The 72,089-nt window shown below is 28.9% G+C and overlaps 3 protein-coding genes and 1 pseudogene across 5 annotated transcripts; all 4 read left to right on the top strand.

Moving 5' to 3' along the window:
• The first annotated feature begins 4,619 nt into the window (after positions 1–4,619).
• LOC112693669 (esterase E4-like) lies at positions 4,620–14,937 on the top strand. Of its 3 annotated transcripts, XM_025568849.1 has the most exons (9): positions 4,620–4,704; positions 5,168–5,309; positions 6,596–6,781; positions 6,878–7,172; positions 7,236–7,618; positions 7,820–7,985; positions 10,227–10,414; positions 10,505–10,773; positions 14,572–14,937. In XM_025568849.1, the coding sequence occupies exons 3-9, from the start codon at positions 6,602–6,604 to the stop codon at positions 14,792–14,794; spliced, it is 1,704 nt and encodes a 567-aa protein (XP_025424634.1). In that variant the 5' UTR covers positions 4,620–4,704; positions 5,168–5,309; positions 6,596–6,601; the 3' UTR covers positions 14,795–14,937. The 3 variants fall into 3 exon arrangements, with proteins under 3 accessions (XP_025424634.1, XP_025424635.1, XP_025424636.1); XM_025568850.1 differs by lacking the exon at positions 4,620–4,704 and having other exon boundaries at positions 5,096–5,309; XM_025568851.1 differs by lacking the exons at positions 4,620–4,704; positions 5,168–5,309 and adding an exon at positions 5,740–5,819.
• Positions 14,938–33,831: 18,894 nt separating this feature from the next.
• On the top strand, positions 33,832–41,165 carry LOC112693608 (annotated as a pseudogene).
• A 9,769-nt stretch (positions 41,166–50,934) lies between these two features.
• On the top strand, positions 50,935–51,879 carry LOC112693695. The gene is made up of 2 exons (XM_025568887.1): positions 50,935–51,746; positions 51,808–51,879. The coding sequence occupies exons 1-2, from the start codon at positions 51,414–51,416 to the stop codon at positions 51,877–51,879; spliced, it is 405 nt and encodes a 134-aa protein (XP_025424672.1). The 5' UTR covers positions 50,935–51,413.
• Positions 51,880–54,741: 2,862 nt separating this feature from the next.
• On the top strand, positions 54,742–67,994 carry LOC112693664. Its single transcript, XM_025568842.1, has 15 exons — positions 54,742–54,849; positions 55,285–55,479; positions 56,914–57,181; positions 57,598–57,980; positions 58,099–58,264; positions 58,430–58,617; positions 58,695–58,963; positions 59,650–59,848; positions 62,529–62,711; positions 62,825–63,098; positions 63,197–63,579; positions 66,347–66,515; positions 66,591–66,778; positions 66,847–67,115; positions 67,823–67,994. The coding sequence occupies exons 2-15, from the start codon at positions 55,291–55,293 to the stop codon at positions 67,992–67,994; spliced, it is 3,300 nt and encodes a 1,099-aa protein (XP_025424627.1). The 5' UTR covers positions 54,742–54,849; positions 55,285–55,290.
• Positions 67,995–72,089: the final 4,095 nt, after the last annotated feature.

Here is a 72,089-nt window from a genome sequence, read left to right as displayed (position 1 = left end):
TATGAAAGCGTTTGTAGAAATCTACAGCTTCTTCTGTCACAATTTTCATTGTGAGGTCTTTATGTAAGGTATAATTGGATACAAAAAGTGGAACATTTGTAATTTTCCTAAGAGCTATATTCTGGAACTGATGAATTTTGTTGGTATTAGACACTTTTGCAGTATCCCATAATTGAAGACCATAGGTCCACATTGGTTTTAGTAGTGTTTTATACATAAGAAAATTAACTTTTAATTTAGTGACAATTAAGATTATGGCTTTGTCATCCACATAATCGGCTACTATAGTATTTTGAGAGACAGGCTGATCTGATGCATAAAATACATTAAATATACATTAATTAACTGATACATTAAATAACAGGGGTGAAAGGATTCCACTCTGAGGAATACTAGCAAAATTTTTTCAATTCCCGAGACAGAAGATCCAAACCAGATTTTAAAGTGGCGGTTTGTTAGATGAGATTTAAGCAATAAGTATAAGGAGGAGGGAAAGGATTTTTTTTAATTTGAAGAGTAGGCCTTCATACCAAATTTTATCAAACGCTTAGCTTATATCGAGAGCACAAGTCACATATTTTTAAGTATAAGTGCAGTAAAATTTTTTTTCTAGGGAAAATGAGATTGCGTCAACTATTCTGTGTACTTGATGTATTGTACTATGCGCCGAGCGAAAGCCAAATTGAAAGTTTGGTAGAAATTTATTCCTGACGATGTAGGATAAAAGCCTTTTAAGTATTAGCCTTTCTAATACTTTTGCTAGAAATAGTAATAAGCTTATTGGCCTGTATGATGAAGGCAAGTCCAGTGGTTTGTCAGGTTTAGGAATTAAAATTGTATTGGAGAATTTCCATAGGAGCGGAAAATATGAGAGTTGTAAGATTGAATTAAATAAATGGGTTAGGAATAGAATAGCTTTATTCGGTAGGTACCTAGCGACTTCGGCGGTAATTAAATCGAAGCCGGGAGATTTTTTAACAGAATACTTCTATATTGTGGATTTAATTTCGTTTGGTGTAAAACTTTTTTCAGGAAGATAAAGAGGCATGGGAGAATCCAGATACTGATTTATTTCTGCGCTGAGAATTGAATTAAAGATATCAGGATGTGGCTTAAATATTTCAGATAGGTGATGATGGAAAACTTCGGCTTTGTCTTCATCAGTTACAGAAATAGGTATCATTTTTTATTGAGGATGGTAGGCTAGCTACCTACCGTAGAAGTTTATTTGTTTCTTTCCAAAGACTGCCGTCTGAGGAGGATATATTTGATAATATTTGTTCTAGTATATCTGATTTATATTTTGAAATGTATTTTTTAAGCGAGTTGGCCAGTTTTTTGTATATTATTTTATAAGAAGGTAAGCGGGAGGTTTAATATCAGGTTCTAGCTTTTCTTTTTTCAGTTATTAGTGAACGTATATGTTGTGGGAGTAAGGGGTTTTTAGGAGTTCGAGGACTAATTGAATATGACTGTGACTCTCGGGCCGCTATTTGGATGATAGAATTGAATTTATCCATTGCATTGTAAATATCATCATATGTTTTTAATTTGAAATTTAGATTTATTTCTTTTTCTACTAAGTTATGGAATTTGATACGGTCTGTTAATAGAGAAAAAAGTTTTGGAGGTGTCATTTTAATTGTTGGGGAAGCACTGACTGTTAAAATAATGGATAAATGGTCGGAATTTAGATCTAAGATATTTTTCGGGTTGCAGTATAAATTACTTGGCTCTTTACTAACAAATATGTCTAGTATATCAGGTTTTTTTACGTATAGAAGATGGCCAGTATATAGGATCCGGTGGAGCCAATATCGAGTATTTTTATCATTGGTAAAATTGTAGATGACATTATCTCGGGGGTTGGTTGTACGACACCCTCATCTTTGGTGTTTGGCACTTATGTTTCTACCAATTATGAAATTGGAGTTAATTGTTGAGAAGTAGTCGTTAAACTGAATAGTTGTGATTTTGTGTCTCGGAGGACAGTAGATTGAGGAAATAGTGATCGGTATGTTATTTAGCTTAATTGTGACAGCACAAGATTGTACGTATTCAAAGGTTAAATTGGGGAGTGATGAGAAAGACGGGATAGATTTAATGATGATGGCAACACCACCATGTGTCGTGTTGTCAGGATGACTCCTCTGGAGTAGCAGTTTGGATTTTTAATTGTAGAAGATTTACAGAAAAATTTATCTTTGCCAATAAGTTTGCTTTTTTTCATTACAAAGATCTTTAAATTCTAATACACTTCTGACGAAAATTGGAGGTGGAGGTTTAATTAGTTCATCTGGAATAACTTCGTTTGATATAGTTCCTTTTGGCGTAGCAGCAAAAACTTCGTTATCATTTTGAAATAGATCTTCAAAACGATTGATAGTTATGAATAGAGGTTTTTTTGATTTTTTGTTTTTCGGTAGTGTTGGTGATTTCAAACTTGTACTTGAAGACGTAGAGATATTTCTTTTGTTTTGGTTTTTATTATTTTTAATTTCCCAGTCGTTACCTAGATCATTCATTGAACTTAAACTGGCCGTTAATAAATTTTTACCTTTCTTGTTGATAAGTTGAATAGGAGAAACGATTTTATTTTGGACACCTTTTCAGTGCCGGCTCGACGGTTGTTGGAGTCAGGCGCAGAATTTTGCGGGGCCTCATATATATATATATATATTAATTTATTAATTTATTAATTTATTAATTGTTTATAAAAATCTATGTTTGTAGATGTTATTATATAACTAAATAATATTTCGAATTGTCGTCGACGATAAACAATTTTACAAATGCATGCGCGTGCAATACTTCAAAGCTATGCGTAATTGGTACCGTTTAAATTTTTGTCGATACAACTCGTCTCCTGGGAAAACCATAAGACCACACGGGTTGCGATTTGCGTACAGGGATTATATTATTTTACTTATAAAAAAAGTGATATTCGTAATACACAATTTGTGGGGCCCCATACAAGCGCGGGGCCCGGTGCAATCGCACGGCTTGCTCTCCTCTAGGGCCGGCTACTGTACCTTTTTTCATAATGAATAATTTTGTTATACTGTGCTTCATATCATTGGCGTAACTAACCGCTCACACTGCATGTAACCATCAAAATATTTATAAATTATAAGATGTAAGATACATTTAACTGGCGTTAAAGCGCAACCACTAGCTCCAGTACTATTTTATACGAAAATCGTGTCTCGAACAAAAATAATGAAAAAAAATTCTTTTATCATATTAAATACTGGTAATTATAACACTGTAATATATTATTCTTCTCAGTGTGTGAAAAATATAGCATGGCAGAACTGTGATACTGTACATGCCAGGCCCTGATTTATGCAAGTGCAGATAGAGCACTTGCATTTGGCCACCAATTTTTGGCCCCCCCCCCCCCCCGGTTTCCGTAAGTTGTAGAAAATTGTATTTTTGAATTAATTCCACAAACATTTATTTTGTAAAATGTACCTAATATCAAATGTCAATGTTTAGAGTTCAGTATATTTTTATCATTAAATTGTTAGTTGAATTTTGGTTATTTTTGTCATTCCACTCCTAGTTCTAATCAGTTACCATCACAAAATATTAAAATAATAATAATAGAAAATTGTTTGGACATCAGAAGTATTTGATACCTAATAATTATTTATAGATCTATTCGAGCTCAGTATTAACAGATTTACCCGTCGTTGATGACGCTACGAGAATTTCGTTCACGCAATCACCATTTTTAGAACCACTGGTTTATATTTCATTCGATTTTGAAATTTTATAAATTTTGAGATAGATATTTGATACTTTTGAACATATAAATATTTTTTTTTTATTATCAACATGTTCCCTCCCTTTATGTAGATTATTTTGACTTCGGGAGGGCCCAAAAAAAAATTGTGCACTTGGCCCTAATTTTATTAAATCAGGCCTTGGTGCGTGCATACATACAGAACATATCATTATAAGCTTAAAAGCAGCCACTGTTTCGTGCATTATCCGCGATAAATGTAGCGCGAATCATATGATAAGATATTTTGGTTTTCAGCAAATAGCCGGGAAACGTGTTTTGAGAAGGACATTTCGAGTCGTATTTTCGAAATAGATTGTTTTTGTGGTTTTCCGAAGCGTGGTTACTGCAGTAGCATACAACGTACGTAGTGTAATAACAATATCTAAACTTACACGAAATTACCAATCGTGAACACGCTGTTATTACAAATAATTAAATCGTATTTGCGCAGAAGCATGCCGTGCACGAGGACAAAATTCTATATTTAATAGCTCATCTGTGCACCTGCGGAAGTATTTGCCAAGTATCGAATACACCGTTGAAAACGCAAGCTGTACAAACGTTACCGTGTGTTTCTGAGTCACGAAATCACGGAAACACGGGTTAGTAATTGCACCAATTAATAATATTATAATGCGTATTCATCGTGGCCATCAATTACTTACGGAACGCAGTAGCAATATATATTATATTTAACCGCCAAGGAATCGCTCATTTCTATAGACTTGTTGAAATCCGTATACCTATTCTGCATTATATTATCATTATTGTTATTGTTATATCGTGCGTGAATCGTTGACGCTAATCTTTTCAAATGGCTGGTATACAGTGTTGTCCCGTACCTATAGAACGCATGAGAAATATCTACAGTCCGATTGAATAGACAACCGTTCCCACAATGATGAACAGTAGTGGTAAAAATATTAAACAATTATACAATATAAAGGGGACTTGACTAACAGCGGATTATACCAAGCGTACATATAGTGTTATTTTGAACTTAAAAAAATTTTTGTCTCAGTTACTCCATATTTTTAAGAATATTTATTTTTAATTATTAATTAGGAAAATATTACACTGCTATAGTGTAACATGATATTTTGACGTTGTCACTATTTAAATTCCAATAAAAACTATAACCTTAGTCTCATTAATTACATGTTACGATAAAAACTATAAATATCATTTTTATAAAAATATTAAAATTAGTTTATATTATAGAAGTATAGGATAATTTTAAGAATTCTCATGTAGCACCCTCTTTCAAATGCCAGTAATTTATTTGTTTTAGCCTTCCGTACTTTCTAAATTTCACTGTAGTATATTGTTACGCTCTGTATATATGTTGTATCTTTGAATGCGATTTTTGATCTAAAGGGAGCAGGTTTAGAGCAAGGTTAAAATGTTTCAAATAAATCGTCACTTGGTTCGTGACCGTCTAAGAATCTCAACCGGCATTGTTGTTGTAGTTGGCAGTCAGTACGATCGCCGCAACTAAACGAACCATAATTAATCCTAAGTAAGTACTTCCTAGATTATTTGTCTTTATATTTTTAATTTTATAAAACGCGTTTGAAATGTATGATTTTTTAGATAAAAAAAAAAAAAAAAAATCGCGAATATAATGGTTATAATGTAATTATTAACGCATTTTTAATTCTATATCCTATATATAATATAAAATAGTATATAATATATTTCTAAAAATGTTTAATATTTTTTAAATTGCAGTCTTTTAACCTAAATACGCCGATATTGCGTTTTCCAATTATTATCAAATAATTATCGAAAAAGGATGACATAATATTCATTGATATTTTATACATTTCAAAATTCATTACTTTTTTTTGTTAATTTACGATCCGTGTTCCATTTTGATACGTGTGATCGAAACCTTTGTATTTTATATGTATTTATGAAGTGTCGTTTTGTTTGAGCAACACAACAGTGCGCATTTTTATTTGAAATTATTTACTTTGTTCTACAATATTATAACCAAATAGAAACAACGTTCCATGATGTAAATGATGTAAGAAAATTTTATGATCGATTCACAATATTGTCTATACTAATATTATTATTCTAAGATTCAAAATACGTATATGTGTCTTTATTTAAATTAACTTTTATTGCTATTACCATTTATTTTTTATAATAATTTATTTTTATATAACTAATTGCTATTCACTATGTACATTTGAATAATTTTTAAGAGTTTCTCCAACATATGATTGTAACAATTGTTATCTCTGTTTAAATATTCTATCATTATACTATATATTTTACATATAAAAAGTGTAATCTTGTTGTACACAATAAAAGTACAGAAAACATATTCATTATCTTATAAACATATGAGTACTATTTTATGGTTTAATTTTGAAGATTATTCGTAACATAAATAATTTCAAATTCATACGTTTATAACCAAAATGATTTAGATTATTATTAGAAGAAATTCGCTCGATCCTTTATGTATTTTTTGATTATTTCATTCGATCGAATTTTGTAATTGTTTAAATTAATTAATTAAATTAAATTAATTTGGAGAGTATAAATGGAAAATAAAAAATATTTTTATTGAATTAGAACTATATTTTTAATACAAAATTAATTTGGTTATTTAATTTTTAATTTTAATAAAAAATATTATTTCGTTAAACACATTACAGCAAAATTAAACTGGTTTATATTGTTTTGATACTCTAAAGTTGGAATATACCAAATAATATTATATACCAATATCGTTAATATCAGTGATGGGAATTAATTGAAATGTATAAATAGAATATGTTTATTTTTTAGCTTAACATGAGGTGGTTATATATTATATACATTTCATTCCTGAGCGCTGTACTCTGTGATCCAGTGGTAAGAATCTCGAAAGGTTCTATAAGAGGACGGACTTCAAAATCAAGAAATGGTCGGGATTTCTATTCCTTTACTAGTATACCATATGCGAAGCCACCAGTTGACGAACTTAGGTTTAAGGTATATTATCTTGAAGTATAAAAATGTTAGATTTTACATACTCTATACATTTAAATTAATAACATTAATAACGAAATATTGTTCGAATGATTTTAGCCTCCACAACCAGTAGACTCGTGGGATGGCATTTTGGATGCTACAAAAGAACCGAATATATGTATTCAAAATAATCATTTCATCTTTTTAGTCAAAGATGTTATAGAAGGAGAGGAAGACTGTCTATATTTGAATGTTCACTCACCGAATTTGAATGGAAAACTGCCAGTTATGTTTTGGATTCACGGTGGAGGATTTCTCGCTGGCCACAGTAGGTCTGAACTGTATGGACCTGATTATTTTATGGACAAAGATGTCGTTTTCATATCTTTCAATTACAGACTCGGTTTATTTGGTAAGATTTATTGTATCACAACCTTGAACTCGTTTATTTATAGACGTTTAATCTGTCTTCTAGGATTTATCAGTACTGAAGATGACGTTATACCAGGTAACTACGGAATGAAAGATCAAGTCATGGCATTACGCTGGGTCCAAGAAAACATCGCTAAGTTTGGTGGTGACCCTGGACAGGTTACAGTGTTCGGTGAAAGTGCAGGAGGTGTCAGCACAGGATATCATTTATTGTCTCCGATGAGCAAAGGTCTCTTTCATAAAGCTATACTCCAGAGTGGTTCACCTTTGTGTACCTGGGCTGTAGCACCACCTGGGTTAATTCGTAAACGAACTGAAGCAGTTGCAACTCTTTCTGGATGTCAAGCTGATACTTCCTCAGAAATATTAGACTGCTTACAGAAACTTCCCGCTACTAATCTGGTTAAAACTCAGTGTAAATTTTTCGTAAGTTACATAACTTTTTTAAAAATAATACGGTTTAGAACGTTGAAATTTTTAGGTCACATGATTGACATTAATAAGTGACTTAGTCATAAACTGCAATGATTTCTATAGATGCACATTGAATCCATTTTCGCTGAGTCGAACAGAAAACTGTTTAATATTATCACAATTAGGTTAAACTTAATAATTTTCATATTTTAGGAGTGGATAAATCATCCAAGCGTAATGTTTCCTCCGGTTATTGAATCGTGTGATTCAAAAGAGGAGGCGTTTGTATGTAAAAATCCAATTACTGATTTCAAACAAGAATCAATAGTGCCTACTGTGATTGGTTTTAATTCAGGCGAAGGAGGCATATTTGTAGCAGGTAAGCAACGTTGTTTTCAATAAAGTAATCCTCTGAGTAAATTTGATTGAATTTATAAGTATAGAATACTTTTCATGTAGTTATAAAATAGATTCATATTGAAGTAAAATGATCTAAAAACTATCTTATTATATTTATTAGGTAATTTTTAATCTGATAATAAAAAACGATTATGAATACCATTAGATTTATATTAAATAAAAGTAAAAAAACAGTACAAAATAAATAAATAAAATAGTTAACAAAGTCGTTTACTGTTCTGGTCAAATATCACAAAATGAAGGTTTAGAGAGACAAGTACGGTGTACTCAGATTATTTAGCTACGACTTATTTGCTGACCTTTACCTTTTTACAATTCATTTACGCACAAAACCATAACTTGTTTGCACACAATTTACGAACAATAGTAACCTTTTTTCAGAAAAATTTATCTATGTATAGGTGTACATAACTGCGAACCTCTAAGTTTTTAAATTGGTCATTATTGAAGGTGAATAATTATTATACTGAAACAATATTTTCCTTCACCCTTTATAGGCTTATAAATTTCTATCTAATCATTTGATGTTATTGACTGACGGGTTTAAGAATGTTGTATGAGCTATTTATTTTAAAAGATCTTCTTTAGAAGCCATTATTCACAATTTTGTCAAATTACATAAATTACAATTAGGTACAATCATTTATACAAAAAAGTCATGAAAACATACAAATTGAACAAACTAAAATTGCAATAATTTTTCATATCAAAATATTTTATTTATTTGTTAATACATATTTAATATTTATTGGTATGCTTTTACGTTAAAAATTTTAAAAAATTATTTTTTTTGGATTTGTAATCAGAATAAATGTTTTTCATATAATTTTGTTTTTTTAATATTTCTATCATACGGATATTTTTTTAAATTTTTTTTAAAGAATTTATTTTTAAATCGGTATCAACTTGAATTTCCAACTTTCAAACTTAGAATTTGAATAATTTGGTGAATGTGAGGGTAGGAGTTATACAGTTGATTATTCTTAAGCTATTATATGGTTCACTAGCCCATAATTCTGGCCCAAAATCAGTATCAAATTGATTAATAATAATTTTTAATATATAATCTGTAAAATCCTTATTTATTAGGAACTATTGAAATTACTTCAGTAAATGCATTCGGAACTTTATTCATATATTCATATATACATTCATATATTCAAGCAAATATAAGTTGACTTGTATATAATACATACAACTTATGGGTAAAACAAACGATAAGAAAACAGGAATAAATCATTTTAGTTTCAATTAATCTAAGAGTTAAACACTAAAAACAGACTCTCTAATGTTAAATACATATTAAATATTACCAATTATTTATTATTTTAAATTTCTTTTGTATAATTCTATGAGTTCTATAAGTTAATAATGATCTACAAAATATATGTTATTAAATAAAATATATTGTATCGTAAAAAAGTTACCATAGTTTTTTTATGCTCTTTAACATAAATACATAAACTATGGAGCAAAAGAGAATAATAACAACCAGTCATCTATTCACATAATAAATTATCGTGTTTTAAAAGTTATTTTTTGTGCTTATGTTTAAAGATTGATTTTTACTTTCAACGCTTCAAATGTAATACATAAATAGTATAAATTGAATCAATAAAATATAAATAAAATTAGAATATATTTATAATATAAATATAATATATTATTCATATAATTAATGAGGCAAACCATTTGCATTAATTAAGGTTTGTTTCAAATGATTCTTTCTTCAAATAATTTACAAAAATGTAACATCATTATTTTAATATATATTGGTCATATTAATTGTAACGAATAATTGTTTCTTAGAGCTATAATTTAAATATGCGAAGAAATTAATTTTTATTTATAATTATCTATAATAGCTATATAAAGTTGATTCGACTAATCAAAATTCAACAAACCAAAAAATAAAATATTTATCTGTAAGTCAATAAATGTTTTATCCTTCACGATGTTTTATTGCGTGTGGTTAATATTAAATACCGTGATGAGCTATTTTTATTTTGAAATATTCTCTGTTCTATAGTTATCCACATTCTATCGGTAATTAGATTTTAAGTTCAGAAACCGGTTTTATTTTAATAGATCTCTTTAGGAATTTACTATACAAGACCTTGAATTTAGACAGAGTAGATATATTCCATTCACAACATATTTATTTGTCTTACAAAATCGTATTTTTAAATTATATTTTCAGAATTGTTTAATGAAACATCTTTGAGATATCCGGAAATTAACACGGATCCCGGTCGTCTGTTGTCTTATCTGATAATGTACCAGCATCTGGTACAACCCAAGTATTTGGAGGACATAAAAGATAAGGTTATGAAAAAATATTTCCCGTCAGGAAAAATGGAAGATCACTCGCATTTGGATGCAGTTAATGTATAGTATATATTTTTATAACGCATTTACCTCATAAAAATGTTTACTTCACTTCTAATTACATTTTAATTCGTATACATTTATGTATAGATGATCAGCGAAGGCGTTTTTGTTGCGGGTTCCATGACCATGGCTTTAAAATTATCTTCACCGGTCTATTTTTATTTGTTTGATTACGAACAAGAGTTTTCATTTAATAAAGTATACGGTCAGTGTCAGAAGCATCTGGGAGTTAGCCACGGTGATGAAATGATCAGTTTGTTCCCGTTGAAGTCATTAATTCCCAAAGAATTAAACGAAAATGATAGTAAAGTTTCAAAACTCATGGTTGATATTTGGGTAAAATTCGCCTCATCTAGGTGAGTTTATTTTTTTTTATTATTAGTAAAGTATGTATTATATATGTATTAGTAAAGTACATTTATTATCGGGTAGTAAAATATCACCAATTTTAACATTTTAATTAAAAACCAAGGCTTTGCAACCGAATAATTTTTTCGGGTTTCGGGTTTGGGTGTTGAATATATTCGGGTATTCAAACACCGCAATACAACATTTAAACAAACGTTTGGGTGTTAATAACCGTTATTGTTCGGGTTAATATTGTTTAATACGAGTGTTAAGTAGTCAAGGAAAAATATTTTTCATTGGTGAAGGGCGGTGGGAAGGTTGAGCGCCCCTCCACTAATGAAATATTTATATTTTTTGTTACCCGCCTATGTAATAAAATATCAATTTCTTATACAACTGTGCAACAGTTTTTTAGACCAAACTATCATTATGTTAATTTCAAGCAATAGTGTAACTACGATTTATTTTCGGGGAAGAGGGGGTTATTTTATATGTGTATGAAGCTTATAAATTATAATATCTATTAAAATTAAAAATACTAACACTATGTACTACTCCTAGTTAGTGCGGGCATATCGTATGCGACAAAAAACAGATTTTGTATTCTGCGTTTGTGTTTGTGGCATAGGCAGGGGCGTAGCGAAGCCATTTTTTTAGGGGGGAAAAATAAGTCCATTTGGCCGACTATTAAAAAAAAATATGCATACAAGTATAAAATATGTTTTATTTTTTTATTTTTTTATTTTACAATATTGTTAGTGTTCTTACTTTAATATTAAAAATTAAAACTATTTAAACTTATTTATACTTTAATAAACTTGAGCTTTAGAGGATGAACATTACAGTAAATAAAACAATGGATATTAAAAGTTATTAAATACAAATTCTTCTTGTTTTGAAAATTGACCATTGTTTAGCAATAATATCTAACTTAATATTATCTATTATGTCTTTTCTCGAGGAAAGTAACAGTAAATCGCTTAAACGGGAGTCACTCTGGGTTGTCCTTAAGTATTTCTTTACCAATTTTAACTTGCTAAATGAACGCTCATTTCCAGCAACAGTTACTGGGAGCTGTACATAGCAAACGTACGAGGAATGGGCTTAATTATTGCATGTAATAATTTTTATTATATTTTCCATTAAAAAAAAATTTGTATGTTGATATACCTTCGCAACTAAAAATGAATATATCATCTGTAAACGCAATATTTTTATTTATTGTTGCCATAAATACCTATACATATATTTTAACTAATACAACTAAAATACTGCCTAGTGTGTATAATAATAATTTATTAAATCAAAAATATAAATAAATGTATTGATTTACTTTAAAAAAAATAAGTAATTTTATTTTTAATTAACTAAGGTATATTTACATTAAGAGTACAATTATTATGCATACAAGAGTTATTAATGAAATAAATTATTTAATTAACTACCTATAAAGGAAATAGTTATTTATTTATTTTGTGTGATTTATTATGTCTATACTAGATATGGCTTTTGAATCTTTTACGTAAATATTTTATTAACTTTTGATATTTTACTTACTTAATAGTAAACACGAAACACATAACTTTGATAAGTTTTATACATTACGTAATATACATAAACTATTCATTAAAAATTTAACGTAAATTTAGATTAATAAATGAAAACGCTTACCTCTATTTACGTCGATTTAGTAGGTACTGTGACTAGTTTCAGTGCACACGTACAGATACACAGTAGAAAGAGAAATAAAATAAATGAAAAACACAGTTGTCACTTCTTGTCAGTTGATAGGTAATGAATATTTACTATAATAACAAATTCTAAAAATACTGGGATTGACCAGCGGGTCTACGGGTGACTATTGTAATAATTTAGCGGGTGTGCGGCATATACCGACATACGGTATACACGTACACAAAACAAAAATACGAATATAAATATGTGTAAAGATAACAACTCAAAATAGATGTAATCAATTATATATACGCTAACATTAGTTTCAGCATTAGACAGTAACGAAATATTACATGTTATTATTTATTTTGTTGATTTTAATTAATGCTTTTTTTTTCAATGATCTGTGGCTGTATTAATATAAAATCATGTATTTATGTCTATCGTCTATGGGCATGTAAAACACATACAATTTGAATCGTAAAATCAATTTTTTTTTGTTGGATTTCATAATTTCGATTTGGCCGCCTACAATATTAAAAAAGTCTGAATGGCCCACCGTGGTAAGTTTAGAGGGGCATCTTGCCCTCCTGCCCCGCAGTTTAGTTTTAATTTCGCCCCTGAACATAGGCGGAAATCGGGGGGGTCTTGAGGGGACTAAGCCTCCCCAGAAATATAAAGTATAGGTCTTAGCCCACCTAGCTCTAAAAATTGTTAAGTGACTAAAAATACAATAATTATTATAATTGTAAAGTGCATTTTTAATAACCGAATTAAAAAAAAATATTCTGTGATAAAAATTAAATTTAATTCGTAAGATTTTACAAACTTTTTGTCATGACTTGGAACGATCGCAATTAATGTAATATTAATAATATATAATAATACCCGTATAGTTTGTTTAATTTAATTAATCAATAATTTCTGTTTATAATACCTACTCCAAAAATGTTTTAGATAAGGCACCGAATTGTTTTTTTGTTTAAATTGTTGATTAAAAATGTCAAACTGTCAAAGTTCGTAAATTGACTTGTTAAAATAAATAATTGCGCACAGTGGTCTCTATAGGTGTAATAAGCAAATAATGCTCAGTCCCCCAAAAATTTCACCACATTTTCGCTTTAGGTCTATGGTGCGTGCACACACTAAAAACGCACTAGCTAGAACAGTGGTGGCCAAACTTTTTTTTCCTCGGGCCATAAAAAACAACTTTTTTTTTATCGCGGGCCATAAAAAAATGCATTCTAAATTTTTTTTTACGTAAATGCAAAATATTACAGTTATACAAATAAGTGCTCTAATATAGAAGACTTTCGCGGGCCAGATATTAAATGATGGCGGGCCGGAGTTGGCCCGCGGGCCGTAGTTTGGCCACCACTGAGCTAGAACATAGCGTAATACAAAAATAATAATAATTTGTACTTATGAATGTTACGATGAAATTATTACACCAAAAAAATTGACAATTCACACCATAGACATATGTATTAAACGCCATACACCGAACAAATACGAATAACGCGAACAACAATTTAGGTAATCATACGCGAGATATCAATTCTATTTCAGACTTATAGTATTGCAATAAATAATGACTCGGTGATTCTTGTAAGACCTATTACCTATTCAATTATAATAATACGACGTATCCGCTTGGGATAATTTTAAAAAATAGTATCCCAGTTGTTTACACTTGAACATTCAACATACCATACCATTCATGCACATCTGTCAGTATGATATATAGCTTTTGTCTTTATTTAGATAAATTTAGATTAATTAACAATTTTGTATATTATTTGTGAAATTATTCTTGTAAATAATAATTTTACTATTAAACAATTAATGACAAAATTGAAATAACCACAAAAAATACATACAAAATGATATGTTACATAAAGATTGTAAAATAAAAAATTATTCGGGTTTTGGTTAATTCAGATGTTTAAAAAAAAAAAATCATTCGAGTTATATGGGTTTTGGGTGTTTGATTTTTTAAGGGTTTTTTGGGGTGTTATGGGTTCGGGTTAATTCGGGTGCAAAGCCCTGCTAAAAACATATTTTTTTAAACAAATTATAAGTAGTTCATACATATTGTGTTTACGTCCTATATAAATAAATAATCGTTTTAGGACACCAACTGTGGATGGAACAGACAATGGATTAGCTTGGCCAGTATTTACTACAGTTGAAGATTCATCTTTATTGCACATAGATTCAGCTCAACCATCAGTTATAAAAAATCCATACGAGGATAAATTCAAATTTTGGAGTGGATTACCTTTAACCTCTCGTTTAAACATATCTATCCCATCTATCTCAACAACAAAATCTTATGTCAAAAGTGAATTTTAGTGTTAAATTTTTATTACAGGCCTAATATGCATAATTTGATGACAAAACGGAATGTTAAAAGTATAGGATTATAATTTAAAATAATTTATGTAGATATTTTTATTGTATAATTGATTACTCGATTTGAGAGGAATGGTTTTAAATTTAACTTGTATGATTTATTGGTTGTGATTTATACATTCATTTTATCTTTCAATTGAGACTATTTGACTTTTTTATTACTTAAAATAATGTTATTATATAAAAATAAAAAAATCAAGTATAACTTGAGCATTCCTATTTCAGTTTTATTTTTATAAAATGATAATTTCATAATTTATTTGTGATAATGTGTGTGTGTGTGTGTGTGCATGTAAGTACATATCAATCCAATAATTTGAAAGTTGAGTTTTCAAAGTCAAATATGATGGTGTAATTTAAAATCAATGTTTTTTTTGTCACTTAATACATTTAAGCTAAGACTATGGCTAAATTTACTTAGATAAATTTGGTGCTAAAATGTAATTTCTTATTTCTCTAGGTCTCTTGAAAATATCGACCGAAATATTTAGTATTGTTTTGAGAAATTGTTTGAGAAAATATAAAAAAATTTATATCATATACACTAATTTTATAAAATAGCCTAAATACAGGTTTTAAAATGTAAAAAAGGTGGAAATACTGGATAGTTCAAAGCTCGTTCTATTTGGAGTGATAAATAAAATAAAGAATATTGCTGTATTGGTATTTGAAAGATGAAGTCATCGCTTCTAATAAATAATGAGCATGATCTGGAAAAATCACTGGAAGAAATTACGAGATGCTTCCAAAAATATTACCTGATTATCAAGTGGCAAAAAACTAAAGTTATTAGGTGCCAAAAAGAAAAACGAATCCGTAGAATTAATGTACAAACAGGGAACTAGCTGCTTGTACAAGTGGAACATTATAAATACCTTGGCAGTATATCAATCAAGACGGAAGATAGATCATAGAAATAAGATTCAGAATTGCACAGGCAAAGTCAGAATTTATGAAAGAGAAAAAATTGTTATGCTCCAATAATATGAGTATTAAGATAAGTAAACGTTTCATAATAGAATATGTTTGGAGTGTGACACTCAATGGTTGCGAAACATGGATAGTAAATAAAATAGAACAACGAACATTCGGAAGCTTTGAAATGTAGAGTTGGAGAAGGATGCTCGGATAGAACACCGTACCAACGAAAACATACTCAATGAAATAGATGAACAAAGAAAGATTATTCAAAGCCATCAGAACAAGACCATGGAACATGATGGGTCACATATTGAGACATGAAGATGAACTAACCCATAGAATAATGAAAGGGAAAATTGAAGGTAAAAAGGATCGAGTAAACCGAGACCTTCATTTGTCAAACAAATGATCTCCGAGGCTGCCTTAAAGGGTTTAATACCAAAAAGAAGACATTATTAGTGTTTTAACTTTAAAAAAAAAATGTAATATTTGGGCAAAAATCGAAAATTTATAGAAGAAATAAAATGCCTTGCCGCGGTGGTGGTGGCGTTGCGGTGGCGTTAAATTTGTACACACGTATTGTAATGGGAGTCCGCACACTGCAGCGGTAATTCGGCCGCGGTAAAATATAGTCGCTGCGATATTTATAAAAATCGCAGCATGCTTGATCTTACCGCCACCGCGCAGCGGTATTTTCAATTGACTTATCGAATATGCACTTATTAGTACCTATACTCAAGAGCGTCCATCTTCAGAAATCTAGGGGAGGACATAATGTTTTATAATAAAATTTACCTTCATATTTAATTGTCATAGGTAATGTTATATATATATATATATATATATAAACCTATAAAGTTATTATTTTTTTTAAATATATAAAATAAAATTTTATGAAAAATGAAAATATATAAAATGATAATTAATACAATATTAAAAATGTAATGTAATCATCGTGCTTTATTATTTAAAAATAATTAATTTTAGTAACTAAAACACAATAATTCCAAATTGCGTTTATTTTTGGAAAATTCATTAATAACATTATCAACTAAATTTATATCTTGAATTTACTCGTATAAATATAAAATTAGGACACAGCGTTTCCACTACACGGTCTCACTATTTAAAGTACCAAAAAGCCAGGGGGGACATGTCCCCCTTTTTCCCTCCCCAATGGACGCCCATGCCTATACTATCTAATATATATGGTGTATATTAGTCTAGACTTCGATTATTTATTTCCTAGAAACTATTCAAGTTATAGTTTAATATACTATTTAACTTAATTCAAAATAATTCAAAATAATTCATATAAAAATAATCAATACAATATTATATATATGTACAATAGTATAAGTATTTAATAACCTACTAACGTACTATATAGATAAATCGTCAATTTATCAATGACATAGGAATTAATTATCGTAGTTTGAGAACCATTAAGTTAAATCATTATTCAAACACTTTTAACGATAAAATATTAATTAAGACCATGAGATATCATTGATGTAATATATTAAAATTATTACGTATCATTTTATTTGATTATCATGTTACTAATTTTTAATATACTTTTATTGTACATGAAATAACTATATGGCACTTAAATTTTTTTGTTAAAATTCAAGTCATCTGCCCAGGATAACTTTAAATAGTTTCTAGTGCTTATAAAACGTCCTCTTTAATATTTCTCCGAAAAAATTACTGAACCGCTCAATTGTTAAAAAAAAATCATACACAACAAAACAGTAGAAAAATTGGCTTTGTGATTTAATTGATGTCACTAGGTGTTAAACAGTGTTCTATAAACAAAACTGTTTAATATTAAATATAAATTACATAGTAATATATACTTATATAGGTATGCGGTGTTTTATTTCATTTAAAGATATTAACAATTTGTTATTTAAAACAATAAGCAATTGATTTACAAGTTTATATTTTTTTCAGCACATGAATAGTTTGCGAAGGAAATTTTTTCACAAACAATACCTCATAATATATAGACAGAGGCAGAACTAGGGGATGGAAGACAGGGATTCATTCCCGGTTGTAAAATTGTAGAGGGTGTAATTTTTGTAATTATTAACAACTAATTTGATATTTTTAACTTTGTTAAATACTGTTATTAGGTTTAAACTTAATAAGTATGATTGTATATAAATTATTAGAAAAAAATTCTCAAAAAAAAAGAAAATTTGATTATTGGTCTATGATAGGGCATAATTTTAACATTTTTCCCGGGCGTAAAAATTTCTAGTTCCCCCCTCTGTATACAGACACCATTAATAATTAATAACCTTTGGTAATTGTATGGGAACGAATGGAACGTTGAGAATGGTATATGAAATAGAGTCCCTCTGCTATTTTTCGTCATTTTCAACCCTGCATTCATGGTTTATTTATTAAGATTATTATTATAAGCAAATTAATCTAATTCTTTATATAGTAATACCGTACTTTGATGAGCCATCAGAGTGATCGTATATTATTACGTTTTTTGATATCAATATTTTCTCTCCGGCATTCACCGTTTGCTATTAAAGCAACGTGTTAGTTTGGTACATTTTTATACTTGCCATCGTTCACCAAAAAATTAATTAATCATTATTATTATTCTCTCCGTTGCAGAACTCTTGTAAATTATTACTACCCCCCTACTCTCCCGATACTTAAATTCTAACATTATTTATTATTATTGCACTGAACCTTACGTAATTGTTAATGTGACTGGTCTTTCGATAAATGTACATTTAGACTGGAGTATTATTATTTTATTTTTATTTTTTATTGTAATGTATGCCATTCAGCTTTTAAACAAATAAATCATTCAAATTAAGATCTAACATAAATTAAATATATATATAAAGTATATAACAAAAACGAGGTGTGTAACAATTGATTTTTACTACGTATACAGTTGACGTTAAAATAAATTTAACTGTGAAAATTCTAAAACATAATACTTTACGATGTAAAATTTGGCCAAGATACGAAAATACTAAACACTGAAGTTATTGGCAATCTACATAATCTTAACTAGACAAGAATTATTTGCAAAATTAGAACGGTTCGCGGGTAAATACATTAAAGCCTGAAACCTGGTGCATCCAGCTACTTGATTGTCGAGCCGTTCTAACAAACGGGGTGCATCGATAGTTCCTTCAATCAGTGGCGGATCTACGGGGGTGGATATGGGGGATAGATCCCCCCCCATGGGCCGAGAGTTAAAAAAAAATTTTTTGCAACCAATTCAATTTTTGCATGCATAATTTAAATATTAACTATTCTTTTATTATTTCGTAACCAAGGATACACTAGTATACATTAGTATCGAACTTCATATCAGACTATAGATATACACCTAGTATTTATATCATGATCCGGAATACAGCCAGAGAGTAATGGGACAGTCATCAAGAAAATTAAATTTTGTTTTATAAATTTAGTAGAATAAAGCTTATTATACCTATACATATTATGTACGAAAATATTTTATATCCCCTCCCCATGATAAAATCCTAGATCCGCCACTGCCTTCAACTAATCTATTATTGAAATTACAACAGGAGGTATTACGGTGTTCGGTTAGTGATTTTAAATTGAAAATATCGCTGATAAGACTATAGTTGTGTAGCAAATGGGGAATTTTAAGGCGATAATTAACAAAATTTAGGAAACGGTTTTGAACTTTTTCTAAACGTCGCATGTCAACTAAGGACGAGTGTTAAGTTAGCCCCCCCACTATAAAAAATGCTTTCCAAAATAATTGTAACCTTATTTTTTTAATTTGTAAATATTTGTAACCAAGTTTTTAGAATTTGTAACCTCATATTTTTCAAGCTACGAGTACTTTCTTAATAAGGGGCTAACTTCACGCAGCCCCCCAAATTCAACGAAATCGTCCAAAACAAATTATAACGGGGTTAATCACGCAGCAATACTACATACGTTGTATACACATATTGATAGACTTAATTGATTAACTTATATAGGTTAACCTAACCTAACCTTCCGAGTAGTTGTAAATTTTTCAATAAGGGGCTGACCCTCCTAATTCAACGAAATCGTCCAAAACAAATTGTAACTTATAAAACTCAATTTTTAACTATTTGTAACCAACTTTTTGGAATTTGTAACCTCGGCCTTTTCGAGTAATTGTAAATTTCTTAATGAGGGGCTGGCCCCCTTCAATTCAACGGAATCGTCCAAAACAAGTTGTGAATTACAAAACTCAATTGGTTACTATTTGTAACCAAATTTTTAGAATTTGTAACCTCATCAATTTTAAGTACCGATGGATTTCCCAAAGAAGATAACTAAATAAAAAAATTAAGTTTTTAATTTATAATATCACTCAGTTCAATCAATTCGTCTAGAACAAATCATAAGTTGAAGAAAATTAATCTATATTTAAAAAAAACAAAATCTAGAATGAATAAATGTCTTAATTAACTAGAATTTTACTTTTATTTTTATTTGATTATGCTAAAATCTTAAATTAAAGATATTTTACAACATACTCAAATTATAAACGTATTTTTGTTTGTTTTGTTGTCGAACCGCCCGGGACGGACGGGCTTTTAGCCCACTTGTCCGCCGCGCAACCACGCCCGGGGATCAACCGATAATCGCGTTATGTGTGCCTTCCGAAAACGGAATATACCTACTATTTGGATCATTCTGCGAGACGGTAGATCGAATTCGATGAATCATTAACTTTTTGTATACATACGAGTATATATCAATATTATAAATCTTTTTGTTTTTTTTTTTATTTATTTGATAAAATAGAATATTTACAATCTGTAATATTTATACACAATACAATAAGTAAATTTGATAATAAAAGTGAAAAAATATAACTTGAGATGGCGTGAGGAGGGAGGACCACCAGTGTGGATACCCTCTAGCTTGGGGTGGAGAGTTTTTATTTATTTATTTATTTAATTTTTTTTTTATTTTTTTTTTTTTTTTTAGTTAATATTCAGGATTTAGAAGATCTCGACACCAGTGTCTTTTTAATTGACGTGGGGGGTTATTTGGTATGAATTCAATGGCTAAGTTGGAAATCAATGGATTTGTGTGGTTAACTGCTTTGGTGTGAAAATTTTTGTAGTAGTTTTTAGCTGTTTTAGAGACTGTTTCAATTTTAAGATCTTTGTGTAGTGAGAGGTTTGAGACGTACCATGGCGCAGATGTTATTTGGCGAAGGGAGATGGACTGGAAGGCTTGTATAGTCCGTATTTGGGAGGGTTTGGCACAACCCCATATTTGAATGCCGTAGACCCAGATAGGTTTTAACATTGATTTGTAAATTAATAACTTGTTGCTAATAGAGAGTTTGGATTTGAGGATAGGCCGTAAAAGATGAAGTCTGGTGTTAAGAGCCTTTCTTTTGGTTTTGAGGTGTGGGCCCCAGGTTAGACGCTTGTCTAAAATTAGACCTAAGTATTTGGTTTGGGTTGTGGATTGGATTGGATTGTTTTGAAAATAGACTATAGGTAGAACAGCTTTTCTTAAAATAAAAGGAATGTGAAAGGATTTATCTGTATTAATTTTTATTTTCCATTTGATGGACCATTTTGAAATATTATCAAGATGTATTTGGAGGTTTTGGTATGCTGTTTTGTGATATCAGAGTGGGATGAGAGGATTGCCGTGTCATCGGCGTAAGTGGCTGTCAGTGTGTTTTCGGAGTTGGGAATGTCTGCTGTGTAAATGTTGTAGAGATCTGGTGACAAATCACTTCCTTGAGGTACTCCTGCTTTGATTTGGAATTTTGATGAGAGGGAGTCTCCTTGACGGACGAGAAATGAGTGGTTTTGTAGATATGATTTGGATAACAAGTATAGTGGAGTCGGGAGAAACATTTTTAGCTTAAAGAGTAGTCCGGTATGCCAGATGCGGTCGAACGCCTGTGATATGTCTAAGAATACTCCTGGGCAGAAGTTTTTTGTCTCAAACGACGAGGCTATTTTGTCAACAATTCGGTGGATCTGGTGAGTTGTGGAGTGATTTTCTCTGAAATCAAATTGGGTATTAGGTATAATTTTGTGGGACTTGAGAATGGGTCTAATTCGTTTAAGCATTACTTTTTCGAATAATTTTCCCAATACTAGTAAAAGATTAATTGGTCTGTATGAAGAAGGTTCGTTTTTTTGGTTTGTTGGGTTTGTGTATAAGTATGATTACAGATAGTTTCCAAATTAACGGGAAGTAGGACAACCTGAACATAGAATTGTATATGTATGTGAGAAGAATTATTGATTTTTTTGGGGAGATGCTGAAATATTTTATTTGTTATTTGGTCGTGTCCGGGAGATTTTTTTGATTTTTAGCTTTTGTATTAAATTTTTTATTTTGTTAGGAGATGTATGTTTGATAGGGAGAGACATTGGTAGAGGGCTATTTAGGAAGTAAGTAATTTGATTTAAGTGACTTCGTTCAGGAATTATATCGCAATGAGGAGTAAATATTTCGGACAGGTGTTTCCCAAAAGTGTTGGCTTTATCGACGTCAGAGAAGGCTAAGGTACCGCCAGATTTTTTTAAATGGAAAGGTTGATCTTTTATTTTTTAGAATACTTTTGGTGGTTCTCCATAAGGATCCCTCTTTAAAACATAATGACTCATATTTGTGTTTGAATAACTCGGATTTGTGGATCCGAATTTTTGTTTTTATGGTATTAGACAGGTGATTGTATCTTTTTTTTGTCGGATGGTAGTCTGGTGTGTTGCTAACGTGAGCGTGCACGACGCTTTTCTATAATTAGGATTTTTATGTTAAGGGGTAAATCATATAGGTTTGAATTTGGTGGTTTGTTTGGATTAGGAGTGTAAGATGAGTTAGAAATTACTGCTTTTATTGAGTTGACAAAGTCTTGGGACGCTGTTTCGATTTCGCTGGTGTTTTTTAAGGAGATTTTTAGGTTTGTGTTATTTTCTAAGATGGTGGAAAATTTGTCCCAATTTACAGGACCCTTTGTAAGGGAAGGTCGAGGAGGTTTGCAGGTTATTGAGCCGTTTATTTCGAGAATGACTGGAGTATGGTCTGATGAAATTTCGCAGCTATTTTGGATTTGATGTCTTATGTGTTTTGGAATTGAGGTGAGAAAGAAGTCTAGTATGTCAGGCTGACGATTTGCGTGAGTAGGTCAATAGGACCGTTTGGAGATATAAAAGAGCAACCTAGTTTTTGAATGTTGTCAAGAAATAATCTCCCTCTAGAGTTTGTCAATCTGCTACCCCATTGTGTGTTCTTAGCGTTGAAATCACCGCCGGCGATAAACGAACGCCCAAGTGGCCTTAAGAAGTTTTCGATTTGGGGGGACGTTATTGACGGTAGAGGAGGACAGTAAACTGAGGATAGTGTAATTGGAATATGGTTTAGTATGATTTGGATATTTGTTGCTTGTATTGACGGCAGTTGGAGGCTGGAAATAGTAGTTGGAGATAGTATTAGTATATGTATAATAAATTACCTCCTAAATTATATATGAATAGTTATTATTAGCATTTAAATGTTTACCTTTCTTTTCCAACAAACAACTTTGATGGTATATCATTGACCAAGATTTTATTTTCATTTATCGTATTATCTTTAAATACGTCTGTTTCCAATAAAATATGTTCCTCCAATACTCTTTTGGAATTTCTACTTATTTTTTTGCAGTTTGGACACCATTTTTCTTTTTTTTCTGTAACATATTTATTTGTATCTTCTAAGTGTCCACTACTATTTAACAATTCGTTGAGTATTATTGTTGCATCATGAAATACGGTTTTTGTAGTACAAATGGTGCATTCCAATGTTTGTATACTGCTAGGTATATCAAAAAGAAGCTTGTTACTTAAAGCAATAATATTGATTTTTGCGTCCAACATTGAGGTTCCGGATTCTACTGGTGACTTTTTAAAAAATTTACTATCTAGCAGCAAATTACCTCGTTGTTGATAACGAAATTACCAATCGTGAACACGCTGTTATTACAAATAATTAAATCGTATTTGCGCAGAAGCATGCCGTGCACGAGGAAAAAATTCTATATTTAATAACTCATCTGTGCACCTGCGGAAGTATTTGCCAAGTATCGAATACACCTTTGAAAACGCAAGCTGTACAAACGTTACCGTGTGTTTCTGTGTCACGAAATCACGGAAACACGGGTTAGTAATTGCACCAATTAATAATATTATAATGTGTATTCATCGTGGCCATCAATTACTTACGGAACGCAATACATATTATATTTAACCGCCAAGGAATCGCTCATTTTTATAGACCTGTTGAAGTCCGTATATCTATTCTGCATTATATTATCATTATTATTGTTATATTGTGCGTGAATAGTTGACGTTAATCTTTTCATATGGCTGGCACACAGTGTTGTCCCATACCTATAGAACGCATGAGAAATATCAACAGTCTGATTGAATAGATAACCGTTCCCACAATGATGAACAGTAGTGGTAAAAATATTAAACAATTATACAATATAGATGGAACTCGATTAACAGCGGGTTACACCGAGCGCACATATAGTGTTATTTTGAACTTTAAAAACTTTTTGTCTCAGTTGCTCCATATTTTTAAAAATATTTATTTTTGATTATTAATCAGGAAAATATTACACTACTATAGTGTAACATGATATTTTGACGTTGTCACTATTTAAATTCCAATATAAACTATAACCTTAGTCTCATTAATTACATGTTAGGATAGAAATTATAAATATAATTAAATATTCTATACAAATGCCGTTTGATACTGCTTCAAATAGAAAAAAAGTTTTTATAAAAACCGGAGTCGATACATAACACTATAAGTTAAACGTTAATTCAACTGAATATAAAATCGAAGTATAGTTTTAAATATTAAAATTAGTTTATATTATACAAGTATAGGATAATTTTAAGAATTCACGTGTAGCACCCTCCTACGAATGCCAGTAATTTATTTATTTTAGCCTTCCGTACTGTCCACATTTCACTGTAGTAAATTGTTACGCTCTGTATATGTGTTGTATCTTTGAATATGATTTTTGATCAAAAGGGGACGGGTTTTGATTAAGGTTTAAATGTTTTCAATAAAATGCTTAATCGGTTCGTGATCATCTAAGAAGAATCTCGACCAGCATTATTGTTGTTGTCGGTAGTCAGTACGATCGCGGCAACTTAATGAACCACTTCCTATCCTAAGTAAGTACTTCGTAGATTATTTATGATCATATTCTTAATTTCATAAAACGCGTCTGACATATGGATGTATGATTTAAAAAAAAAAAAAAAAAATCGCGAATATAACAGTTATAATGTAATTATTAACGCTTTTTGTATTCTATATATTATCTAGAAAATTAATTAGTATATGATATAGGTTTAGACATGTTCAATATTTTTTAATTTTGATCCAGAAATCTAAATCGCCGATATTGCGAATGTTTTAAATAATTATCGAAAAAGGACACATATTATAATATAAGGACAACATAATACGCATGGATATTTTACACGTTTTAAAATGTCTTATTTTTTTTTTTTAACATAGGTTCTGTGTTGCGTTCTAATTCGTGAATTAACTTCGAATTTGACAGAACAGTAGTGTATTACGTGCATTTACTTACGAGGTGTAGTATTTGTTTGAGCGACACAATAACGTACATTTTGGTTTGAAACTATCTTTTTGTTCTACAATATTAATACCAAATAGAAACATATTGCTCCATATAAATGGTGTAAGAAAAATTTTTAAATGATTCACAGTATTGTTTATTAATATTATTATTCGAAAATTCAAAATACGTACACGCGCCTTTAAATTAACTTTTAATGTTATAACTGTAATGATATGCGCCTAAGCATTCTTATATTTTTAAAAAAAAATTGAATGTACAGTTAAATAATTATAATAATCAGTACACATTAAATATAAGAATAGGTCATATGTATAAAAGATAAAATATGACACACACACACACACTCACACGTACACACATACACGCGCGCACACACACACAGGCGACATTAAATATAAGGAGCAACATTTTCAAACACAGGAGTGACATATTCTTTTTGTAATTTTGTATGGATGATCGAAGGCGAGTGTAAAAGACTACGCAGATCATCTATGCAAAAGGACATAATAAATTGTAAACGTTTTATAATAATGTGTTAATGTGTGTATAAGTAATTTAAATAAAATTAATATAAGTGAGTCAAAAAAAGAAAGTTATTGTTATTTTAAAATATAAGTTAGTTACCTTATTCCATACCTAAAGAATCAATCACGACTTTAAAGAGGCACACCGATTCAATCATTGGAGAGGTAATATGGTTTATTTATGATAAAACTAGTAATGATTTAAAAAAACATTAAAGTATTTCACACATAAATTAATATAAAATAATAATAATAATAAATTATTACAAAGTGGCGCTCAACTAGCGGCTCTTACCGCGTTTAAAATCCCCATGGTAATAATAAAAAAAAATTAAAGCGAATTTATACCTCAATTTTCTTTTTTCTTATTTATAATTATTATTAACTTTATAAATCATGTTACACTAAAAAATAATATATTTAGTTATTTTGTTCTCATATTAATGGTACAATTTTAAAATTATGATCAATATTAAATAAATAAATACATTTTTGTAATCAACTAATAAATGAAATAAATATAATATTTGCAAATGTCACAAAATAATAGTGATTTGGAGAATGAAATTGAAGAACCAATTTTCGCTTCACTGTTAAATGAAATAAATAAATTCAAAATACCTCAATTAATTTTATAATTTAATAAAAGACATTTAAATAGTGTAGGAATAGTTGTAGAACTTAAAAACAGATAAGTAAAATATTTAAATGATGAATCTTGCTCGAACGATTTCATAACATTAAATGAAAATTGTCAAAAATTAAATACCATGAATAGTAAAAACCCTATTTTAAACCTAGTATATTTTCTGGTTCTTTATCTGAGAGCATAGTTGAATTTTTAAAAAAATATCAAAGAGCAGCTTCTATTAATGGTTGGACTGAACTAGAAAAATTACAATATATACCTGTGTTTTTAGAGAGCCCAGCACTAACTTTTTATGAAAACATCGAAAATCAAAATTTCAATAAATGGATTGATTTAGAAAAACAACTTCGAATTGAATTTGAACCCATTACTCATAAAGACATACTTCGATTACTACTTGAGAAAAGAAAGCAATTACATGATGAACCTATGGCATATATTAATGAAATTGAATCACTTTGTAGATGCATAGATTCTGAAATGGCCCAACAAGAAATAACTAGATACATAATGAAGGGTCTTAAACCAAATATTATCAGATACATTGGGATATTATATAATTCACCACTAAAGTTGTTAAAAGACAACATAAGAAAATATGAAATGGTAAAATTTATGGCAACTGGTGAAATAAATCAATCGCCTTCCAAAATAAAAAATGACATAATCACTCATAGACTAAATCAAATTTCAATTGAATTCAATGAGAAAATAAATCTGCATAATGAAAATAATAATAAATTTAAAAACGATATGGAAAACATCATAAAAACCAGTAAACAGTAATTTGGAAGTCTATTATTATCGATAGTATTATTTTTTTTTATGTTATTTATTAATAGTTGTAAAGGTGGTATATCATTAATAATAATATAATTAGACGATATTTTGTTTGATGGTTTATCTGTTCTTGTTCCTGGGATCCAATGCATGTTTTTATTAATATTATGTAAAACGATTATAGGCCTATTATTATAATTTTTCTTTTGATAGATGATTGCTGTTTTATTAGTGTTATCGTAAATATAAGTGTCGTGATTATGATAATCAGCAATTGCGGCTAATTCGTCATCAGACATCCAATAATTGGACAGCTGTTTAATGTTTAATCAGCAATAGAAGTAATTTTGTTTAATTTGTTAGAGCATTAAAAGCATTACATATGGCGTAAATGCCACAGTTTCCATCTGCTATTACATTTTCTCCGGGCTTATAATTTTTAAAAATTGATTTTATTTTATTATTATCTTTTATGTTAGTGTCCATATTATAATTGTTATTAATTTTTTTCAATTTACTCAAGTTACTCATATCGTTTTTATTACTTTTATCGTTTTTGAGATTGGGTGATTTTGTTTTATCATTAAAATTGTCGTTAACGTTACTTAATTTTTTATTATTTTATGAAAATGGTAATAGTCATGTATTAGATTTATAACTTTTTGATTTTTTTGAGTTTTCCAATTATTAGTTGTGTGTTTTGTCTTTGTGACAAATGAAAAGATCGATATTTGTGTTAAGAAATTCTTTAAAAATGTATTGTTTAATAATTGTTCAATTACATTTGTTTATGCCTGAGGCAATCGTAGGAATAGCAATTTTTAAATCATATAATTTTTTGCATTGATTTTTTTAATTTTTGAATAGTAAACTTTATGTCATCATATTTAGGTTTATGAAAATATTTTTGTTTTGTTATTAAGTGATAAATTATTTTATATCCTATTTTTATTGGAATTGCGTCGCCGATTTGTGGTTTTAATTTTTTAAGTTAAGGCGTTGTATTTCCAAATATCATTTTTATTTGAAAGGCTATTCCTTTGGACATTTTTAAATCTGCAGATATACTACGAGTAATCGAGTAGTCAGAGTCTACAAGAAATATGTCAGCTATTTCCTCTTTAATATTATTAATATTTGTATTAGATATATTAGTATAAGTTTGTATTGTGATTGAATCATTCAATGATAAAGTATTATTATGAAAGTTTATAATAGCCTTATTGGTCTGTAAAAAATGATTTCCTATTAATATATAGCATGTTAAATTTTTGACACTAAATACTAATGTTTTAAAATTATGAGAATCGATTTTGAGTTTAATTATTGTAGAGCCATAGACAGTTAATGGATTATTGTTTGGGTCTGATAGAATGATGTTTTCTTTAATTATTTTATTTTCAGGGGAAACAAGCGTGTGTCTAATATAACAAATATTGGCCCCTATATCAATAGTTATTGGTATATCAATATCATTAAGTTTAGCGCGAATAAATAAAGGTTCAGAAATATTATTGATTTTGTGAGTGATTGCTGAATTTTTAATTGACAATGAAGAGTAACAGTGTCAGAAAAACTGATTAACCTATTTATTAGTTTTTTTTTTTTTTAATTGAAAATTGTTTGCAATTTTGTGCTGCTTGTTCTATTATACCACATAATTGACAATTAATGGGGTTATTTTTAAATTTACAATTTTCTATCGAATGATTATTTCTAAAACAGATTGTACATTGCATTTTATTATTTTTATTTTAAGTGTTTTTGTTTTTTAAAATAGCAAAATTCCATGGTATGATTATCTTTAAGATATATTTCACATTTTTTTGTATTGTTCTTATTTATATTATTGTTTGGCAAAAAGTTAAAAAAATATAGTAAACATAAATATTATAAACAAGTAAAATAAATATACCTATTAATGGCTGTATGCAACAACACTAAATTCATATTTACTTAAGTTAAATTTATTATTCAAATAATATCCCATTGGGGATGTTTTCAAAAAATTTTTTCTGATAGAGGTACTCATTTCAGGAATTAACTAGTAGAAGATATATGTGACAATTTAGGCATAAAACAAATTTTATCAACAAGCTACTCGCCTTAGTCACAGGGGCTGGTCGAAAAAATTAATGGTGTCCTTTCCAATTCATTAAAAATTTATATATAAGACAATAATCAGCCTAGATGATCATACTATTTACCATACGTAACATTAAGTTATAATGCTACCCTTCAAACTAGCACAAAATATAGTCCTTTTTATTTAATGCATGGTTTCGAACGATATTTCCCAATCGACAACAAATTAATTCCTAATAATTTACCATACGACATAAAAAAATCATTAATTGAACTAAACGAAATACGTAATAAAATTCACAATATAATTTCAACAGCTTAACGAAAACAAAAAAAAAATATGACAAATTACATCAAATTATTAACTTCAAACCAGGAGATTTAGTTCTTATTAAATTTCCATTTTTAGAGCTAGGAAAATCTACAAAATTAGGTCCAAAATATAGAGGTCCTTTCAAAAAAATCAATGATCTAAATTATAAAATCGAACTTGTTCTAAATAATAAAGTAACTGAAGATATAATTCATGTTAGACGTCTTAAACGACACCACTCAAGAGAAAATATTGACAATTAATCAACACTAACACAAAGTATTAATCATTAATAAATATATTATATTAAATGAGTATTTATATTAATTAAGTTCATAAATCAAAAAAAAAAAAAAAAAAAAAAAAAAAAATAATAAAATAACATAAAATTATACATATTAAGAACTATTTTTTGTTAAGATAAGCGTTCGGCAGTCGACGACCCGAGCGAACCACCACCGGCCAATTAACACACACACGCACACGTATTTTTAAGTTTATTTTATTAATTAAGAATTATTATCCTGTATTATGTAACCGATATTTGTATATATATTATTGTAATTTCTGTGTGTGATTTAATTTTTTTTCTTCTTCTCGCGAAAACCACCGTCCGAGAAAGTTCTGTGTGCGCGAATCGCCATAATTTTTGATTTTTAATATCATACATTTTGAACGTGTGCACGAATTGCCACATATTTTATAAGTTTAGTGTTTTATATCATTTTAGCATATTTATATAGATTAGGTATAGGACCAGCTGGCCAGTCTACGCTCCACTGAATTGTGAGTTTTATATATTTATTTTATTAATTGTTTATTTTATTTATATTTATTTGTTATTTATTTTGTTGTTGGGCCTAAAGGGCCATAATTATTTAAATATTTTTTAATTTAATTGTCTATGTTGCTGTGAATTATTATTTCTTGTTATTATCTAAATATTCTAAATCTTAATATTTATTGTTGGGCCAGAAGGGCCGATGCTTATAATTACTTTTATTTTATAATATAAAGCAACATAGTTACCATTTTATTACATTTTTATATTATTTTTAGTTATGTTTTTTTTGTTTCTACCATAATTTTAAGCACACACAATACACATACATATATACACACTCCTACGCACAATAACATAACATAGCTCACTAGTATTTGCGAGGCGAACCCAAACACTGCTAGTTGAGCTATATACCGCACTACACACCTCACAAACACAGTTGGTCGGTGGTGTGTGACACGCACAAGTCGGTGTCCGGGAGTGCGGCATACTATTTGTAGCACCTGGCCCAAACATATTTATTAGCATTAAAATTATTAATATTACTTATACTATATTATGTATGTTTTGAGCAACCATTGTATCATACTTTATATATTTATAAATCGTAAGACAAAAACATTGTATTCAACAATCAACAAAATCATAAAGACCTTCACACTTCTACTCAACATCTTGCAACTATACATGACATATGAATTTATTGCATATGACTGTAAAACCAAATATTCAATAGCCTATATGTGAAACCATGCGAACCACCATCAGAAATCAACAAACAACCAATACAAAAAAAAAAAAAAAAATTCAACTTCTATAATAAAAAGATACATACCGTAAATAGGGGTGACTTTGATCATAATTTTTTTAATTTTTTATTTTTATGCTTATTGTACTAATAACCAACTGAAATATGCAACATTTTATTATTAATAATTATTATACATTATACCTTTAATTGATTATCTCTCAAACCAATTTTTTTTTTACATTTTTTTATTAATTATAGCTAAGTTAAATATTGATCAATCTCACTTCATGTTTGGGGTGACTTTGATCACTGTTCTGAAAATACATATAAACATGTGTACATTGATCAAAGTGATCATTCTCCCCCCACAAAAAAATCTGTTCAGTAGTTTCTGAGTAATTTTGGTTTAAAGTTTTGGAGTGACTTTGATCGGGTATAAAATAAGTGCTATGAACATAAATTTAAATATTAATTATTAGAAACATATTTTATTATTTATGTAATAACAATTTACATATATTATTAAACATAACATTAAGTTAATTCAGTCATATTGACTAGACATTTATATTATAACAAAATAATAGAAATAAAAAACATAGTACCTAACAAATATTAAATGTTTTCAGTCTTCTTGATTTGGCAGTTACATTTTAACAAAAGTTTTGATTAGGTATATAAATATCAGAAATAAAAAACCTTATTAACAAATTTAATATTCAATTTTAACAGTCTCCTCAACTATAATTAAATAAATTACCTAACTAGGTAATTAACAATTAATAATTATCAATATAAACAAAATAATAACAAAATAATAATTAGTAACTAAGCTTCTTTAACGTCCACACTACTAGGGAATTGGTATTTAGTTCTACCACGAGTATTAATGACCTGTGGTTCAGGTAACAGTGATATCACATCATCAAATGTTATTGTAAAAACATCATTTTCTACAAATTTGAACGTTGAATGTTGATTGTCCATAGACTTTAAACCATTTACTTTCAGTTCATCTTTACCAATTTTTTTTTATTACTAAAACTGCATATTTATATATAGTACCTTTAGCTCTACTAGATTCAACTTGAACCAATAAATATTCTCCTATATTAATGGATTCATACACTGGTTGATTTGGTATGTCTTCTCCTACTATTACAATAGTCTATATTATCAATAATCACCTCTTCTTCAGCTTCTTCAGTCATCTCGTCTGCAGCTTCTTCAGTCACATCATCCTCATCATTACCAGTGACACTTACTCCAGGAGCAATGCGTAAGCGTTTATTTTTTCTTCATATCATTTGTGTAGAACTTGAAAACCGCTGTTCTTTAAGGAATTCAATCAAGTTATCAGCAACTTCGATAGTATGGTCATCATTATAATCTGGCAATCTTCTTAAAACACTGTCTGGATTAAAAGGCATTATTCCTGTTGCCTTAAATCCACTGACTAAATTATTTTTAATTTGTTCATTGGTGTTGGTTTTCTTATCTATATTCATATTATTTAAGCAGTCATTTAACAGAGTATGGAAATCACACTTTGGAATACATTTTGCATTCTTGTTTGTCATTTTATATTTGTAAATAACATTCTTTAAAAGGTCTGAAAAAACAAACATCAAGTGGCTGACAAAGATGTGTAGAATTAGGTGGAAAACAAACAAATGCAATATTATTTTCTTCACAAGCTTTTAAAACATCTGGAGTAAAATGAGATGATAAATTATCTCCTATAAGCAGTTTCCTTCCTGGCAAACTATACGCATGAGGCAAAAAAGTAGAATGAAACCATTCAGAAAAAGTTGTTGCATCCATTCACCCATGTGAGGTTCTGTTATACCGAGTACCTCATGAACAACATGGATCATTACAACATGGGAAACCTTTTGATCCGTTTTGCCTCCATGGATCCATTATACCTTCACTCTTGTACATTACGTAAGGAGGTAGAAGCACTCCACTGGCTAAACCACATATCATTAAAGATATAGGTGTTTTCAAATGATTTATTACTTTTTTAGGATATTTTACTCCTCGGCGAAAAATCATTTTTTTTCTGCCAGGATCATCTGAGACATTGGTCTCATCATAGTTAAAAATATGAGAAGGTGGTATATCTTGCAAAGTTATATATAAATTAGAAAAATATTCACTGATTGTTTCAAAAGATACCCCAGCCCTTGCTTTATTTATATTTTGCGTTAATCTTATTCCTATTAAATTTTGATGACGTTTTAAAAAAGATTTTAACCACTCCGAACCAAGAATATTATTTTTAAATTTACTTATGACAATTCCTGCAGATTCCAAATAATGTTTTTTAAACATTTGAAGTTCTATTGTAGAGAACGGAAAGCCCCAATCTGCACAAGTAGTAATGCCCTTAATTAATGCCAGCTCTTCTTTTTCAGTTGATGCGGTTTGTCCACCAGTTCTTTGAATATGCTTCCCAAGATATATATTATTCAAAGTCCCTAGAGAATTAATACATGCTATCAATAAAAATAATAATATTGATTGTGTTGAAGAAAATTTACCATAAGGTACATTGTACTGTACAGAAGCTTTTCGGATGGAAAGTTGTCCACTGACTACCTTTAGCAATGCCTCATCAAGTACTTCATTACAATAGTTTCTGTAATTTCTCTTCCCCAACTTTGATTTATATGTCCTCATTTTGAAAACCACAAAAACCACAATAATGTCTATATTATAAATAAAAATAATCCAATTTTAGTTAAAATATATTTAATTTGTATGAGATCAAACTGACCTCCACTACTTAACATGAAGATTACTTTGTCATAGATTATTTTATAATAATGAAACTTACTTGTATTTATTCATGGATTCGTTCACTGTTAAGTTAAAATTATCTAGTTTTTTATAAAAAATAGGTGATTATTTATTACTAATTGGTAATATTGTTTTTGAACGTTGATAGATTTTAGAAAAAATTCATTGAATTTCGAGTGAAAAGATATTTATTTACATGAAATGGTAACTTAAGTTGATAACATTACTGTTCATGATGTAGATTTGAATAATTTTCAAGAGTCTCTCAATCGTACTATTGTAACAATTCTTATTTTAACACGCAATCATTATATTATAGATTTTAAATGTATGGTTTCATAAGAATTGTATTATCTAATTTTATGGAGTATAAGCGTAGGAAAAATATATTTAGAAGCTTATAAACATATGTCATATTTTATGGTTTAATTTAGAAAGTTATTTATAACACAACTAATTTGAAATTCAAACGCTTACACCATAAATAATTTAGTTCAAGAAATTTGCTGAATGGTTTATGTCATCTTTGTCGAAATTTCTTTCGAACAAATTTTGTAAATACTTGGTGATATAAATAGAAATTAAAAAAATATTTTTATTGATTTATTATTATAAAAATTAGTATAAAATGAATCTGGCTTATACTGATATTATATTCAAATGTCGGAGAATACCAAATAATACTATATTTTACCTATAATTACTATACTAACTTTAGTGATTAGAATTAAGTGAATTTGATGAATAGAATATATTCATTTTTTAGATTAAAATGAGGTGGGTATATATTATATGCTTTTCATTCCTGAGCGCTGTACTCTGTGATCCTGTGGTAAGAATTTCGAAAGGTGCTTTAAGAGGACGAACATCAAAATCAAGAAACGGTCGAACATTTTATTCTTTTACTAGTATACCGTATGCGAAGCCACCAATTGACGAACTAAGGTTTAAGGTATATTATCTTGAAGTATTCATATGTTGGATGTTACACAGCCTATATGATAACCATTTATTGTTCGATTGATTTTAGCCTCCAAAGCCAGTAGACTCATGGGATGGTACTTTGGATGCTACAAAAGAACCTAATATATGTATTCAGAATAATCATTTCTTCTATAAAGCGAGAGATGTAATAGAAGGTGAAGAAGACTGTCTATATTTGAATGTCCATTCGCCGAATTTAAATGGAAATTTGCCAGTTATGTTTTGGATACCCGGTGGAGGATTTCTTGCTGGCCACAGCAGATCTGATCTGTATGGACCTGAATATTTAATGGACAGAGATGTCGTTTTCGTATCAATCAATTACAGGCTCGGTATATTCGGTAAGAAATATTTGTAGTACAAGCCTGAACTTGTTTATTTATGGACGTTTGATTTGTCTTCTAGGATTTATCAGTACTGAAGATGACGTTATACCAGGTAACTACGGAATGAAAGATCAAGTCATGGCTTTACGATGGGTCCAAGAAAACATCGCTAAGTTTGGTGGTGACCCTGGACAGGTAACAGTGTTCGGTGAAAGTGCAGGGGGTGCCAGCACAGGATATCATTTATTGTCTCCGATGAGCAAAGGTCTCTTCCATAAAGCTATGCTCCAGAGTGGTGCACCTTCATGTAACTGGGCTGTAGCACCACCTGGGTTAATTCGTAAACGAACTGAAGCAGTTGCAACTCTTTCTGGATGTCAAGCTGATACTTCCACGGACATATTAGACTGTTTGCAGAAACAGACGGCAATCGATCTGGTCAAAACTCAGCGTAAATTCTTCGTACGTAATATGATTATTTAAAAAAAAAAAAAAATATTTTTTAGAAAGTAGAGATTCTTGAACCACAAGTTCGATGTTAATAAGCGACTTAGTCTAAATTGGTAATTTTGGGGAAAATTGTTCATAGAACAGTAAATTTGCAAGAAAAATAAAGTCGCTTATAGTAATATAGATTTTATTTTCCATTATATAAATCATATTAACTATTAACTTGATTAGGAATTAACGACAAACGATGAGTGAGTGGCTCTTTTGCTAGTTGATAACATCATTAATAAAGATTTTTGATGTTTATTTTAATATTAATCTATGGCCGGCACCAGTGTGTACCGGCTAGTTCAACGATAGTAGAGCTCAATCAATTGAGCAGCTTAATCATTGTATTCATTTGATAAGTATGAGATAATGAACTTTTGACTTTGAAATAATAACTTTATATGTAAATAATTCTAAGCCCAAAATATTTACGTAATTTATTGAGTAATTATACTGGCATGAAAGTGGCATGGCTATGATCGAACTAAAACAGATCTGAATATTGGTCTGTTCGGAACTCCCTTATACACCCTTTCTTGTATTCTTGTGTTGGTCTTCCCAAGAGATTAATACTCTTGACCCGGACATCGTTTAAATTATGCTTCATTACATATTTCGACATATTTATCATATTAACATAATTTCATATTTAACATATATTTACATTTTATATTTAATAACCGGGCCCGATAAAATACATGCGTTTTTAGAGTGATTACCTATTGTATGATTGGGTGGTTTGTCTCGCGACTTCTGCAAGTCGAATAACTGACCTTTAAGATGTCATCATCGTGTGATTTATATTTGTGTATTATTATTTGGCTAACCCCCATAATTCTTTAGCCATTGCAACCGTACTACTGGCGCCTATGTATAATGGTTGTAATAAGAGTTAGGTATTCTAATACTTTATGTGGACCCTCAGTGTAATGATAATCATAAAGACGTACATTTATGTATACCCGTAATAGCTCTCGTCGATCCGGTGTTGGACAAAGACCTTTATAACGACAGTGTTAACGAAATTTGACTGGAAATTTGTTCACCCGTTTTGAACGAAAACGGCTAAAATTCGAAACATGGCTTTTATTTGTCAATTGAGATTTTTACTTTTTACCCTAAATTTGCAAACCTAGTTTTGATTGGATCTTGCAATGCCTCATACGGGTAGGTGTAAGGTGGGTCGAACGGATATTCACTCGATCGACGCATGCAAATACTTTTTTACACTTCGGGAGCGATTTATGAATTGAAATGATTTTTTTTAGTATGATCCGACGTGGGGACGGGATATTCATCACACTTTTTAATTGTTTCATATACGAAAGTGGGTAGGTTGTGATTTTTGGCGCAGAAAAAATTCGTTTAGTGACCGTGTTATGGTATCAAAAACTATTTCGAAGGGTGTTTCCTGTTTGTCTTCCTTAACTGCAGACTGTATTTTTAATAATATTAACGGAATTACCTCCGTCCAGCGTTCGTATAACATTTAATTGCCGCCTTTAGAAGACTGTAAAAGTGTTCAACCAAACCGTTTGCCATAGTATTTATTATGATTAGCATGGTGAACTGTTATCCGTATTCTTTTGAACTTACGTACCCATGACTGACGTAGCCTGAAAAAGAGTTTATTTGAAATGACGTTATTAGTCCGTCGTTATAGTTTCAGTTCTTCCATAAAATCAATTTTATAAATGCACATTAAAAACATTTCCGAGGGTTGAAATGAATAATTGTTAAACAATATTATTACACCTATATGAAACTAAATTATTTTCATATTTCAGGTGTGGATAAATCACCCTAGCATAATGTTTCCTCCGGTTATTGAATCATGTGATTCAAAAGAGGAGGCGTTTATATGTAAAAATCCAATTGCTGATTTCAAACAAGAATCAATGGTACCTGTTGTGATTGGTTTTAACTCGGGTGAAGGAGGCATATTTGCTTCAGGTAAGCAGTGTTGTTTTCAATAAGATTATCTCCTGAGTAAATTTAGTTAAATTTATAAGTATAGAATAGTTTTCACGTAGTTTTAAAATAGATTCATGTTGAAGTTAAATTACCACAAATATATTCTAATAAATATACTATATAATTTTTAATTTAATAATACATACGGGCAACACATTACCTTTTTATAATTTTGTAAGTAAAAAAACTTTAATTTGATATTATTAAAAGTTATGAATAAATATTATTGATATTAGTCATTTTTATTCTTCAAGATGTTTTATTGCGTGTACTTAATATTACATACTATGATGAGATATTTAAATTTTAAAATTTTTTCAATCTTATAGTTTTCACATTTATACTTATAGTTTCTCCATATTCTAATGGTCATTAATTTTTAAGTTCAAAAACCGGTTCTATTTTAATAGATTTTTTTAGGCTTTTATTATACAATACCTCGTTGAGATTTATAATATACTAATATCGAGTTGAGATAGTGTATATGCAGATATATCATAATATATCATATTACATTCACAACGAACATTGTAACAAAAATCATTTTTTATAGAATTGTTCAGCAAAAAAAAGTTGAAATATCCGGAAATTAATATGGAATCCGGTCGTCTGTTGTCTTATTTGTTAATGTATCAACATCTAGCATTACCCGATTATATCAAAGACATCAGAGATAAGGTTATGAAAAAATACTTCCCAACAGGAAAGATAGAAGATAATTCGCATTCGGAAGTAGTTAATGTATAGTATATATTTTTATAAAACATTTACCTTTTACAAATGTTTACTTTTTTTAGTTTTAATTAAATTTTAATTTGAGCATATTTACGTATAGATGATCAGCGAAGGCGTTTTTTTCCACGGGTGTTATAACCATGGCTTTAAAATTATCTTCTCCGGTTTATTTTTATTTGTTTGATTACGAACAAAAGTTTTCGTTTAATCAATTGTACGGAGAGTATCCAAAGTCTTTGGGAGTCAGCCATGGTGATGAAATGATCAGTTTATTTCCGTTGAAGTCGGTAATTCCCAAAGGATTAAACAAAAAAGATAGTAAAGTTTCAAAGCTTATGGTTGATATTTGGGTAAAATTTGCTTCATCTAAGTAAGTATTCGTATATAGTATTAATTATTTTAATATTTATTAAATCTACACGTTTAAAGTATAGGTAGTGGAACTGGGAAAAATTAAATAGAGGAGGTCATTCCAACGATTTAAAAACTGCGTGTACCGGTTGCGCAATTATTTTAATACAGACTCGTTGAGGGCTTCGTCTCTACACCCCCCTCCGTCATTATGAAAATATATTTTCTCTTGTACCTATAAAGGTAATAAGCGTAAATATAATTATATTTACCATACTTTCGAATTAATTTTGAACCAATTATATATTTTGTATGTTGCTAAGCGCGAGTTAGTAGTGTTAGTAGTGATGGGCACTACCGAGTTAAAATTAACGAACTATTCGTAGTTTAAACTATCTATTCACTCAGTTGTTTAACCGATTAACTCGATTGTTTCAAAATATCTATACAATTGACTATCAAAAAAAATCGACTATTGATCATCAAAACAAATTATATTAATTCAAAACAATCAACCATTATCGTGGTATCAAAGTAATACTTAGTAAGTATAAAAATCGTAGGCATTTGATAGTTTTGAATGCTTATTTTTTGATACGTCAAGTATTTTACTAAAAAAATGTATGTTTTAAATACTTTTTCATTAATTTACCTGAAACAATATTCAACTGGCTTAAATTTTACATCTGGCAGATCACTGTTATTATTAATATTTTTTACTAACCATTCTTGCATACAATATTTTATATTATTATTGGAGGAAGGAAGTTTATGGTTATATACTTGTAATAGAGTTTTCCTTTTCTGTATACTAGATTTTTAATATTGGGCTGAATTTAAAATTCAACATCTTTTCTGGGACAAAATTGAACTAAGATTGTTAATTGAATTAATAATTTTAAGTAGTAATTTTTTTGATTTAACTAGTATCTAGGGATTTGAAAACTATTGAATGGCTTAATCCGTTTTTTATCAACTATCTATTCAATATTCATGCAATAAAATACTCAATAGAACTATCTATCAATGCATAAAATAATCCTTGATAGTATTCTAAAACTATTCATGTATAAAATAATACCAAATAGTTTCGATTGACTCGATTGTTTTCTAAAACTATCGACAGCCAAAACTATTCGGTAGTGCTTATCAGGTTCAATAGTTCAATGGATATTTTGAAAAATATTGAATAATCATACTATCGTCCATTTGAATAAAAACTCGGTATTTTATTAAACTATTGATAGACTACCGATAATCAAAACTAGTGCCCATCACTAGTCACCAGGTCAATGCGAACTGTATGTTTGCATAGTATGATTCTATCTATAATCATGATGTGTAGTCACTATTTGACCGAAAGTAATTTTGGCTAACATAGGATGTGCACTGATAAGTGATAATACTAGCGGAGCTCAGTGTGTTAATAAACGAATATCCAAAATAGTTTAGGTATTATAAATCGTAATATTTGTTATAAAATTGAGGTAAATTAAAATCCATATTTTAATAAAAAATTATTTTGGACATTAGTTTGGGTAAACATGGGACTTTCCTCAGTTTCAGTGAAAAAATATAGTTGGATAACGCAAAAAAAAAAAAATAATAAAGGCGCTTCGTCTCCCTGCATCCCTCCCCCCATTAAAATTCGAACACTGAGAATAGGTATTGTAGTGACTATCCCTATAATTTATTTATATAATATAATATATTTTGGTGAATAAAAAAAATTATTTGTTATTACACTTATTAATATAGTAAATTTATTTTCACGTAGCAAACTATCACCAGTTGTAACCTTTAAACTAAAAACGTATTTTTTTAACAAATTATAAGTAGTTCATATACGTATATTCGTATGTTGTATCCACGTCCAATATAAATATACATTTGTTTTAGGATTCCAACTGTGGATGGAACAGACAATGGATCAGTTTGGCCAGTATTTACTACAGTTGAAGATTCATCTTTCTTGTACATAAAATCAGACCAACCAACAATTATAAAAAATCCATATGTAGAGAAGTACAAATTTTGGAGTGGATTACCTTTAACATCTCGTTTAAACACATCCATCTCAACAAATAAATTATTTGTCAAAAGTGAATTGTAATTTAGATTTCAATTACAGACCAAAATTATTAAATAAATTGTATAAATAATAAATAAATAATAAACTCTATTGTATTATTAATAATTAATTTCAGGGGGATTGGTTTTAAACTTAACTTGCTTTATTCATTGGTTATAATTTATGCATTCATTTTTTCTTTCAATATACATAATTTTACTTTTCATACTTATCATCTTATAGTATTGTTAGTTTTTAAAAGTAAAAAATAAAATATTACCTGAGTATTCCTATTAAACTCTAACAATAATTTATTTATTTTTTTCATTTATTAAATGTGTTGGGACTTTTCTATTTTTATCATAAACATACGAAAGGAAGTTTTGAACTTTCACATCACATCAAAACCTCTTTATGAAACAGAATTGGAAAAAAATAATTAGACATTTAACTCTTATAAGTGTACATAAATATATTTAAATTTATACAGGATTTGTCAACACATTTTCATATACTTTACGGAATATTAAATTAGTATAACATTTTCACTATGTTTCAAACGATACTCTCCATTTTGATTTTAAAATTTCATATGTCTCTGAAATAGTCAAACTCCGCTGCATGCGTTTTAACAACCGCTTAGCTTACCATAAGAACCTGAATAATCACTAACTTGAATCATTTATCACTATCCCAGGCAAACGAATCAAAAGACTTAAAAGACAGTGATATTGTGACCTACTAATCTAACTACTTCATTTTATCATTATGTAGTACCTCCACTAGAAGGTCTCTAAAATATGTCTAATCTGTAATTTTATTTTTTATTATCATCTATAATTATCTATTTATTTTCATCAACTATTTTTATTTTATATGGGGTGGATGATGACAGCTTGCACGTAGCCCACCCTGCATATAGAATAACGATTTTTCTTTACGCCATATCAATGTCATCAACCCGGTGCTGTACAGGTCCTATACCATCACAGCCTTTCCAAAGAAGAATCAGAAATTATAACAGAACCAATAATAATATAACTAGGTTATACAACGAAAACAGTCCTTTTAAGGACTACAAAACTCGGAATGCTGGATATACGCTTAGAGTATGTCATTTAAACATTGAAGGCATTTCTAGATCCAAATGTGATGTATTGTCAAAAATAGCAGAAAATAACAAGATAGAAGTGCTATTGCTATTCAAGAAACACATACGATCGATGAGGAGGATCTTAGAAAAAGAGGATACATTTCGGGATTTCAACTCGTGGCAGCTCTCCATCGCAGAACTTATGGTACAGCCATATATGTAAAACAAGATATTAAAGACGTAGAAATTATAAACTCTCACATTACAGATGATAACATCCATATCACATCTATTAAAGTAGCAAGCCTACATATCGTTAATATTTATAAACCACCAGGTTCAACTTGGTCAGGCTCACGACTACCAATTTTAAACCATCCTTGTTTATATATCGGTGATTTTAATAGTCACCACCAGGATTGGGGATATGAACAAAATGATGCGAATGGAGATTTTCTTCACGATTGGATCACGAATAATAATCTATCATTATTGTTCGATGCTAAGGATAGAGGTACTTTTGTTTCAGCTAAATGGAGAAAAGAATACTCACCAGACTTAAGTATTACCTCAACAGACTCTGCGAAATTGTTCCCTAAAACAACAAGATCAGTATTCAACAACTTTCCACACAGCCAACATCGTACTGTGATGGTTGACTGGGGCTTAAAAATCCCAATCGTTCATACAATACAAAAACCCCGATGGAATTTCAAAAAAGCAAATTGAGGAAAATTCTCCAAAGAACTAGATCTTATTATAAAATGGATCCCCCCTGATATTGAAGCTTTTGACCGTTTCACAAACGCTATTATAGCCGTCGCAAAAAAGAACATTCCCAGAGGTTTCAGGAAAGATTATATATCCGGCTGGTCAGAGTACTATGAGGAAATCTTCGAAGAATTTAATAATACGGGTGATCCCGAATTGGAGGAAGAACTATTAAATACCCTGAATGAAAACAGGAGAGAGAGCTGGAGAACAAAAACTGAAGATTTGGACTTTACCCACTTTAGCCGTAAAGCATGAAGTCTTATTCGTAGACTAGATAGTGGAAAAATTCCAATTCCAAAAAATAACGTTTTTTCACCCAATAAAGTAGCCAGTAACTTGGTAAGCACATCGAACACCGACTCCGACAGAACATGGACAAAATCTGTAAAGAAAAATCTAAAAAAGGCGAAGAAATCATTATCTAATGATAATAATCTTTCTGTAGAATTTAGTGCTAGTAAACTGGACCTCGCGTTATCAAGTATAAAGAATAATAAATCTCCCGGCTTCGACGGAATTTTTCCAGAATTCCTAATTAATATGGGACCAGGAGCCAAAGGATACATTTTGAAAGTTTTTAACAAAATACTTAGTTCTGGTAACGTACCAACCTCCTTCAAAAAATCTAAGATTATTGCATTTAATAAACCTGGGAAGGATGGAAGTGAAGCAAACCATTACCGTCCAATTTCATTATTAAGTAACTGTTACAAACTTCTTGAAAGACTCATTTACAATAGGATTGCCCCCCCCCCCCCTAATAGATAATGTACTGCCAAAGCAACAAGCCGGCTTTCGCCCGGGAAGATCGTGTTGTGAACAAGTTAAAGCACTTACGACCTTCATTGAATCAGGATTTCAAAAGAAAATTAAAACCGCCGCGGTCTTTATAGACCTTACAACAGCATATGATACAGTATGGCGAGAAGGACTACTGCTTAAATTTAGTAAAATTATTCCTTGCTCAAAGTTAAACAAGTTACTTAAATTCTTTCCTAGTAAATAGAAGAATCCGGGTACATATTAATGATTCACAAAGTAGCTGGAGAAATCTAAATAATGGACTACCACAAGGTTCCATCTTAGCACCGATTTTGTTTAATGTGTACATTAATGATATGCCAGAGAATCTCTCATCACGTAGATTTCAATATGCGGACGACACAGCTTTAGTAGTACAAAGTATTGACTTTAAAACATGTGAAGATAAAATAAATAAGGATCTGGCCACGCTCTTAGAATATTACAAAAAGTGGAAACTGAAGTCCAATCCATCAAAAACGGAATTGATAATGTTTCACTTGAATAACAAATTGGTTAATCAGAAGCTTAACATCAACTTCGATGGAATTCAAATTCAACACAACATAGCTCCTAAATATCTTGGGGTTAATTTGGACCGATCATTAACGTACAGAGTTCATCTAGAGAGAATAGCTCAGAAACTATCGACCCAAAATAATATCATCATTAAACTAACTGGTTCTGGATGGGGAGCGAACGCAAATTCTCTCAGAACAGCAACTCTTGCGTTGGTTTATTCCACAGCCGAATACTGCTGTCCTGTTTGGCTAAACAGCTGTCATGTTTCTAAAATAGACGAACAGCTAAATCGGTCAATGATAATTATCTCTGGGACACTAAAATCAACTCCTCTACCTTGGCTACCAGTCTTAACAAATATTCCTCCGCCACATATCAGGCGAGAAGACTTCCTAAGGAGAGAATGGGAGAAGTACACTAAAACTCCTTCCATACCACTATATGATGATATAAAAAATCTACCACCGTTGAGATTGAAGTCACGAAATCCTGGCTGGCCGGATAATTCCGGTACATACCTTACCATAAACGATCGATGGAAAAGAGAATGGAGTACAAAAAAGCCTTATAATTACGAACTTGTTGAGAATCCGGATCTTAAGCTTCCAGGATTTAACCTACCGAGGATAGAGTGGTCGAGACTAAACCGCTTTCGCTGCGGGCAAGGTAGATCAAACCATCTGATGAAAAAATGGAAACTGACGAACTCAGAATTATGTGAAGATGATGGAATGATCCAGACTATGAAAAACTTAGTAGAAGAGTGCCCGACATACCATTTCCCTGGAGGTATAAACAGCCTGCACGTATTGGAAGGTGGTGCCGTACGTTGGTTGTCCGAATTGGAAAAAGAAGTGTGAATTTGTTTTGCTTTCTATTTCCTATAATACTTATCTTGTTATTGTTATTGCTATCTATAATATTTCATATTTTATAATTGGTATCACTTATATCTTAAGTTTATATGTTTATTAAATATTTTTGTTTCTACTTGGTTTACCATACGAATATATTTTTTTTAAATTTTTTTTTTTAATTCACTTTTGTAGTTTTAGCTACTTCATCCTATTCTTTGTCAGGAGTTATCCTATCTTTATAGTTCTTGTCTCATTTTTTGCATAAAAAATTTCTTTTATGAACTTCCGCAATTGAAAACCCCATTTTCAATATACGTACGAATCGTACGACGTAACGACTAGAAAAAAATTATTTTGGTTTTCAATTCGACGACTAAAGGCATACGAAAAATCGGACGCATCGGTCGTATTAATCGTGTCACGTAAGCCACTTCCGTTTGTTCGGGTTGGTTGGTTTATTTTAAGAACCGCGTCGTACAACAATTATCGTATTAGTCGGATTCACGTAAGACACGGCATAACGCTGGGTCCAAGAAAACATCGCTAAGTTTGGTGGTGATCCTGGACAGGTTACAGTGTTCGGTGAAAGTGCAGGAGGTGTCAGCACAGGATAACATTTATTGTCAACGATAAGCAAAGGTTTCTTTCATAAAGCCATACTCCAGAGTGGTTCACCTTTGTGTAACTGGGCTGTGATACCACCTGGGTTAATTCGTATACGAACTGAAGCAGTTGCAATTCTTTTTGGATATCAAGCTGATACTTCCTCTGAAATATTAGATTGTTTACAGAAACTTCCCACTACACTAATCTGGTTAAAACTCGGTGTAAATTTTTCGTAAGTTATATAACTTTTTTAAAAATAATACATTTCAGAACGTTGAAATTTTTAGGTCACATGATTAACATTAATAAGTGACTTAGTCTTAAACTGCAATGATTTCTATAGATGCACATTGAATCCATTTTCGCAGAGTCGAATAGAAAACTGTTTAATAATATTATCACACTTAGGTTAAACTTAATAATTTTCATATTTCAGTAGTGGATAAATTATCCTAGCGTAATGTTTCCTCTGGTTATTGAATCGTGTTAAAAATGAAAAAACATCAAACATTTATTTTTTTAATAATTTATTAAAATTGATCCATTAAAATTATATATATATGGCTAATTATGACAATATTAGTAAAAACAATATCTATCCCTTAATGCAACAGAGTGTACAATATTTTTTGATATCGCATCTTTTGCCAACACAAACTGGATGATTCGAGAGCACGCTATATATAATTGTCCTTGTGAAAAATATGATGTGCTCAAATCTAAGCTACAGACAAACATCGTTTGGCCTTGAGACTTATTGATAGTCATTGCAAATGCCAATCTAATTGGAAATTGAAGGCGTTTAAATTGTATTGGCACATATGTGTATTTTACATAGAAGTTACATAACATCTAATAATCTCATAATTACTGCGTGCGCCTTGACAATAGGCAATACTCCGAAACGCCGTCAATTTAGTTGACTATAAAGCTGTAAATACTTATACAAGAAATTTAAAATTCATTAATAAGTGTAAATAATTTTAAAAACAATTTAAAATAATCATTTGAAAATGCCTCTAATAATTCATACAATCTCATAAGATTTTAAAATATTTTGATACAAATTTTGAACGATTGATATTGAATAAAAAATACAGAAAAATAAGTTTAAACTTAAAAATGTTCAATATTACGTTCATGATACATAGTCATAAAATATGTGGTTCCTAATCTGTAGTAAGAAGTAGGTAATGATTAATTTGGGGAATTTCACTTAATCCATAATATTTTTTTTTATAGTAAACACAATCAATTTAAACTTAACGGAATATAACTTAGAAACTTCAAAACATCAATAACCATTCAGAGCACGTTCGAAAAATATTTCGTTCAACATAAATGAACTGGCTGATTAAATTATACAGTTGACAAATTCATTGAATCTCCAAAACAAACATCTAGCGTTGCTATGTATACGAAAATTTAAAGTCTATATAAGGAACGACAACAAGAAAATGTACGTTGTTTTCATTTACGTATCCATACGAAACGTGTCTCCTGTAATTTCCATCACGCGAATAGTCTGAATCCAATTCATTGTTTTCCGATTGAACCTTTCTCCTATTCTTTGCTTAAAATTAGTCTATGGTAATTCTTCTGTAAATATGACATTGTTATTGTGCAGAAGAACACCATACCATACGTGTCCGGATTGTAGGCAAATCCCCAGGACATGGCCTTACAGAAGCCGATGGCAGCAAGAGGAGGTGGATAGACCTGCCGTTGGTGTTGCGGCCGTCTCGGTGGACGAGTTCGCAAGCGTCACCGTCACGAATTTCTCGACGCAAGTCGGTGAAGCTAAGGTGGTGGTGAGCCGAGACACGTCCACCCAGACCGACCAGCCCGAATCGAACTTCGGCCGACGAGATTTTACGTCGCAATACAACACGAAGAAATTTAAGGATGCTTGTGTTTAAATAGCGACAGGTAAATAAAATATGTATTTTAATATTATATTTATTATTGAATAAATCAATATTAAATACTATTAATATTAATAAATATTCAATATTATTAAACTAATGTACAATAATTTATAATTAATAATTCATTTAAGTTTAATATTTGTTTTCATGTTCTAATACAGTATTCTTACTATCGTGTTTTAGGGTGATAGACAACATCAACCAGCTCTATCAATAGCAGATCTGGATTCCGGTGGCCGAAACCGTCCCATGCAAATAGCATGGATACATGCATACTCATCTGAACGAATTTGTAAAATTTTGATTAATAAATAATTTTGTTGCTAATAATTTTCTATTTTATCATTGTTATGGAGTTATTTTTTAATTTTTTTTTGTGGTATTTTATCCTTCATTCTATTTATATATATGTTATGATTACTCTTTTGATTCATTTATTAAATAGCATTTATCTATTTTTTTCAGTACTATCTTGTTTACGTAATTTTATATGTAAGTTTTATATATTTTTTTTTACGTGTATAAAATGTATAGGTGCTTTAAATTGATTTTTTTTTGTGAAATGTTCTTTTATAGCAATATTATATATGTACTTATATGTACTAACTACAAAGCCATTAAGCCTTAAATGGCCAACAGAATTTCGAAGATTAGTAATAATTCTTTTTAATGTGGAAGAACTTCTTTCTGGTTCACGCGATGTAATATGTAGTGTTGCAAAAGTATGAAGAAATTTGAATACATTTGGAAAGAAGTCTTTATTGCACTTATCAAGAACATCTAGATTCTATAAGACCGTGTACACTCAATTTTTGAAAATATATACGCCAAAGCTTTAATTTTACTTCAAAAATGTCTTGATCAATATCATCTGAATAAATTCACTAAATCTTTGATTACTTTGTTATCATAAGTTTCATAAGAAATTAGAAAACAAAAGTCAAATATTGTATTATTATGGTTCAAAAATCGTTCATTTAACTGTTGAATTAAGTTGTCCACAAAAAGTTTATGTGGTTATTAGGGTGGTCCTTATTTTTTGAATCGAAAAATTTGATGAGGAGTACCCCAAATTTTGTTCTATGTATTAAAACAATAACTATGACAAAGTTTGAGCGTGACAAGTTTACCCCTTCCCGTGCCTCAAAGGGGTTGAATTTTTATTAATTGGGGATGAATTACCATTTTTTTGCATTTACTCTCTTAAATATTGATGTTACGCAAAAAACTTTAAGTACTATTATTGTAGCTATATGTATTTACTAAATAAAAGTTTCTCATAAATATGTTGTGAGGTTGATGGTTATCCGTTAATTTAAAAAAAACTGGTCAAAATTAATGTCTTAGGAAATTTCATAAGTTTTTAGTTTTTGACCTCTAATTTCTGCAATATTAATGTTATGCAAAAATCTCTAAGAACTATTGTTGTAGCTATATATATTTACTAAATAAAAGTTTCTCATAAATATGTTGTAAGGTTGATGGTTTACCGTCAGTTAACAAGAAACCGGAATGTTTAACGATTCGCCCTAATTTTATTATTTTTTGTTAATAAATAATTTTAATTTTGTTTTTACAATAAATCGATATTTTTGATGACGATAATCAGTACATTGATATTTGTCCTCCGATAACATAATATTTAGACTATTAGTTGTGTATTTTTAGACTATGAAACCACAAACACATTATATCTTTAACTTATCGCATTTTTATCTACGAGCCATATCCAAATAGTATTTCATAATAAATTGAAAAAGTGATTAATAGAACATAATATTAAATTGCCATTATCCGTCAAACTGTCGGTTTGTTTAGACGTCCAGTGTTCACAATTGTGTCATAAGTTAGTGCGACTTTTCTACACAAAGTGTTATACGTTTCTTTTTTTTCTTTTTTACGTTTGATTTAAAAATGCCTCGTCAGTATATTTTCCTTTTAGGTAATATGGTTAATCAAATTACTGGAAATAAATTACCATCCAATGGAGACTGCCTTCGGGTATTATTTCATAACATGCGTGTTGTAAATTTAAATTTAAATGATAGTTCGGGCCTTGTTGCTGATGAATGCTTATTATTTTGGAAAAAGGCAAGAATACCTACTCAACATCATTGTGATGTAGTTCGAAAAATAAAAAATGTATATGAAAGTTGGCGAAGCTTAGATAAAAATAAAACAAGAAAGTCTGCAACACAACAGTACAATGAAAAAAAATTTCAAAACTCATTAAATAATTTGTTTGATATTGCCCACAAAGATGCTTTCAATATAATTAAAATTGAAGAAGACAGGCAGTTTCTAACTTTACAAAGACAAGAAGGTCGTGTTGGGTATATGATAGGTGTGGACAAAAAATTATGTGCAGTTGAAGAACGAAGATCTGAGCGAGAGCAAAGGAGAGAATTGTTCAAGCAAACAAACATCGATTATGGAACCGGGTAAATTAATTTTGTTATTAAAAAAAAAAAAAAAATATCTAATGATTTTTAAAAATAATTTACCTAATATACAATATAAAATTGACTATATCTATTATTTTTTTTTTCAGCCCAACTAACAGTGTTGATGTTGTGGAGAGTATATCAAGCGATGATGAACGTTATGTGCTTAACTCTAAAGATTCCGAAATTTGTGAAAGTATTACAATGCCAGTGAAAAATAAACGAGGTAGGAAAGAAATTATGAATAGTCGTTTAGCATCAGCTTTAGACAAATGTAAGGTTAGTGACAGGGATGCAGTTCACTTATTAATAGCATGTGCCGAGGTATTTAATGTAGATGTAAAAGACTATGCGATAAGTCGCTCTTCAATTAAGAGAGCTCGTGAAAGTTTTCGTTACCAAATATCTTCCGAAATTAAAACAGCGTTCCATCAATTAAACTTAAATTCTGTAGTTGTTCACTGGGACTCAAAAATACTTCCTAATTTGATTGGAACAGAAAATGTAGATAGATTACCAGTTATTATAACAGCACCAAACGTAGAACAACTTCTTGGAGTACCACATTTGTCATCTGTTACCGGAAAGGAAATTTCTTCTGCAGTGTATGACACATTAAAGGATTGAGATATGTTGGAAAAAGTGCAAGCGTTTGCATCACATATTTGAAATTATTTTGCAATCAATTTTCTCATACTCAAAACTTACAATAATGTCCGGTCCCGATATTCCAATTTTTAAACGTTTTAAAAATAACTGGAATCAAATAGATACAACTAAATTTAGTACTTGGGTAAGTGATATTGGGGTCAAAAAAATATTGCATAAAGTAGTCGATGATGTTATTATATTTTGTAAAGATACCTTAAGCCAAAATCTACCAAGGGATGATTACAAAGAATTTTTGGAATTGGTAATAATTTTTTTGGGTGGGGTACCACCTAAAGGTATTCATTTTAGACGTCCAGGAGCTTATCATCTAGCTAGATGGATGTGCAAGGGAATATATTGTTTGAAAATATACATTTTTCAAGAACAATTTAAAATTACGAAAGCAGAAATTTCTTCGTTAACAACTATTTGTTGTTTTATTGTAAAATGCTATATCGAGTTTTGGTTTAGGTCTCCTAATGCTATTGAAGCCCCTTATAACGATGTACTTTTTTTAAAAAAACTTGAAGACTATAAATCTGATGATAAGCAAGTGGCTGAGATCGCTATGAAAAAATGTATTAATCACTTATGGTATCTTGGAGAAGAAACCGCTTGTTTTTCGTTATTTGATGACAGGATTGATAATCAAATAAAAAAACAAATGGCTAAAAAACTACTAGAAAATGACGAGCTTGAGGACGATGAATTTACCACAGATATACAAAAAAAAATATGTATTAAAAATTGGCGATATATCACAATTTCTAAAACAGGACTTACCACTTGAATTGTTGACGCATAAATCGAAAAATATATTCCAAAGTTTCAAATTAAGCATGGATTTCTTGCAACAAAATCCGGAAAATTGGCCAAATATTGATAGTTATAAAAAGGCCAAGAATATTTTACACCATTTGAGCGTCATAAATGATGCAGCCGAACGTGGAGTCAAATTGATGGAAGATTTTAATACCAAATTTACGAAAAATGAAAATCAAAAGCAGTATGTATTGAAGGTAAGTTATATGTTAATAATTTACTAAAATAACTAGTGTCACTTAAGATTTATTTTTTTAGGTAGTACAAGAATACCGTAAAAAATATCCAAGCCATAGTAAAAATATGTTGACCAAAGATGCAATAAAATAGTATAGTTACTATATTTCTATCCTTTTTTTTCTTCTTTTTTTAATGTAAAATGTTAAAAATTAAATAATAATAGTATAAAAATGTTATTTTTCTATTTTATATAAAAAATGATTATGTTTCAAAAATCGTCAAGAAACCTTATTAATATAGCATAGTACGTTCTATAACAAAATGTATGTACGATTTTTGAATAACTTTAAAATTTAAGAGATAAGAGAAAAAAATAAAAATTATGAAATTTCCTAAGACATTAACTTTGACCAGTTTTTTTTTTAAATTAACGGATAACCATCAACTTCACAACATATTTATAAGAAACTTTTATTTAGTAAATACATATAGCTACAATAATAGTACTTATAATTTTTTGCGTAACATCAATATTTAAGAAAGTAAATGCAAAAAATGGTAATTCATCCCCAATTAATAAAAATTCAACCCCTTTGAGGCACGGGAAGGGGTAAACATATCACGCCCAAACTTTGTCACAATTATTGTTTTAATACATAGAACAAAATTTGGGGTACTCGTCATCAATTTTCAAAAAAAAAAAATTGACCTCTATAGTTAAGGACCACCCTAGTGGTTATAATTCTAAGTCAAGCAAAAAGAAAAATAATTGCTTTTAGCTGTATCTTTATAATCTAGATGACATCATACAAATAAACGCATTCTCGCACAGGATCAATCAATCGTTTCGTTTCATCAGCTATCGTTCTTTTTCGGTGCACAGCTTTAAATGATATACTTCATTTCAATTTATAGTTTATACACAATATTAAATATTTTCTTCATTTCTTGTATCAAAACAAGTTATTTTGATGTTATTATTAATATCGTTGATAAATTGTCTAGAATTTATTATTAGTTTAATTGAAGGTTTCTATGAATTTTGATTATAATATTATTATACTTGACTAGTATAGTATAGTAAAGTTATTAAAATATTATTATATTATGTATATATAATATAATCTATATTTAAAACATAATATATTGATTTATTATCTATAATATATACATTTTATTCGAGTCCGTCGCGATCTTTGTGAAAAAATACAACTCATTCAGTGGCACACACAGGGGAGGTTAAGGGGGGTACCCCCCTCCCCCAAAAATTTTCTCCGAGTTCTAGGTTAAAATTTACAAATTTTACAAATTTGAAATATGAAAAGCTAGTATTGAATACCTATTATCATTGATAATAGAATAGACTATTCTATTATCAATGCTATTATTTAAGTCAAAATATATAAAGGATTTGCATAATTTCGTTAATTGTAAAATGTGTTATATTTTAATCTTATCCGTCGTGGACAGTCCGCTCTCTGTTTGACCGGACCTTAATCGTTTTTCATTTTTGATTCATTATCTGTTATAGATTTCAATTGCTTTTTGAATAGTATAACGTTATACTTATAACTAGGCTTAGAGACTTATAGCTCTAAAAAATACATAAATATAAATGCAAATATGCTTCTAAAATCATTAAAATATGCATTATAATATGCATTTATATGCATTAAAAAAAAAAAAAAGAAAAATGACCACATAGTACACAAAATAAAACGTGTCTGTTGGATGTAAATGTATTTTTAAACTCCGAAACAAAACTTTGTAGTCGGCTACTCGTAGACTGTTGTACTTTCGGCATTACACAATGTTACAAAATACGTATTACGTTTTATGTATGATTCGACGTTACGTGGTTGCGAGACGCAAAAATAACGACGGATAATAATAATTGACTGAACTGAACACTAAATAAATAATCTATTATTCTATATAAACAATTATCTTTATCGACATCCGGTCGATATCCAGATACAGATTCAGATCGATACAGGTTTATAGTAGTTTGCAGATAGAATATTACTGGAAATATTAAGTACATTTTTTTTTTCGATCGTTTGAAACATGTATATATAGTTATATGTATCTATAGTTTTTAATTTTAAATTTAAAAAAATTGTCAAAATATGGAAAATAAGAATAAAAATTTTAAAATATGCACTCTCCTGCAAAATCTATCAAATATGTAAAAATATGCACATTCAAATTTTAGATCTGATATCATAGCATCGAGAAAAAAATTTATTTCGCACTCTGCTATATTTAACAATAATTAAAAAAAGTATGCAAATGCTAGAAGTCCCTAAGCCTACTTATAACGTTATAAAAACGTTTTGGTGTCCTGGTATGGACAATAAGTATCGTTATAAAATTATCCAAATTAAAAAAATTTGAAATGTTTATCTCACATTTGATCTATTCCTTAAATACGGATTCAGGGGGTGTGATCGCCCCTTCTTTCCCCCCTAAAATACGCCCCTGACTTACATACGGGATCACTTTGTATCTTAGTAGGTAAAATTACACCAGTTAGCATATTTGTTTTAATATTATATATTAATTATATTATTATATAATAATATACCTATAATATTTTGTATAATTATTATTTATTTTAATATTATATAATATACATTTATATATAATTGGTAATGGTTTTGAGTGCGCATTTTGTTTATCATGTAACAGGTAATGTTTTTTTAAACAGCTGATCGTAATATATTTTATCATAACTAAACAATAAATCGAAAACTTCGTTCAGTATAAATTCTGTTATCAACACGTACAGAAAAATCACGTTTTTTGGAATACACAATATCTTTATAAGTAAATTATCTATTCGTATTTATTAAAAATAATGAAATTAATAACTTAATATTTATGTTTATGTTTATATAACTTACTACTTGGTATTTAAGAAAGTGTTTAATTTAGTTTTTTCTAAAAAGTTATTGATATTTATTTCATTAATTACTTATTTAGTTTTTTCTTTTGAGAAATAGAATTATTTTGTTTGTTTTGTTGCTAATTTTCATTAATTTGGTGTCCTTAAATGTATGATACATTTTTTATACATATATGTACTTATTTGGAACTATTTAGTGTAATACAAAGTCGGTATGTGATTTGTTAAAAAATTAAAAATATTTTTAAATATTATATTTTAAATAATATACTATTTTAAAGAAGTATTTTTTACGTAGTATTTGCATTTTTATACGTTTCACAACCAAAAAAATAATGTATTTGTGTTTCATAAATTTTTTATGAATGATAACATTATATCAGTTATAATATTTCATTCAAAACAAGGTATTTTTGTGAGTGGTGCAAAGAAAACCCAACCACTGGATAATTTTGCATCAAAATAAAATAAAAATTTTAACTAAAAAAAAGAAAGTTATTTGACTATGGGTATTTGTTTCTGAGATACCTTAGAATAACCAACAAAAATATCAGAGCACTAACTTTTAAACTTTTGTTTATATTCTCAAATAAACAAATACTTTTCAATATTTGGCGTAAAGTAATACGTTATTCATTGTTTTATAGTCAAAAATGAACAAAGTAAAATGGAATGTTGTTGTTCTTGCTATGATATTGGATTTGGTGTTCTGCAAATTGGAATTGGAAATAACGAATGGTAAAATTAAAGGACAAATTTTGAAATCCAGGGATGGACGTTCATTTTACTCCTATACGGGAATACCGTACGCGAAACCACCAATTGGAGAACTAAGGTTCAAGGTAATCAGTAGACTATTATTTGATTAAACGATAGAATGATTAACTAAAGTCGTATATCAATCGATACTATTAGTATCAGTGGCATACGCAGTGGGGCTAATGGGCTAGTGCTTCCCCACTCAATTCCTCGTATTATTTTTTTTTTGGTATTCGTCAATTGCACCGAATTTAGGACACTACTTGTATAGTATATATCTATTGCGTCGGTATAAAAAGGGTATATTAAAAAGGTAAACATCTATCGCGCCGGTATAATACCGGTATAATAACTTATACAGTACAAATAAAAATCATAATGGCTAAAAACAAAAATTAAAATTAAAATCAAACTATATCATTCTACATACTTGGTATTTACACTAATAGTAGATTATATATATTTACACTAATCCTACAAATTTTGAAAAGTTCTTAGGTCTATTATTAAAATTAGTTATGCCTATTTTACTATTTATTTTTTTGTCATAAATGTTAAGTTTAGTCTATTTGTGATAACTAAGAGAACAAAAAACGTTTTATGATTGTTGCATTACATTATTTTTAAAACTTCATAAAAAATAAAAATATTTGGATGGGGTGAATAAAAATATTTCCCAAACGCTGAGTGAAATACCTCACAGGTATTTGTTGTTCTTTTGCCTGATATGTCACACAATGACCAAAGATACGGAGAAAAAGTTACATTTTCATCAATATATGTATCAATGAGATGATCGCAAAATGTATTAACTCGAATATCGATCGGCACAATAGATATATACCTTTTTGTAAAAATTGTAAAGCTTTCAACCATAGCTGTTTGTATCGAACTACTTAACATTAATCAATTTCTTTGTATCATTCGTATCGTGCTGTCGTGTTTGTTGAATCTATTATTTCTGTTTATAAATGCTAATAGATTAATATTAATTACATTTAATAATTAATTAAATTAATTAAAATCATTATTAATAACTATGAATTTAATTATAAATTAAATTAATAAATGCTAAATAAAATTCATATTTTTAAATTAATTTTTTTTTCTATGCTCTGGCCCGCTAGATATTAATTTTCTAAAAATTTACCCTCTTGTAACTTTGAGTTGTCCATCTTTGGTCTATATCAGGAACGAAAATTGATTGAAATCTAATCTGCGGTTTTGTTACACTTGTCACTTAGCCTTCTGGCAAGATAGTGTTCTGTGTAATCGTATAATGTTAATTCCCATAGTGTTTTTTTTTTCAAATTTTTGATTTTATAAATCTTGTATTCATACGTACTATGTTCATTGAAGTAAACTGTAAAGTATTATTATACAGCAGTATAAAAGTATGTATGTACTTTATTTTTATAAGTCATATTTAGATATTTATTTTCAAGCTACCCTCCCCAATTTAAAACTCCTGTGTATACCACTAATTAGTATAGTATATTATTACAATATTTGTTCAGGCGCCGGAACCAGCCGAACGATGGAATGGTACACTGGATGCTACGAAAAAACCAAACCGATGCTTGGATAAACAAATATCAGGATGCAATGAAGATTGTTTACACTTAAATGTGTATTCTCCAAAATCTGATAAAAATCTTTTACCAATTATGTTTTGGATTCACGGCGGAAGTTTTTCTGAGGGTTACAGCGGAACGTTCGGACCAGAATATTTTATGGACAAAGATGTAATTTTAGTTACGATAAACTATAGGCTTGGTGTATTAGGTTAGTTGATTAGATTAGATTATGTACGATTATTAAAATTGTCGTATTAACTTAATTTATATGAAATAGCTAATAGCTAATACGTCTAAATAATTTTGACATGTATATCAATGGCACAGAAGTAAAAACTTTTTTCAAATACTATATTGTCATGAAAGGAAACTATAAAGGACTAAAGTTTCTTGGTCATAGAAATGTAAGGCTATAGTTTTCTTAAAAAAAAAAAAATGTATTTAAGCTGCAGTGATAAATTGTGAATTCTCTCGTTTTCTAATATAACCGAAGTAGTTCAATATTTTCGAGTATTTGGATGATTTAGAAATTAAGAAAAAAAGACAAAACTTTCACTGGACCAAAAAAAATCATGTAATTCAAACAAAAAAAAAATTCAATAAATAAATGTTATGTACTTATAGGGTTTTTAAGTACCGAAGATGATGTGATAACCGGCAATTACGGGATGAAAGATCAAGTCGAGGCATTGCGTTGGGTACAGAAAAATATAATTTATTTTAATGGCGATCCTAATCAAGTGACGATTTTTGGCGGTAGTGCAGGAGGCGCTAGCGTAGGATTTCATATGTTATCACCGATGAGTAAAGGTCTTTTCCACAAGGCTATATTGCAAAGTGGTACTCCGGTTTGTAGGTGGGCTATTTTACCTCCTGGAATTCCTCGTAAACGAGCTCATACAATTGCCACTATCGCAGGATGCAATTATAATACTTCAGAAGACATATTAAATTGTTTGAAAAAACTTCCAGTTGATTATATTGTTAATGTTCAAAATAAATTATATGTAAGTTTTAATCTGATCTGGTTTTCCAAAATTAGTAAAATGATCATAAATGTTGTACGTTAGAAACTTGAAATCTGAATGGTATGTAAGTGAATTATTTTATTTTATTATTTTCAAGGCTTGGTTCCATCATCCCGCTGTATTATTTAATCCCGTCGTTGAAAATTGTAATTCAGATCATAATGGATTTCTTTGCAATCATCCAATTTACGATTTCAAACAAGTATCTTTTGTGCCCGCTATTTTTGGTGTTAATTCAGGCGAAGGTGGAATGTTTGTTTCTTGTAAGTTATTACAATCATTACACATACGAGTATAATGTCAAACGGTCATATATTGTTTAATTATAATGCAGCCAAAAATATACCGATAGACTCATTTAAATTTACCAATAACCATTTTATTTTGCTCTATTAATTTATGTATTTATATGCATTATCTGTTGGCAGCTTTATACAATAGTACATCCCTGGTTCGTACAGAATTCCGGGAAAATTTTAATCGTTTACTGTCCATTATATTACACTATAATTACTTTACTAAAGAAGAATACATAGATGAAATCGGACAACTAGCATTGAAAGAATATTTTCCATCGGGTACTGTAAATGACGATTCTCATTGCAATAGTACTAATGTAATAAGATCGAAATGAAATACAATATTGTAATATATCAAACAACTGATGCTACATTAACATACGCCCTGTTTCAGATTTTTACAGATGAGGGTTTTATTCGTTGTACTCTAGATATGGCGACACAATTGTCGTCGCCCGTCTATGGTTACTATTACGATTATCAGAATAATTTTTCGTTTAATCGATACTTCGGTTCTTGTGAAAAACCGCTTGGAGTCACTCATTGTGATGAACTCACTAGTATATTTAAAATGAGCACTATAAATCCTGATGATTTAAATGCAAAAGACTTGGAAGTATCGAAACTAGTTGTCAATATTTGGTACAAATTCGTTAGTTCTGAGTAAGTTAATTTTTTCAGAGAAAGTCTATATTGATATGGGAGATATTGAAAAAGTTCTATTAATGCTTCTTCGATTTGGTCGAAAAACTTTTTTATGAATAAATAATTTCAAACATATTCATAGAATGTTGCTTTTGACGTTAATGTCAGGTTTATTAAGTGGATAACTGTTGATATTCCTTTATTGGTTGTATAAATTCTAATTTCAGAAAGATAATGGCCTTATAAAAAAACTATATATAAAATAATATAAATCTATTTTAAATCAAAAATAATAATTAAAATGTATATGCACTGATATGACCGTATTAAATAAATTGTAAGAAAATTAATATTCTAATTACTTAATAGGCAGTTTCTATAATTATTTCGAAAAAAAGTTGAATTCCGTTAAGTTAATACATTTTTAAACCTTATTTACGTAGAATTTCTTTTTTATGTTCGAGAAGAAATTGTTTTATCGAGTTTATATAACATTTATTATATATTATATATACATGATGATAGACTCTTTAGTTAGCTTTAATGCACGGTATATTAATTCACCTTGTTTTAATATAAATTTATATTAATTGTTATTAAAAAATAATAAAATTATAATAATATAGTACATAGTAAACAAATAGTTTTTTCATTATTGAAATATTTTTCGATTTACAGATTTATACATTTATTTTGCTTTTCAGAACGCCTACTATTGATGGATCAGATGGAGGAGATGCTTGGCCAATATTAACTTCTAATAAAAAATTAACTTTTCTACATATTAATTCAGCGCAACCAAAAATTATTCAAAATCCTTTTGGAGAAAAATATAAATTTTGGTACCGAATTTCTCATTATTTTCAATTACGTCAAACGTCGTTATGCAAATTACCATACATATAAAATTAACTTTAATTTTATCATAGTTTTTACTAGAAATTCTTTGAGTGTAAAAATGTAATGACTAATTAAGAATAATTAAAAACATTGTATACTATATTATACAACAGGGATGGGCAATTCAAAGTTACTAGAGGGCCAATTTTTAGAAAATTAAAATCTAACGGACCAGAGCTTTAAAAATAAATCATTCAAAATATGAATTTTAATTAGCATTTATATACACGAAAATAATAAATTCAACACGCATGAATAATGCAAAGAAACTGATAATATAATAATTAGCATTTATTAATTTAATTTATAATTAAATTCATAATTAATAATAATTATTTTAATTTATTAAATTAATTATTAAATGTAATTAATATTAATATAATTAATTAATTTTTAATCCATTAGTATTTATACACGGAAATAATAGATTCAACACACACGACAGTACGATATAAATGATACCAAGAAACTGATTAATGTTAAATAGTTCGGTACAAACAGCTATGGTTGAAAGTTATACGTATTCATACATGACATTTAGACATTTAACGATGTTTAATACAAAGCAACAATTATTATCGATAAGATAGAGCATAGACGATAAACTTTAAAATTGTATGGTTAATTTTGAAAATATAGCACGGGCCAGAAAAAAAGGCTGCATGATGGATGCGGCTCGCAAGCTGCAATTTGCCTACCTTTGTCATACAATAATACATTAAACTTTAATTTTACAATATTTTAACTACGCTTTATGAACTTTATTTTTTTTTTTTTACAAATAATTATATAGAAAAATAATTAAAAATAAAAATCTAAGGAAATTCTAATGTTTTTAAGATTTGAATACTTGCAAATAACTGATGTTAAAAAGTTTTTGATTATTTATTACACTAAATATTTTAGTGACTCACAAACACATCGTATTAAATAACATATAGTACAGGTTTTAAATTTAATATATATATATTTTATAATATTATATAGTTGTTTTTTTTATTATATTCATTCATCCATTACTGATTATTGTCAAACGCAGTGGTATGCCTTTTACTAATAAGAACACTTTATTCTTATTACATGTGGAGAGAATAATATTTATGTTATTATTTTTAATCATTACTATGATTATAACAGTTATAAATATTAACATAGACAACTCTACGTCAACTTGATTGATGTATAATGTACTCTACGGCAGCTGTGAGTATTTTGCTCCTGTCCTGATTAGCAAACGATCATATAACAATTGGCACATTGTTCAATATAAATGAGAATGGAAAATTTAAAACTCCCAATGAAACATAGTATTTTTGATATATGAAACTATTTAAAGTTTTTGACGACTTGAATTTATAACAGCATTTAAGTACCTTGTACAATACAATTATATTAAAAATTAGTAACATAATATTCAAATAAAATGGTACGTAATACTTTTAACTTATTATATAAGATAAATCATGGTCTTAATTAGTCTCTTATCAATAAAAGTGTTCGAATAATGATTTAACTTAATGGTTAAGAAGATTGAAAGCATTAACTTAATCTACATTGTTTTATTTTGATACTTTATGTTGTTTTACATACATGCATTTCAAGTACACACCTACTAATAATGCCTTATGATAATTATTCTACTACATTTGAAACTGAACTATTGATATGGTGTTAACTTATAAATATCTAGTATTATTTTTCATGTTATTTTGGAGAGAAGTTAATAAACGTAACGGCAATTGAAAACTTTCAAATTAATATCATAAAGTTAAATTAGTCTGCAATATTATAAAAGTAATTATCGTGTGTAATTTTAATTATAAACAAAAATTAAATGTTTTCATGTTTTAAGGAATATGTTTTTATGAATATTCATTGAGCAGTGTTATTGGCGGACTTCTTATTAATACTACTGAAGATATTGTTGATTTTGACACCATTAAATTTAAATTATATTTTTATAAGCCACTCAAGCATTACATGTATTTCGAAGTTTGGTATTGAATGAATAAACATAATAAACCAGGTTTTAAAAAATAAATCTTACTATTAATAATTATTAAATATTTCCCTTTTTATTCCCCCTGGACAATTATAAATAATCTAAATTAAAAATGTATGATGTTAATTTCAATTTATCTTCAATTAGAAATTAGAATAGTCACTTGTAGCAATAATATGATGACATTAAAATGTTATACTTGTTTTAGATTGATATTTTAAATTTTTTAAGGAAAATAAAATTTTTAAATATGTTTATATATTTTTTTTCAGTTTGAAGTAACGTGTCTTTAGTAATTTAAAAATTGTATTATACCTAAAATATTTATGAAACATTAATTTATGATACTTCATGTTGTAATGTAATATTTTAATTGAAATATAAATTATTAGGTACTTTATATCGATATTTTACAATTAAATTGTATTTAACTACGTGTTTGAGCTGCAGTGTATAAAGTATATAGTTATGCAATAAGACATTATTGATTATTTTATTATGGTGTTAATCTTTTTTTGTTATCAATAAAAATGCTCTGCATTGATTATTCATAGTTAGAATATAGTGATACATTCAACTTGAACTGTTTATTAACTCAAAAGTGCATACTTTAAAGAATAGAACAATTAATTAATAAATATTTATTATTTATTGAATAACTTGGAAATATTTTAAATGAATATATTATTATGGAAGTTCATTACTGTCCTAGTATTTTTCAATTTTGCATACGGCAAACTGGTGGTGGAAATAACGAATGGTAAACTAAGAGGAAAAATTTTGGAATCTAGAGGTGGACGTTCTTATTATTCTTATACGGGTATACCATATGCAATACCACCAATCGGAGAACGGAGATTTAAGGTATGTATAATTTGTAAATAAAAGGTATCATTGTAGGTTTATATCAGTATTCGTTACATTCAAAGTAATTGAACGGAGAACCAGTTTTGACAATATTTTAACACTTTAAACAGCCACCCGAGTCAGCAGAACCGTGGACCGGAACATTGAACGCTACGAAAGAATCAAATATATGTACTCAACAGGGATTTACGGGTGGTCAAGAAGATTGCTTGTATTTGAACGTATACTCACCGAAAACCGATAAAGGATTCTTACCAATAATGTTTTGGATTCACGGAGGAGGTTTCAACTGGGGCCATAGTCGTTCCGATTTATACGGCCCCGAATATTTCATGGACAAAGACGTGATATTGGTAACGATAAATTACAGACTTGGTTTATTAGGTAGGCTTGTCATATTGTTGTCCAGAATTTCAATTTGTCATAACGACTTTAAATATGCATGTAGCGGATACGATATTTAATTCTGTGTACTTTTTAAGGATTTCTTAGCGCCGAAGACGATGTGATAACCGGCAATTACGGAATGAAAGATCAAGTCGAGGCTTTGCGTTGGGTGCAGAAAAATATAATTTATTTTAATGGCGATCCTAATCAAGTGACGATTTTTGGTGGTAGTGCAGGAGGCGCTAGCGTAGGATTTCATATGTTATCACCGATGAGTAAAGGTCTTTTCCACAAGGCTATACTACAAAGCGGTACTCCAGTTTGCAGATGGGCCATTTTACCTCCCGGAATCGCCCGCAAACGTGTCCATTCGATCGCCACTATCGCCGGGTGTAATTATGATACCTCAGAAGACATATTGAAATGTCTCAGAAAACTACCAGCTGAATATTTGATGGATCTCCAAAATAAATTACACGTGAATACAAATACATAATTGTATGAAAAATATAAGAGTTTAATTAAATTAATACGAAAAAATCCGAACATTCCGATATGTTGTGACTATTCGGAATGTTTTAGTGAATATCTTTATTATTATTATAGCGCGGATATGCTATAAAAACCAACCAAATATAAATTAAAAAATCTTTAACGTGCATAAGTATATCTGTTACGGGTAAAGTTAAAAAATGGGTAGTTTACACAATACTCGGGTAAAGTACACCTTATTCATATGGATAGTATAATGTGTACAATGTACACTGTACATTATCCAGTGTGCTATAAGTTTAATTCGAAAAAAAATTATTAAGTACCTAAACTATGTATTATTAAGTTATTATTTTATAATAAAAAATATTAAAAAATTAAATAAAGTTATTTATTGGAACACTTTGAGGCATTTTGAGTTGCAAAATATCTCTCCGGATTTACATTTAATCGCACATTTATTTGTTAAATGATTATTTTCACACAAATATTTTTTAAAACTTTGACCATCGAAAAAAATTGTGCATTAGCTATTTCACAAAAATATTTTTTTGTAACCGACATTTATAAAATATTTATACAAGTTTCATTATGATTTATTTGTTTTTTATTCATGTTTCTTATTTCAGATAATATGTTATAATATTTTGATTCCTTTAAATTTACTGAATTTCCATTCTTTTCATTAATTTATTTATTATAATTTTCATATAATTTCTATTTTTATGACGACAAGGTTTTTTTTAAAAAAACTAAATGATCAAACATTAATAAACCGAGCAAGTGAACTTGAAAACCAATAGCACCGTATGTAGTTTAAAATTATTATACAATATCAATGCACACGATTTATCATCATGTAGGTACAATTTATATTTTATCGTATTTTATTAATATTATCTACAGTTCATATTTGTCGTATTTTATTTTATGAAAACACTTTATCCACTCAAAGATAAATAATGTAAAAATTACCTGGTTGATGTACCTACAAAATAAACGTTTTACAAATATGTTTACTTTATCCAATGGGCATGGGTAATGTTCACATTACCCAGATGATGTGTACATTACCCGATTTTCTTACTCTACCCGTAACATATCGTCGCCTCAGTTCAAGACTGCAATAACTCAAATTATGAAACTACTAGTTCTAAAATGAAATAAGCAACTTCTAGAGGTGAATAATGCAAGTAAAAGTTATTGCGTTATAGAACCGAAATCGTCGTAACTTTGCAAATAATATTACGTAGATAACTCAATTCTGATTTTTTTTTGAGTTCTTGCTATCTTGTACTGAGGCGACGATATATACTAAAAAAAAAAATAAAAAAAAATATGCATATGAAATTTAGCAAAAAAAAAAAAAATAATTTTTGAACATTTAATTAAAATAATACATAAGAAAAAAACTTTTAAAATTAGGTAACACTACTCTAAATACATTTTTTCTTCTCCATTAATTATTTTGAAATTTAGTAACCAAAATCATTTTGTAGGTAGTTTTCATCTATAAGAAAAAAAAAATCAATTAATATCAAAAATAAAATAAAATAAAATTTTCTTTTTAAAACGCATATTACATTGTATGACAATCATTTTAGTTATAATTTCAAAAAACCACTAATTGGTATTTGTCAGTCAACAAATTGTTATTTATTGAAAATTATCTTTCCACATCTACAAAAAAAAAATAGGTGCGTATTTAAAAAATATATAATTTAATTTAGAAATGAATCTTTGTCGGTTTGAATTAATTCATTTTCGCCTTTTAAACATTTTAATATTTCAGTATGTCTTACATTTTCGATAATACTTTTTTTTAAATTTTTCATAAACAGATTTATCCTTTATATTACAACACTTAGTAAATATTTCAAAAATATAAAAAAATATAATAAAACAAAAAAACATCAAAATATGCTCTAAAAGATAGAATGTGCAATTAAAAACATAAAATAAACCCTTAAAATAAAATTAAATGGGTGAATATCAAAATATGTAAAAATAAACTCTACAAAAATTTGATTGTTTTAATCGTTATGTTATAAAACAAATGTTGTACTAACGTAGCATATATGTTATGATCAGCCTGAATAAATATGTAAACGCATATAAATCCGGGCTCTAATTACTCTCGTATTATTATTGTTAATTTGGGTGAATATTCGATGCTTGGATAGTAAAAATAACGAGGGAACTCTGTCGGTGAGACCTGAAATAATTTAATATTTTTCATTTGATGGTTCATGAATAGGTAATACCAATCGCCTGTCACAAAATTACATTTGAAAAACCATATTTTCTTCGATACACTGCTTATATTAAGTCAATGTAATTATTGAATGTACTAGTCTACTATTTATTAATTTTTTTAATTAATTTATCATGAAATAATCTTGTTTATATTATCTTCCGGCGGCAAAATTCAAGATAACACCTACCCACAATTTTTTGGTGGTTCACTGAACCATTAAATGTAATATCAAGTCGTCTTTATTTGCGACTATCAATGTTTTTTACATAAAGAAATCACAGCACTTATCAGTTTCAATTATTATAGTGATGTGCTTGTATTAGTACATTTTGTTATTATGTTATAAATACCATGTATGTATAATGATGATAATGTCGGATTGAAAAATATTTTATATAAAAAACATGGTTTAAAGTATTTATTATATTATCGCTTTGCTTCATGCATTTTATATTTAACGTATTCCAACTAATTAACTATGATTATTAATCTTTAGCCATGGCTCGATCATCCTTACATTTTATTTAGTCCTGCTGTTGAAAACTGTTATAATAATTATCAAGAAGCGTTCTTATGTCATCATTCGCTTTATGATTTCAAACAAGAATCTTTCGTACCTGCTATTATTGGTTTGAATTCAGCCGAAGGGGCACTGTACGTTGCTCGTAAGTTAAAAATAGCAGTTATGAATTTTGGAGTTAGTTATTACTAAAAATCATTTGTGTTATGTTACTACGTAGCTCTGTGTAATAAAACGTCGCTGTTGCCCGCCGAATTTTTCACGAATTTTAATTATTTGGTGTCCGTCGTAACAAATTACAATTTCTACACAAGGCCGGAACACATTGACGAAATTGGAGAGAAATTGTTAAAAAAGTATTTGTCAAATGGACGAATTGAGGATCACATACATTTGAACGCGGTTAAAGTAACCTATTTATTATTAAGATTTTAATGATAAAATAAACTAAATATGAATGTACGAATGGGTTTCAGATGTTTACAGATGCAATTTTTTCTCAATGCACTTTTGATATGGCATTTAAATTGTCCTCTCCTGTGTATAGCTATTTTTACGATTATCAAAATGAGTTTTCGTATAATAAAGTGTTTGGATCATGTGAAGTACCTTTAGGAGTCGCCCACGGCGATGAACTAAATAGTTTATTCAAAATGAGTAGTCTTAATTCAAACGAGTTGAATGAAAATGATTTTAAAGTTTCGAAACTAATCGTCAATATTTGGTATAAATTCGTATCATCCAAGTTAGTAAAAATGTATTAATTTAATAAAAAAAATATATTACATATGTTTTGAAAAAAAATGTGCATTGATGTCTTCTTCAAGTATTTTTTAAATAGTCATCATATTTCGTGGTTAGTGTTGATTTAATAAACTTAAGCTATATTAAGCGTACAGTTAAATTATAACATTAAGTTCTATAAAAAAGCATTTAGATTTTTTTTTTCACAATTATTTAAAACTATTGAATTAAAAATAAAATTAGATTGCAGCATAATATTTTAAAAAAAATGCATAAGCATGTTCAATATTAATTGTACTTTTAATTTTTTTTTTTAATTGGCCTTTGTTCGTACATTGCAGAAAAGCGAATACATTTAATGTAATATAAATTTTAATTATTAATAACTATTTTTATTTGTGATCTCATAACTAAAATGTAATGTTTCTTATATAAACATATTATTAAAATTGTTCTTTCAAATAAGTTACATATTTCCATAAAGAAATATGTATAAATTTATTTAAATCATAGTTATATTGTATATTATATTATATTGTTATATTATATTGTATAAATTTGAAGTATTTCTTATTTTATTAATGATTTAGAACCCAAAATTAATTTTTGTTTATCACAGTTAAGTTTTTGAGAAACTCTTATTAAATCTAGAAAAACAAAACAACTTGATTGTGTAGTACTTGTAGTTTTTTTTTTTTTATTTTACAGTAAGCCTACAATTGATGGATCAGAAAATGGTTTAGCTTGGCCAACATATACTCAAACAAATCAAGTCATGTTGCATTTGAATTCAAGTCGTTCTAGTTTATTTCAAAATCCGTATTCCGATGATTACGAATTTTGGAAAAGCCTTCCTTTTGATTTTAAAGATAAATTATAATCACAAGCAATAGAAATCAGTAATGAAAAATTATCTAAGTGTATACGCGTAAACTCTGTGTTTATTTTTACAATCATTACATTACCTACTATTTGAATTAAAATATATAATCATGTACCTATACAGTAATTGATTTTATTTTATATATAGTATAATATTTAAGAATCTTTTAAACAGTTCAAGATAAGTTTTGATTCTATAGTTCCCTAACAGGGGACTGAACATTGATATGTATTTTTATTTACGATCAATTTTTCATAATTTATAATAACAATTTAAATTTATGATAAAAAAAAAATGGAAAAAAATGTACATTATGATTGAACAAACATATGTTTTTTGTGAGGTTAAAGGGGAAAAAAATTATTATGTGTTTTCGGACGTTATGATAGTATTGTTGATATTGATGATTTGGATATTTCTTGAGTTCGCCGTGGGCCACTTCCACTTTTCGGCCAAAAATTATGTTAGTTGACTTTTTTTTTTCATGTAGTTTAAACATTGATTAAATATACATAGATAGCCTATACAATGATAATGTATGGAAGCTCCCAATAACCGACCGGGGGAGCCAGAAATCTAGTAGTATGGGAGCTAGACATTAAAGTGTGCTATTTTTGTTGTTCAGTGGTCATATTATACGGCTTTGAACCCAGGGGTTTCGATTTCGAATCCTGTAAAGTACAACAGATTTTTTTTTCTTATATTTATCTTTACAATAAGACTATTGACTAAGTATATCTTAAGAATTTATTCATATTGAAATTAATTAAACATGGCTGAGCATTTTTTAATTAATATATGATCATTTTAGCTGTTACCTATAACAAAATTACTAAACAATTTTCGAAAAAAGGTTATATGTTGTATTAACGATACAATTCAAAATTGCAAATATGTAAATTTAACGTAATGAGTGAATTAAGTATGATAATATAAGTGTACAATTTATAAATACATTTTTAAAATAAAGTTTTATATACATTGTTGTACATCTATTTACTACTAAAAATTAATATAACTATTAAAATATTTTGTACCTATGTATAAATTTATATCATACGGCCAATGTCGACGCGCGTTTAACGCCTCTCATGTGAACTAGCCCTTAATCAATGGATTTAGTAAATAACAATATTCAATTTAATTTATATTCTTGGAATTCTTCTTATCGCAGTTTATTTTTATTCTACCGGTTTGTGTATTGTGTACAATTTAGTATTTACCAACGCTATCTATTGTCACATAATCCGTACTAATTTACGTGTTTCCATAGTGCGTATAGCTATGGGCTATCTATGTATATTTAATCAATGGTTTAAAGGTTTTAATCAAAGGTTCCGTTATGTCCTTGTACAAATGACTGTAAAGAGTAGGTTGAATCAAGTTAATGATCGTTGTTGTTGTGAGAAAAATCTCAAAAATCTCAAAAATTATATTTGTACTTTGTACAACACGTACGTTGAACTGCAATAATAATGCATGGTTATTATATAAAAAAATATAAAAAATGATTACAATATTTAACCAAAATAATCACCAGACGTATATATAACAGTTAGGCAGTGTGACAACGATATCCGTCTAATCTACAATAGATGGACGATTCGGTTGCGCACATGTACCTTTTTAATATTCGTTCGAGCACAACAGTACATTTCCCTTCTAACTTTAATATAGGCTTAGTACTATCTGTTTTACACAGACGTAATTAAAAATTTGTATGTATGTTTGTTCCAAATCTATATGTAATATTATCCTACATCAGATATTTAACACAAGATTGACGTTGTTTTAGTAAAAAATTTTTTAGGCACCAGTGTGGCACAGCAGTCACGCAATATTCATCACGATTTGTTCGATTCTCAGCACAGTGCTAATATTCTTGCGACGACCAATTCCCACATCTTCTGCTTTCCGTCGTACGACTGTTGATAACAGTACATCGCTCCCTCTCCAGCAAAAGACACATTTTTTTTAATATTATGGGTATTGGAATGTGGAATAGATATATTTTACTGTTGCTTAAAAAAACCCATTAAATAGCTCTAGCAGCATGACATTTTTGCAACCTTTAATAATTTAATAATACGAGTATATTTTATTATCTAATATAAAGTACGCTATCGATTTAACTCGTAGTGTCGTACTATCGGTAAATTATGATAAAGTTTCTGGTAATTTATGGATTTAAGTTTTTATAGTTACATTGAATTTCATAACCACAACAATTTTGCATTGTTACCGGAAATGTATTAATACAAAACGATATTAGAAACTATAATCAAAAGATGTTTACTAATTATAAACTATATATAAGTACTAGTTGAATAATCTGGGAGATATTTTATTACTTAAGATTGAAGCAATTAACTATATATAAATGCTAGTTGAATAATTCGGGAGATATTTTATTACTTAAGATTGAAGCAATTACTTAATTGATTTAAAAAAAAAAATAAAAAATAAATAGATTGAAAAATAAAGCACAATTCTCGTATTTTCTAATGATATTTATTTTTCTTTATTTATACTGTATTAATTGACATTGACCTCAAAAGGTGATTATTAAAATCAACACAGTAAACAAAATATAATATTTCTTAGGTAAAGATACAAAATTATAAATTATGTAAATTCAGCTCGAAACTGTATCGATCTTTAAAAATTCGATTTTCAAAAAATCCTTTTTTATTACACATCTAGATTATTAGAGAAATAGCTATAACAAATTTCAAGTTCATACATTTTATCGTTTTTGAGATATGTCAATCAGTGAGTGAGTGTTATTTTAATCAAATACATATAGATTTAACCATGAAAGTTAGAAATAGATATTTATTTAAGTCTGTTAAGTTACGTGATTTACTGAACCTAAAACACCGGTGATTATTCCACCAGTTACCGAGATTATCCATCATAAAATAAACTTTAATATTATAAGAACACGAATCGCTCCGTGGATGTCGCTCAACCCTTCGTCTGTATACTTATTTTTTGGGATGTCGTCTGTACACTAGGTCATAAATGGATAGACGTGTTGTTTAGTACTAAAAACACTTAAGAAAAATCTGAAAAAAATTATATTTACTAATTGAGAGATGCTTTTTAAGATCCTGAAGTTTGTTTTACGATTTATTAATAATTACATTTTATATAACATTGTAAAAGAGACGAAATTGCGAAAAAATGCATTTTCGAATTTTCGGTTGTGTAATAAAAGACGTACAGACGAAGTCCACTCCTCCGGATGAGTCCACTCCTCCGGATGAGTTTTCGTGTTTGAAATAGGTTTCAATTTTCTCTGACTTCGTTTCACTCGAACCCACTGCCGAATGGCCGTAACGTACATGACTACATGTCTGATTTTTGTTTATCAATTGTCCACATTATATAAATGATAATATAATTTAAATATAAATAACATAATGATAATATCCATGTTATTTGTATATTTCAAATTGTATTGCATGATATTTTTGTGAAATAATCAATAATTTGCAACGTTGCCGCTGTTCGTCGTGTGAATGTCATTCCCATACGGATAATATAGGAAACGTGGATTCGTATGCGAATATAAAGGTTTTGTGAATACTATTTTTTGTTCGTACACAGAAACGAACATGTGAATCATTCGTACACTGATTTTTTTCGTGTGAGTTACTGAATAGGTACTCTGAGTCTGAGCAGAATGTTTGTAACCATGTGTGTTGTCAAACCGGTCGGCCGAGTTTAAGATGCTGGTGCATTACCAAAATCATTACGATTCAGTCATAAGTATTCAAACGCTTAGCTTAGTCGGTTAATTTTTTTCCTTGTGATCATATGTGGTAAGTATACACCCATTTTGTTCGAAAAGCTTATACGATTTCGGTAAAATATTATTATCCGATGCTTTAACGTTGTTTCGCGATTGTTGAAAATAACAAATTGGGTAAAACCCTATATTTCATTTTCAATATTATACTTATACTATATGATGTAAAATTAAATTCACTATCATGTTGCACTTTTTCGCCTTGACCATCTGTAAGATTTATGTACGTGCACATATAAATTGTAATAACTCTACATCGTTTTTTGAGTATATCGTGA

This window comes from Sipha flava, unplaced genomic scaffold (genome assembly GCF_003268045.1).
Source record: "Sipha flava isolate LNK unplaced genomic scaffold, YSA_version1 89_pilon_pilon, whole genome shotgun sequence".
Classification (NCBI taxonomy): Eukaryota; Metazoa; Arthropoda; class Insecta; order Hemiptera; family Aphididae; genus Sipha; species Sipha flava.
The sequence above is the reverse complement of the archived record's forward strand: the minus strand, read 5'-3'. Positions and strand labels throughout refer to the sequence as shown.

Excerpts from the sequence above, each read along its gene's own strand:
- LOC112693669 (XM_025568849.1), top strand. The coding sequence starts at position 6,602 with ATGAGGTGGTTATATATTATATACATTTCATTCCTGAGCGCTGTACTC. Across the intron at positions 7,173-7,235 it reads TTACAGACTCGGTTTATTTG|GATTTATCAGTACTGAAGAT; the intron begins GTAAGATTTATT and ends TCTGTCTTCTAG. Across the intron at positions 10,774-14,571 it reads GTAAAATTCGCCTCATCTAG|GACACCAACTGTGGATGGAA; the intron begins GTGAGTTTATTT and ends TAATCGTTTTAG.
- LOC112693695 (XM_025568887.1), top strand. The coding sequence starts at position 51,414 with ATGACGAGCTTGAGGACGATGAATTTACCACAGATATACAAAAAAAAA. Across the intron at positions 51,747-51,807 it reads AAAAGCAGTATGTATTGAAG|GTAGTACAAGAATACCGTAA; the intron begins GTAAGTTATATG and ends TTATTTTTTTAG.
- LOC112693664 (XM_025568842.1), top strand. The coding sequence starts at position 55,291 with ATGAACAAAGTAAAATGGAATGTTGTTGTTCTTGCTATGATATTGGAT. Across the intron at positions 57,981-58,098 it reads ATGTTCAAAATAAATTATAT|GCTTGGTTCCATCATCCCGC; the intron begins GTAAGTTTTAAT and ends ATTATTTTCAAG. Across the intron at positions 63,580-66,346 it reads ATCTCCAAAATAAATTACAC|CCATGGCTCGATCATCCTTA; the intron begins GTGAATACAAAT and ends ATTAATCTTTAG.